At 39.2% G+C, this 72,089-nt stretch overlaps 1 long non-coding RNA gene across 1 annotated transcript; it reads left to right on the top strand.

Annotated features, from left to right (window-relative positions):
* Window positions 1-42,547: 42,547 nt before the first annotated feature.
* On the top strand, window positions 42,548-55,610 carry LOC136295330 (uncharacterized). The gene is made up of 3 exons (XR_010722642.1): window positions 42,548-42,694; window positions 43,764-43,825; window positions 55,507-55,610. It is a non-coding gene; the product is annotated as an uncharacterized lncRNA (long non-coding RNA).
* The last annotated feature ends 16,479 nt before the right edge of the window (window positions 55,611-72,089 follow it).

The following is a 72,089-nucleotide window of genomic DNA, read 5'->3' as shown; positions in this document are numbered from 1 at the left end:
GAAGAAAGTCATAAATCCAAAACTGACCTAAATGCAGTCCAGAACACCCAAAAGATGCTTCTGAAAAGCATCTCCTTGCCCTGATCATCTGGTTAAGTTTTGCCTCTCAGAACTCATTTCTAGAAAGGCCTACACAAGGACACTGGCAGGCCAGTCTGCTTCCCAGAGGTTTCAAGTTCTGTGAGAAGGATCTGTTTTTCTTGATGAACATAATGTTAGCAATCACTTTAGGTAGGAAGAGTGACTGAGTGCTCCTCTGCATTCAGGATGTGCATCTTTTACCCCCTTCTTTAGAAGTTCTATATGCTTTAATATTTTTCCATAATAAAGCTATTGTTGTTCTCTCTGATTGACTGTCTAGTCAAAATGCAATAAATGGGTATGTTTGTATTGCTGCAACTTCATATCTGTGTATTTCTTTGCTGGCATACATCCTAGATCAGTTTTGACCTGATCAAAACTTTTACCATTTCCTTTAAAAAGAAAACTCATGTTAAAAAGGGGAGGTTTCAATAATGTCAGACCATTTATTCACTTCAAACCTTTGAAAAGAAATGGCATTTTTCCCACGGCATTGATGCAAAATAAAGATTTTAAATTTCCTTGTGGAAAAAAAAAAAACAAAACAAAACAAAAAACAACAACAACAACAACAACAAAACAAAATCAAAAACAAGAAAACCTGCAGAAAACAAATTCATAGAGGGTAGGTATATAATCAGGAAAATCTCCGGGTAAGTGACGTTCACAGTATGTGTTCACTATCCCCTATTCAGGCAGCAGCACAACATGGCATGTGAACATGTACATGGACTGACAGAAACACCAAAATACCATGCCGAGGATCACCAGGAAATTCTGCACTGCTGAGGAGTGATGCTGTTGACAGGCATCACCCTGTCTGCTCCTACACCAGGTTTAGCCTCTTTCAACATCAAACCTAATCACAGCAGAGGGGTTTCTCTGCAGATGGGGGAGGCCACAATCCCTCCCTCCGTCCTTCCACCACTGTGGTTGCTGTTTTCTCCCCTTCATGTGCCTGGGCTGTATCAAGCCTCAGAAAAATGTCCTTGTACCTGTGAGTGACATCTAGGGGAAAAGCTCCCATATAGACTTACTTACAGTGTTTGCTGTCCTCTCTTCACCATAAATTGCATGTGATAAAGTAGCATTGCCTTTATGCCTCCATTTTGTTGCAGGAGGTGGGATGCTCTACGAGTGGATGCTTTTGTTCAGTGGTGGTTTCCTGTGCTGTTAAGTGGCAGCAGATGGTCGCCCCGCAGTGAGATGAGCCCTGGCCATGGTCCTACTGGCAGGGGCAAGAGCACTCAGCTGTCCCTTGCATCCGAACTGGTTTTATCAGGAAAAGCTGGAGAACAAGATAAAGAATCAGATTTCACTAAAGCTCTCCCCCATCCCCCCGCAGCATCTGTCAGGGCCTGCTGGCTAAAGCTCCACCACCCTGGGAGGCTTCAGACACTGAGGGAGAGGGTGTGCTGGGCCGTGCCATGCTCACTCCTGCTCCCAACAATATGGTTCTTGCCTTATGTTGCATTACTATGGATGCACAGCTTCCATGAAAGGGTTTTATTTTTTTCATGGCCACCTGTCCTTGCAGGTCTCCCTTTGCTTTCCCTGAAGTGATATCTCAGAGCTGTCTGTTACAATTTCAATTCTGACTTTCTGCAATTCGCACTTTTCTTTCTCTGACTCTCAGGTTAGATTTCTTCTATACCAAAGATTCTCTTACATTTTAACAGTGGTTGAGTTCAAGTTTGCTCTGTGCTGCTCCTCTGAGTACATACTTTTATTCCCTGGCTTATGTCCATTATTTTATAGCATTCGGTGTTAAAAGTTTTCTTATCCTTGCTCCACATTTGGTTTCTGACAGCCATATTCTGGGGACTGTCTTGACACAACTAATTCTTTCCTGTGGCAGTCATATTCCTGATAACATTAGATCTAGAGCTTGCCATCTGACTTGGTGAGCTCAGCTCTTCCTGATACACAATGCACTCCAGCAGGACATTGTGCAACACAAAACACAATTTCCATGGCATTCTCTCAAGATGTGCTGCTGGTTTTCTCTTTGGCTTATACTATAAAGCCCAAGCAAGTTCCCCTACCAGAAATAACACTAAATTTATCACCACTATATCATAACGGCAAAGTGATCAGTCAGAGTGACAGATGGCTAATTGGTAAGTACAAGTGGTGCCCCCAGAAGAGTCTTGTTAGTAACCCCCTCCAACATCAAAAAAGCTTGGATCACCGAGGCAGGAGTGAGTGCAAGTTTAGAGGGGGCACACAAGGTATTAAATCACAGCATGTCATGGTTTTCTTTGTGGTGTCACAAATGTTGCAGGCTAAGCACCGTTCAGAGCTGAGTGGTCACTGAAGCTGCCTGGCATTGTCCTCTCCTCGTGCCAGGTAAACCCTTGTACCACCCATGTATGCACAAACCACTTCCCCCAGCCCCAGCATGTGCACTGCAAACACAAGTAAGTAAATACATCCCTGTTGCAAACTGAGACCTGACATTTTTGATGACAGCTTTTAACACAGCTCTTTGAATTTCATTTCCTGAGAAGGTTTCAGCCAGTGAAGCTGAGCTATTCATGCAAAACATATGCAAAAATGAGGCAAGTCCAGCAGATGAAATCACTTCTCAGAACATGAACAAACTTTGGTGGAAAATGTTTGCTATTTTTCCCATGAAAATTGAGAATTTGTGCCTGAGAAACCAGTTCCTGCTTCTGAGCATGGACAGCCAAAGTTCAGGTCAAAATAAAGACTGGAAGAGGCTTTGCCCACCTCTCAAATGGAACTTTATTTTTGCATGTTCAAAAAAGCAAGGCAGAGCTGTTATGCTTGTTTATCTGGATGATATGTTCATTTTATTGGGAAATTATTTGTACACCACTGTTTTCTGCAGCAGAAACATTGAGCTAACCCCCTCCCCCCCCAAAAAAAGTTGGTTTCAATATTTCTGTCCAAGTTCAGTCTATTAAACTTGAAAGTAAGAGCATGTTCCTATGATAGTTCAAGCACCATTTTTACTAGATCTTATTATTCAGCTTTTCTTTGTTGGAAGAGATGGCTGGTCTTGGTACTGGGATGTTAAAGGTTTTCTCACAGTTGCGTGTTCACTCACTTATTTGTACAGTCTAAAGAAGGATACATTGCTTTAATAGTTAGTGTGGGGGATGCAGCAAGGTTTTTGTCTTTCAAAGTATTCATTCCTGGGCAAATGCTGTTCTAGAACTATTGCACCCTCCCCAGAAGTAATTCTGATTTAAAGAGGAAGGAGTGACATAAATCTAGAGGAACTTCTTGGTCTGCACTGCAATTGCATTTGCATTAGGTTACTGACAGCAAAAGTTGTACCATTCTCTTCACACACACCTTCTATCCTGTCACTTCAGTGTTGCCATTTTATTGGTTTCTAAATATGTACAGAAAACAGCTAAAATCTTCCAGTAGAGTTTCAGCTTTGCAAACATGTCATTCATCACCTCTATGAGAGTGTTTCTCTAATCACAGTGATCAACATCTGCTACCTTTGCACTGCAGATGCTTCCATTTCACAGCAAAATTAACTTTCATTTATAGAGAGTGAATTAAATATATATAACAATAAATATATTTAACACATCTATACATGTGACTTGGTCTTGAAGACAGAGAAAGTTTACTTTTCATTACTTTAGTTTTGGAAACAAACCCAAAGAACAAGGAGTCATGTAGGAGTTGGTTGAGATCAAGGCTGTGTAGTTCTAACTCCATTTTTAGTTAATCATCAGCCTCTGACTCACTGGTCAACCACTGTCTGGTTTTATTTTTTTTTTAAATTTGGGGAAAAACATCACTTTCAATTTATTTCCTTTTAACTCAGCAGAAATTGTTTTGAAGGCCAGTCTTCTGCATCACAGAGAGACAAAGGCAGTGGTAGGATCTCATCCATGAGTTTTATTGAAAGACCAATTCAAAGGGTCACTGAGAAGGAGAGAAACATGAGTTGTTATGATCAGGTAACAGTCAAAACCCTGTGAACATAAAACCAATCCTCTTCCCATTCTTGTCCTTCACCTACTTATTTCAGTTTCCAGTCAATTCTGCTTTATTTTTTTTTCTAAAGAAGTGATTAGACTGAGTCACAAGATTTTGATATAAGCCTGCATTTTAGATGAATCCAGCAACTGTGGTATCAACCACCTGGAAAGGTCAGCTCTAAACACCAGAGTCAAGGTGACACCAACCACAATGACTAAGGTGCCTTGAATTTGGCAGAACTCAGGAACAATCTGACTTTTAATTTAAGCTCAGGGTCATCCATATCTGACACCTATCACCAGCTCTGAAGATTAAATATGTAGATTCAAAATGCTTAAGGCTGGATAGGAGCAGAGGAATGTGAGTCTTGGAATCAGAAAGATGGAAATAGTATCCTCCAGCATGCAAATATTTTTAGGCATCAAATTTTAGCAGTTCACAGCATTTTCTCAAAGAAAATTTTCTTGAGGACAAAGTAAAGGAAGAGAGAACTTTTTTTCCCTCCAAGCCTAAATTACTTCTAGAGAGATATGATTCAAAGGAGAACTCAGTAAAAATTGTCTTATCCTGCACCCCTAAGAAAGAGAAGCAGAGTCTACCATAAAGCAGGGAAGCAGGAAAATAACTGTCAGACATTCTTTCAAAAGGCTTCTTAGACAGATGGATGAATAGACCTCTCTCTATATCTCTAGCCAGGTTCAGATCAGTGCTTGTGACAGTGTGTAGATGCACCTTCACTCAGAAGAACTATTTCAGGTTACTATTTACTTTGAACCAAAAAACCCCACCAGTGAACCCTAGACAGAAAATTAGTCATTTCAGCTGTATTTACTGGTTCATTGGCAGTGTACAAACCATAAAATGTGACTTGGGAAAACTGATACTTCTTCACCCCAAGGTGAATACACTGTGGTAATTACAGCTCCAGTTTTCCACCAACCATAAGCTTTTTTAGATTAATTGTTTCAGTGCAGTAAAGATTGCTGACTGTGGCCTTTAACAAGGGTGTGGGGACACTTGAATGCCTTGAGCACTATGCAACTTTCTCATCACTCAGATGCTATTGCAATAGCAGAAATCTTCCTGCTGCCGCTCTTTGCAGACAGTTCTTCCACATCCATGTGGGAGAACGTTCTCATCAGTAGAGGAGAAATCTGTCCTTCCCATCTGTTTATGTCAGTGAGTCGATCAGCAGTAACTCGTCTTCCCAGCACACTCCTCTCTCCCCTTCAGTGTGCTTCTGGGAGGGTTGTCCCACACCGTGACATGAAGGAGGCTGTGAATAATACTAACATTCAACAAGACTGTGGCTTACATGACTGTGGTCTAGATGAGGCTCTGATAAACTCTCGATGAAATGCCCTGCTGTAGTGTCAAATTGTTGTGGTGTGTGCACAGTATTTCTGTTCTAGGACATCTGTATTAAAACCTGCAGTGAGTGCCTGACAATCTTCAGTCTTGCCTTCAGAGTGCTGCTGAATTAATTTCAAGTACAGTGATTGTTGTATGGTAGGAAAGCACATCTCTTTAATCAATATAAAGATTGAACTGTTTTACTCAGCAGTCTGTCTTCTGCATTTGGGCAGAAAAATGTGGACATGCTCCTCCTAAACAATACCTACGCATGCCATGCTGGGGTGCTGACAGATGGACATTCTGTATTTACCAACTCCCCCCTGTGGTTTCTTTGCTGTTGGATGTGACATTCTTCAGATGTCTGTTTTATGAATGTCAAAGACCACATGGCTATTTCACAAAGAGTGGAATTGTTTAAGCAAAAACTTGGCCTGAGTCCCTATTTTAGTTTTTATTTCCAAAATTCTGCTACTGAGACCAGAGCAGGTCTTTCCAAAAATGAACATTCCCCATCAGTGTGATACCTTTTAATTCCAATAATTAATAAACCTGGTCGTTTGCTCTGTACCATACTTAATGTTTTCACCTGATCTAGTTTCTTAGCAGCACTGCCACAACAGGAGCAGTATAGGATCTTACTTGATTTATCAAACTAATGAGTTAGTTTTATTGTAAGTGATTAAATGTGTTTTACTTTTTAAAGCACAGGAACTGAAAAGAAATGCATTGTTACAATCTGAAAATAACTAGAAAGATAAGTTCATTAACTTGCCTACACTTGTGCATCATAAAAACCTTGTTAAAAATTACTCCCTAGCCTGCTGTATTAGCTTCTTTATGAGGTAATTTCTCCATACAGTAATAAGATTTTTCTTTTACTCTCCAGTGCATATTAAACCCACTAATCTTCTTTTATAAACTATAGTTTCAGCCACTTTCTCAATTTACTCACTTTAAAGATATTCTCCTATTAATATTAAAGGTAGCAACCACAGATACGAACTTTGCAAAACAGTCTTTCAGATTTATGGCACAATCATACCACTGCATTGCAATGGCACAAAAGGGACAAAGCAGTAACTGTCAAGTATGTCTCATGACAAACCAAACAATGTTTGTCCCCACAGAATTATTTTCCCATCCCATTTATTATGCGAATGAACTATGGGCATGTTTTCCCCTCTCGGAGCATAAATACAAAGTCTGAATATTCAGTTCTCTGAGGTCTGCACAATTTGCATGGATGTGGCAGATTAAAGACCTGCTCCACAAGGTTGTTGCTGCAGTTTTACACCAGTATCCACGCTTCTGATTTAGAAGGATGCAGACATAGTCTTGCCAGAGAGGAACAGGTTCTAGGTCACCAATTCTGTTTCTAATAAAGCAATGGCCAAACTTCACCTGAGCCACAGTGAAGTTGTTCAATTGGTTGAGTATGGCCTGGAAAAGGAAAAATACAAATGGGCTATAAATTAACCTTAGCTTTTTCTCAGCTATAAAATAAAAGAGGCTTTGAAATTTCAATAAATAATCTCTGTGTTGAGTACCAGTAATTTATTATTGCCCTGATTATTGTTAGCATTTTTATTATCATTTGAAGTGTGGCCATCTCTTGTTATGGCTCAGGAAGCCCTGGGGTCAGAAGCTGTGCAATTTTTGAGCAACCAGTCAATCCATACAGCACTTAAGAATCATATTAAATTCAATATTATGTTCTGCAAAGTGCAAGAGTCAGTTTAGCCATACTTCTTTTTCTTCTTTTTAACATTATCCCATCTATTTTGGTGTTCTAACAGAGGCTCCTGAGACACCCATGTAATTTCAGTTATCCTCTCAAATATCATCAGAATTGTCTCAAGATAGAGGGTTAGGTAGAGTACAGGCTATGCTGCACATCTGACACTGTAGAGTAACCTGCAAGCACAGGTTGTTAATACTGGCATATTTCCAGTCATTAAGAGACACCTAACAACTAACCATATGCAATTATACTTAGAAAAAGATGTGACTAAGGTGATGCTCTCTCAGACAAGACCCGGAAACATTTCCTTCATTACCACTCACAAAGCCTCTCAGCACCAGGAAACTCCAACAAGGAGGCATCCCATTAGTTGTAGGGCATAGCCATTATTGAATGAGTCAGTGTAAGTGATAACAAAGTGGGATGGAAATCTGTAACCCTGTCTTTTTCTGAGCAGACTGGTGCTGTAGCAGTGCATGCATTTACAAATAGATATGAAGGCTCTTGCTGAGTTCTATGGAGAAGCTGGTGGAAAACCAAGGGATATACAGGAGTTTTGTGCTCCCATTACTAGGAAGAAGATACAGGTATTGTTGGTCTTACACATACACACAAATTTTGATTGCTGTAATTTCTGAGGTTAGAAAATTACATTTGGCTAACCAGATTTATATTTCTACATATTTTCATGCTGTACCTGCAAATTTGAAGTCAAGAGATCACAGAAATGCAGAACTCTAACATGCACCAAATACGCTTTTAATTCATTAACGTCAACATCCCACCAAGTTCAGTGTAACCACTGTTTTGAGTCAGAGCTGACCAAAGAGTTACGGTATAGCAGGACAAGAGTAAGAATAAAGCCTCTTGTCAGTGTAATGTTTATATAACATCTCTAGTATTTTGGAAGGGAGAATGTCTCTGTGCAGTCCTGCCCTTTCCCAGAAAAAATTCCATGGATAATCTTACACATTGGAAAAGTCACTGGACTAATCCACAATATATTTGTTCAAAGTTCTCTGGCAAAATTCACATGAATTGCATCATCATAACAGCACTGCTATCTCTGAAAACACAAGTGTATTTACAATTTTAGAGGACAATAAGTCTACTGAACACTACTAGAGAATATTTTAGTGTAAAGTTTTATTTTTATTCTTTAGATTTCAAAATGCACCCCAGTAATTTGTTCATGCATTCAGTGTTGACTTGTTATAGAAAAACACACATGCAATCAGACTAGTGCAATTTGATACCTTACAGCTAAAAAACTGAAAAAAGTGACTTGTTGAAAACCATTGTTTAAAGATGTTCCCATGACAGGAGGGCAGGGAGAGAATGAACACAAGCTTATGAAATGAGCATTGAAAAGTGTTTGCAAAAAAGCAGAGTACATTATTTGATATTTTCTGAAAAAATATTGCCTACATTTAATTTCCAGTAATGTGTCATTTTTGATTACACACAACCACATATGGTCACGTCCCTTGTTCCCATTGATTACTCTTTAAGGAAGGGATGTAAGTTTGAAAAAATTTACAAACATTTTTCACAACATTTGTTACGTCACACTTCAGTAAAAATTTACAAACTCAAATGCATATTTAGTTCCAGAAGTTATTTGATTTTTTTTTATTATTCATATGTTTGTGTAGGAATAAAACCATGTCATGTGTCTAGACCTGAGAAATGCTTCATTTGATTTTTTTGTATCACTTCTCAGAATGTCATTTTGCAAAATTTCTTGAGTGATAAAAGAAGTATTATGCCTTATCAATGGCTGTACCACCTTACAAATGCCTAGAAGAGAAAAACAGTCACAATTAAAACTTTATTTTTCAGGAGACTAAATAGATCCATTTTTTTAAATCAGCAAAGTCACAGTAGAAAGGAAGTTGATGAAATTGAGTCTCCAAAGCTAAAGATATCTGCAAAGAGCTCTCCTAACTAATCTGTCTTTTAGTCATGAAAGTAGCTGTTTTATGATAGTGCCAGGGAGAGAAGCCCACAGTGATATGAACAAGAAATGTGTCATTTTCACACGTGTATGGTGAAGACTGGTGATAATATTCCTTAAGGAAAATTTTGCCAAAGTACCAATCTTGCAGTGTTAAGGTGAATTACAAACCTTAGCTCTTTCTTATTTGGGGGGAAAAATAGCCTTGAATTATTACCAAATCTAAAACTTGGTGCAGTTTTCACAGAAGCACTATTAAAAAAAGGAAAAGGCTCATGCTGCTTCAGAGAGCTTTCACTTGCACCTTTTCCATTCCACACAAAGAGCTGGAGCAGTTCTGATGTAAGTAACATAAGGCTAATTTGCTGTATTTATGTCACATTGATATGATACTGACACGATTCACACAATGGAGCCATTATCTGTTAAGACATATGTCTTCCTGGTGTCTGGGTATGTGCAAGGGTCAGAGGAGAACCTGGGCTTTTACAGACAGTTTGAGAAATCCAGGATCATAGGAAAGTGGAGAGATATAATGGTCAGAATTATCTCTGCCCACTCAGAGGTCATGAGCATGATTTTCAGACATTTAGTCTCATTTAGACACAAAGATAAAGTAAGGTGCAAGTGCTCAGTTTTATTTCCATGCATGGGTGAATCTTTGGTGTTTGCTGATGTAGGCAAGATTGAAGGATCTTTGCTTTGGCCCCTTCCACTGAAAAGAGTATAAATCATGGTTAAATCTGTATTCCTACCAGTGTAATTGAATCCAAACCCACAGTCAGGTACAAGACAAAGACCAGGAGTCTAGGCTCAGGGATGCATAAACTACATAGGGGTCAGCCAAACAGCGCACCTGAATGGAACCCTTGTCAAGAAGAGATATATTGCATAACAGAGTTTACATTGCTGTCCTTACCTCCTTCATTTCCATATTCAAAGCTGCTCTTCTCAGCTCAGACACAACACACTCACAAAATAGCCCACCAGACTAACACTGTGTCTAAGTGACTTGTAAGAAGTTAGCTGAGTTACATTAACGGGTGATGAGCCTTCCTGACCTAAAGCACAGATGTTACTCTCTTTCATACATTTTATATCCTATGTGGACATCTTTTGAAAGGACCGAACAGTTCCCAACAGAATATTTGTACCAAACCTTTTAAGGTTCATTCACATTTATTTTCTTTTATATTTTTTCACCCTTAAAGGTCATTTCACAAAAGAGATCAAAAGGAACCTTTTCCATTCCTCCTCTGCAGGTGGCCAGCAGCAGATTAACTACTAACAGAGACTTCAATATATAAATCTGAATGACTTGTTTTACACAGCAATGCAATGCTACTGTCATATGTTGTGTTTGCATACATTAAAGTGTCTCCCCTAATTTCCTTCCCAAAATGATCCCTCACTATTCTTTCCTCAGAATAATTGCTTGCAAAAAATCGTCTGTTTTGATATTTATAAAAAGGTATGTTGAAGCTGAATAACTCATTTTACCAAAGAAACAGAATGCCTGCTAATAAGGTCCTGTAAGAACAAAATGTGCATCTAAAGTCAGCTGCCTTTGTCCCAGATAGGAATTAGTCCCTGTAATCTTGTTTCGCCAGAACCCTTCCCAAACCAAAACCGAGCCTGAAATTGTAGTAAGACAGATTCAAATGTGCTTTCCATAAGTTCTTAAAGCAGAAGCGTTCAAAACAAACAAAACCTTATTCATCTGTCAAACAAAAATATGACTTTCAAATGAGAAGTTATTGAGTTAGTGGAAAATTCAGAACGTTTCTTTAAAATATCTTTTTATTGTGTCTACTCAAAAAAAAATGTTTTGTAAGAACCTTTTTTCTAATTGGGCCACAGTTTAAATAACATTAGCAGGTCCTTGCAGGGCTGAATACCATTGACTACTGTGCCCTTCAGCAGGTAAAATTGTGAATCTCCTTTAGTTGTGTTGCCCTAATTTTTTTTAAGGTAAAGACTGGTGATATAGTGAGGACTCCTCTTGTAAAAAAAAAAAAAAAAAAAAAAAAAAAAAAAAAAAAAAAGTCTGAGAAGGATTCTGTGAAGAAATCAGCTGCTTATATATCCATTTTGCTTCAAAGCTATAAAAATAGGATGTTCGCTTCCTGACCCAAGTATGTAGGGCAGAGAATAGAAATGGGAGACTTTTTCACACTAAAAAGAACAGTTAAGAAATAGATTGTCAGTCTCAGAAGGCAAAGTGATTATCAAAACTTAGAGATAACTTTCCAAGTTATTATACACCTAAAGAGGGTCTATCAAACGATCTGCTCCTGCCCTAGACATCTGAAATTGAACTTTCCCATTGCACTACCCTGGTACTGTGAGTGTGCCTTCACTCACAATACATCAATCAGAGCACATATTATCTCCAGACTTCTGAGTATTTAGGTAGTCTGCATTGAAGACAATTTCTCACTTCCCACCACTGATATTTCAATTAATAGTGCATCCCCCCACAGCAGGGTCTACCAGTGAGCCCCCTGACTTATTGTACACATTTGATGCTATCTTTTAATTTTAAAACAAAAAAAAGGATTCTTTTTTCTATCTTGTAGTAAATGTTTCCTGGTAATGTAAACTATGCAAGACCCTTGAAGAGCCAGCATGTAACATCCCAATTTGAGCCAGGGACACAATCACTTCTATTCATCCGGGATGGGCTTCAGTGTCACAGCGTGGCCAAGCATGACTTCACCTTGCACAAAAGAAAAAGAAAAGGTTCTCTGAAAAACTGTTGTATGAAATGTGACTTTTAGCGAACTATTCCAGGCCAGATTCACTTTTAAGGGAAGGGCAAGGGGGCAAGAAAAGGTGAAGAATAATTGGCTGCTCCTTCACTTCCCACCACAAAACCGTATTTTTGTAAGATACCTGTGCCAGGGCTCAGGTATCTGCAGTCTCCACCATCCTCCACTGGGAAGAGCAAGGTTACACCAAGGCCATGTGCAGGTGGTGCAATCACTACAGGAGGGACAAGCTCTTGGGCTGCAAAGAAGAAGCTGGGAAGTCCAGGACTGGCAGGAAAGAAGAGTTCCCAGTTATTCTTACCACCACAGTCCAAACCAGCCAATGTCTCCTGGAGTTAGGAAACATTAGGTGCTGCTTTGTAGCTGGACAGGAAAGTCCAACTTCTCCCGGAGCTCTAGAGACAGTTTGGGCAAACAGCGTAATGAATAAGGAGTGACACAGCTGGAGAAAAATGGAAGACCTGCTTTTCCTTATAAGCGGTATTTTGGCTTTGCCACTGTGAGTGATGCTCCAAACCACGCTCTGTGTCACACGAGGCTAAACTGCAACATGCATTTATGGGCTGGAGTTTTTCAACATGCTGACTCCCACCTTCAGCACCCTTTACTCACTACCAAGGTGACAAAAAGCCCATTGTTTTATGTTGCTTGTTGAATCTGCCTCACATCTCTTGTAGTGCAGTTGAGCTTGACCAGTTGAAATCAATTGGAATAACTCCACTCTGTTATATTTTCTCAGGCATTTTAGTGCAAAGCATGATCTCCCAGCACAATTACAGGTGTCTGTGTAACCCACTGTGATGTAACAGTCTGAGAAAATGTCTGACTGGTTTTGACTTTCAGTGAAAGCAGGTCACTAGGAAACCTGGCAGCATTTGCCATAAGACACAGAGTGTATTACTTGTGTTTTAAGGTTCTTAGGCAAATTCAGAAGTTAGTGGCAAACTGATACTTGGTGATGATATAACGTAGCTTACAGCAATCTACAAAGTCCATTAAGACAACAATTTCAGTAGCATGAAAGCTTCCTCATGGGAGTATTGCTCTCAGGCAGCAATGCCCAGAGAAACACCAAGTGTTGGCTATGATAGACAAAGATCGTGGTCAAACCAGGTCCTAAAACAATCTGTGTCAGTGAAGGTGCTGAGAAGCTTTGACTGTGTGTTAATTTTCTCTTATTTTTGTCACATATGCTTTGTGAAGGATCACACCAATTAAATACCTGCACTGCACCTGAGGCACTCATCACCTGATTCTGAATTCCAGACCCACAGAATTTTGTTAGAAAATACTTGACCTTATCAAAGTGCCAATAGGACTGAATTTTCAGCATTTTCTAGACTTATATGTATTAAATGACATTACTAAAGTATCTGGTGCTTCTACTGTAAATAATATTTGGATTAAGCTAAAATTAATAGCTGCTAAAAATACCTCACTAAGGCAGTGGGAAAGTGAGACAAATCCCTCTGTTGCAGAATGGACAATATTCTTATCCAATTCAGCAGCAGAGGAAGAGATACTCTCTCATAGCGGAAAGGGACTATTTTTAGGAAGCATAGGGCCACTTGTGAAGAGATAAAGCACAGGTATAAGTGTAAGAGGTTTAAGCTTATTAAGAGAGCGCATTTAAGATGACAAACATGAAATTAATGCTTTTTTATTTTATTACTTGAAGACCAATGCAAATACACGAAATATCATATATAAGTTAGATGTGTTCCTGCAAATAGGCGCACACACATTCTTGTAAACCTGCCCACGTTAGCAGAAACAGAAGATTGCTCTAGCAGAAATGGTACAGCCTTATCTGGAAGTAGCATGGGATAAAATTCCATTGCAGCCATACATCTCCCAGATAAGATCCTGAGATGTGGTCCTCCAGCAGCCAGCTACCAGCCTTGCTTTCAGAGGGAGATGTTCAGCCAATAACTAGATAATCAGTGTCTACCCAATGACACATCTCCTTATTTAAAAATCAATATAAGAAAACATTGATTGTTTCTGACAAGGTACCATAAAGAAATGTCCTGCAAAACTGATTTCTACATGTTTTAAATGTTTGTCTCAGCAAAGATGAGAACCAATCTTGAGGGAACATATCTCAACTAAAAATTGCAGTAAAGGTAGATACAGGAGCTGGATCTTGTAAACTTTGCATTTAGTCACACTAAAAAGAAACCTAATCTATTAATCTCTTATTAATCTAGCAGCTATTTATCTGTGCTAACTTTGGAAAGTCAAAAATTGCTGTCATTCCCAATAGACATTTGAGAAAGACTATTTTTAAAGTTAAATTTTAAAAAAATCTTCTTTTTCATTTGCCTTTGCAAGTTGGGCCTTTGGGATACATACTTTCAAAACTTCTCCTCAATCAAGAAGAACTGAAATTAAATTTTTAGTTTTCTTAATGAAAACTAAGGCTGAAACAATCACATACCTTCAGCAGTTGGGGCTTTCAGGAAAATATCAAGTAGGTTTAGATGTGCAATAGTATCAACATGCATAATGATTCTCAAAGTCTGTCTCCTATCCAGAAAATCTAATGATAAATTTGTTCAAGACAGAAGTCACTGTATAAAGGGTGTTCCATACAGAAAAAGACCCCATACTTGCCAATTGTTATTTGTTCCATAGCCTTTTCTAATTAGTAGAGTTCCTTCAATTAGTAGCTGGAACTGGTTTGCATACATCCTCCAAATTGCTGTAATCAAGCCTCAAAGTAGGAGCCTGAAAAATAGAGGGTGGCAGAGTGGTATTAGAGGGATTGCTGGTGACTGACTGTACATCCAGCAATAGCCAGATGTGAACCTCACAAATCCAGACATACCTTTGGCATCCCAGCCACCTGTATGTGTTTTGTTGTATTTCTCCATTCTTTATATGTTGCTAAAAGACAGTATTAGGTCTACAGCATGCCAGATAATATGGATTAGAATAAGCCGCCTTTTTCCAGGCAGAAATTCCCAAAAGAAGCACTCAATTCCTTTAAGAAACAGTAGTAGACATAAGTATTACTAATGACTCACGTTCCTTTGCCCATTTCCAGGGTTCCTAATGAAGGGCTACACTCGGTGCTCAAGCATGTAGTTAGAGCAGGGCTGGGAACTTGGTTCCTTTTCATTCAAAACTCCTTTTGATAATAATTGAACTGTTAACTAATTAGTATAAACTCTGTCTGCATGGAAAAGAATGATCAAAATGATCAAAATGTCAAACAAAAAATCACAGAATCAAATACAAACAAAGGCAAAAAATCTTTCTTTTTTTTTTTTCTTTTAATAGGAAACAGCAAATTCTCAACCTATGGAACAACCCACTTGACAGGTCTTTTCCATCACGTCAATTCAAATTGGACACACTGCAGCTTTTTGTGAACAGTCCAGCAATATAATATGTTATACTTGTTAGACCATTACATCAAATGGTGTTAATATTCTCTCATAGCCATGTCTCTCCTATTCAACCAGTTCATGAATGACAGCCAGATAGCAATTTTGTAGTAGTTTACATCAAACAGTTCAGAATAACTTTTCCCACTGTTTGGTGAGCCTGCTTTTCAGTCCAGACTACCATCAGCACCACTAGGCGGTCAGGAAGAGCTCAGCTGCCTTAAAGGGCTGCGTGAGCTTTGCAAAAAAGCTCAGGAGTTATCAAGTCCCCCCTAAAATTGCACTGAGCTTCATCCAGATTGTGTCAGCCATTACACAAAGAGAAATGTACACAAAAGTACAAATAAGACTGAGGTTTTGTGTAAAAAATAAAGTATTCAGAGGCACTCCTGCTTGGATGACTAAGATTTTATAAATGACAGGAGTATCACATGAAAAATAAAATAAGGTCAACTTCTGCTGTCAAAAAAAACCCAGTAATGAACTCTGAAAATAATATTTGTGAATTTTCATGAGTGTTTGTCCAGTCCGCATCAGACCTGGGAACAGTCAGGAACCATGACAAACCAAATTCAGGATGGAAATTGCACTGAAACAAGATTTTATTATTTGACTTTGTTCCTCTCCCTTTGTTCATACACCTTTGTCAGGAGAAACTGAATAAGCAGGAAGAACCAAAACAGCAAAGAAAAAATTCAAAATATTTCAAAAATAAATGGACTGTAGATCTTCAGCTAGTTTAAATTGACTTAGCTGCACCGATTTGATTGTTAAGTATTAAGCATAATAATGTTTCTACAGATTTCATAGCAGGTGAGACTCTGCCTGTGCTCTTCAAAAGGGACACGTTCCAAATTTAATTTTTGATTTAGAGTAGTTAGACTGCTCCTGTTCTCCATCCAGGGAGCTTGCTGGGCTGACGAACGAAAACTGCCTGCGTGAGGCTGGCTGCCCCCAGTCCCACAAAGCCATCTATGTTCTTCAGTTGCTCTAACTCCACTGAAGTGGATGGAGTTGGAGCAATTTAGCAGCAGCTAATGAAACATGTTCACATATCATAGCCCACAAAAATGTTCGTGCCGTATCTCTGCTGATAAACTGTGGACTACTTGATAATTCGGATTGCCTGCAAACAATAATCACTTAGGCACCATAAGCAGGTTCGTCCTTGGAGATTTGCAACAGATTTTGCTCTCCAGTATTGAAATGCCATGAGCCTAAAAGGAGAAAAAGAACAGTAGGACTAAAGTGTGTTGGACATGCCAATAAATTAATGATAAATTATTAAAGCATGATTGGAAATATTGCCATTTTTCACAGCTGTCAGTTTAAGTATAAAAGCATCAGCACATTAAACTAGTTACTGCTTTTCCATAATTGAGACTTTAGCTTCTAGCTGTGCCCTGCAGCTTTTCATTAATCACTGGGACTGAAGTTCAAGCACAATGACAGCTTAGAAGGCATTAAATGGGCAAAGTATTTTCCAGGTACAGCTAGCAAAGGCCTTTTAGTCCTATAATCCTCAGCTAATTGTTTTTCAAAGTCTCTAAATAAAATCTGCTCATGGCGTCTCCTAGTGACAGAATTAGCAGCAGACTGGTTCTTTTTTATCTTCACACTCTTTCTCTCCCCAAAATCTATTGAGTGTCTATATGTTAGCTGTCCATAACAGGTGCAAATGGATTGCGATATGTAAAACTGTAACTGATACGCGGCGAGGGACACATCGATTGGATTGCCTGGGAAACAAAACTTCCTGAATGCTTGCTCTAATCATACCATTTAATTTGTCATGAACGAAGCAAGATGGCGTGGAAGCCTTCTGCACAGTCTCCCCTTAAGCATGGGAGAAGGAAATGCAGATTTTTCAAGTTCTGTAAAATTTGCATACTCAGTGCCCTGGAATAAACAGCCATTTCTTCTGCCGTCGCAGGGGCTCTAGGTTCCCCTCTTGGCTTCCTAGTACTCCCCCCTTTGCAAAGATTTGTACATCAGGGCTTAATAGATGTGCCAAAACATTCTTTCTTTTGTATAACAAATTATCAACTGTACCGAGATTCATTAATTATGTCATCTAATTGGATTGAGGCAGGTGCAAAATACCTCAGATGAAGTGGTCACTGGCAAGAAGGCCTAAGCACAAGTTTTTCTATTAGAAATCAGCATGTCTCCAGACTCCTGGAATTACTTTGTACTTATTGATTAATGGCCATAATTTATTACAGTGCAGAAGATCTTGCATTGAGTTAAATGTGTGATTAATCAATTTTCCATCAAATTATGAACAGCAGAACAGTTGCAAGAAAGAAAATACCAAGTGAATTTTTCCCATGGTATATGAATAGAGGGTATGAGGACTTCTGCTTGAGGAGAGCTAATAACTGTCTAGCACTTGTTTAATATTTCCTGCCATACTGATGAATGCCATCCACATAAATAGGCCACAGGTAGCAGTGATTGAAAGACCACCAAATAGGTTTTATAGCTGCCTCTCTTATATAATGAAATATTCTTTAAGCCCATCTCAAAACAATTTATTAATGCAAAATGCATTTCTGCCTTCAGCCTGAAATATATCATTGTTAAGTCAACAATATTATATTAAACCGATAACTGATATTGCAGAAGGAAAAATCCCTAGGCAATGTAGAGACGAATTTGAGATTTTGTGTACAGAAGCTCATTTTTATTTCCATCAGAAACACAGACATGTGACTAATTGATGTCACTTCTAATCAGCTAGTAATGCACATTACAAGTATAGCATGAGAACATTTGGGGCCCAATTGGAGGGGGGGGAAATCCCATGGTATTTCTATGTCTTTTATTGAGTAGAGTGACAAGCTTCCTTTCCCTGGTGAAGCAGCATATGCTGTAAAGTTTTATATTACCCTACATCTTCCATAGGCTGTTTTGCTTTGCTATACACTGAAAAGATGCACCTCCCTCACTGCAGGAGAAGGATATAAAATACAAGTTGACAACACTTCCGGGGGGGCAAAAGAAATTTAAATAATTTTTTAAAAATATGAAAAACAATATGAAGCATTTCTTAAAAAGAAAGTGCAAAGGATTTTTTCTTAAATGTTTCTGTGATCGATCAATTTTTTATTTTCGAATCCCAGTGCCAGATTACTCACAGTGATTTAAGTTGCAGAAGCCGCCTGGCCGCCATGAAGTTAATTTTCTAAGGTGTATATAGGAGTAATTTCTGCTATCTTTGATGTCTTTCCTTAGTAACTGCCCAATTTTCAGGGTGTAGAGTGGAGTCTTAGTCATTCCTGTGGCTACAGACTACAGGAGATGGGCACTTGTGACTTGTTACTGTTTCATAGACACAAATTTCCTTTTTGCTGCACTCAACTTCCCAACTAGGACAAGGACTTTTCTTCTCTGCTTGCTGCCTCTGTTGGCACTACTTCTGAGGTAAGGGCTTCTGTTTTTAAAATCATGACCTTCAAAATGTCATACCAAATCCTGTAGATGGTGCAAGGAGGCCATTCAAAATTATGCTCATTTTTTTGGTTGGCCAAATGTCACAGGGCCAACTGTCCGGAAATCAAGTGGAGAACAACATGAAACTGTTCTTTTAAAATATCTCCAGTAGTCTACGCTGTCTGTAACATCCAAATGTGACTATTTTGGGGGGCTTTTCTGGGCTTTATTGGAAATTAACTGAAAGTAATCATGCTTGGCAAACAGATGGCTATATCTCAACATCCCACTGAAATCAATATTCCTTGCCTCTATTTGTATCATCACAGAAAGATAACTTCAGTGGATCTAAACTAGATTTGTTGCCAGAAGGGGAGGTTAGAAATTTAAATCTGAGAAAAAAATTGTAAAATATGTTTTCGATTGTATAAATAAATTCTAATGTGGTATTTAATCAACAAATCATTAACTGCGGCATTAGGAATGTCAGATCTCAATCTGCATGTTGGAGCATTGCTTGTGGATGTGGGAGATCTTGTTTAGAGCTTCACCCACACCTCAGAAAACTGAACCTGTGGAGGAAGTTCCTTTCCCATTAATGTTGTCTTTAACAATGGGAAGTGTGGGATGATTTCACCTACACTGTGTTTTTCTGTGACACCCATAAAAAGGGTGTTTGCATTCCCTCAGTGGCTGATGTACTGAACTCACCTCCCCCCTCCAAGGAGAGCTATCATGCAGAAGGGGATGGATGCTAAATTCATACATATATATTCTGACACATACTCTATGATTTTTCATGTGTGTGATCATCAAGAAACACATGGAACATATTACAAAAAGTGAAGACTGGAGGTTACTGCTACCCTGGGAAAGTTCAAAATTGCATTGCTGTCTAGATGAGTGAAAAATTCCTGAGGCATACAGAAGGGCAGTATATGAGGAGCACAAGTGTTTCACTGTGAAAAGATGTTTACAGCCACAAAGTGCACAAACACATCTCTTCTAGGTGAGATGCGTGCATGTGTGGCCACACACACCGTCCAAGAAGCAAAAGCTGATTGCAGGAACAGAATATTTCTTTTAAGTATTCTGAACACTCCCCCAGTCTCACAGTCCACGTCGATTCAGTTTGAGCCCTGGGGCCAGGTTTCTCATAAGCATTCAACAAGGTGAGAAGAAATTATCCTCATGTGCAGTGTAAGGCTTTCTGGGAGGACTTGTCACCCTCCATGGCTCATCTGGGAGCCCAAACCAAGCACTGCACTGGAGACCCAGCAGCTCCCTGCTGGCCCTTCATTTTCTTTTCTCCTGAGCACAAGGGTAGAGTTTAGGACTTTCTCTCCTCTGTGGGAAACAGGGTGCAGCCTGGCCATGCTCCCAAGCCTGCAGCACCTGGAGTAACCCAAGTGGCACTCCAGTAATGTTTTGATCAGTGCTGTCTTCTGCTGCTTGTATTTCAATACTCTTGTACACTCCAGTGTGTATATTTTTTCTGATTCTTTTTGAAATATTAATTTTGTTACTAATTAGAAGTCTGCTCCAATTAAGTGAAGTCCTAAAAGTGAGCTCCCTGTGAGAAAAGTCTTTTTGAGTAAACAGTCATCTACTGAAGCTTCTAAAATTTCAAGATACAGGCAGTCTAAATGCTACAATATGTATCTGAAAAAAAAGTGCAATATCTTATTTAATAAAACCAAAAGCACTCTATTAGCACTACCAAAAAAATTGTTTTGAATCCATTTTTAATGACACTGAACAGAAAGTTCATTTTGTCAGCTGTAGGCATTAGTCTGGAGCGTGTTCTGAACACATGTATTTGCCTTTGGTTGCTCAAAGGAACAAAGAGATGTTTCTCTTTGAGATATTAACTCTAAATGTATTTATTTTGTTGCTCTCCTCTCACAGTCGTTTGTAGTTTTTCCTGAAATCTTTGTTCAAAGGTCATTTAGGTACAAAGGCTACAAATGTAAGAAGGTGTTGAAGGCAGGACTGATGCTCAGATGTTCTTCATGGCTTTCCCTGGACTTAAGAAGAGGTGTGGGACATGCTTCCAGATGGGGCAGACAAGAGAATCATGGGGTCATGGAAAAGAACTGGTAAAAGCAGAACCAGGGTGAACAGTGTGGGAAAGAGAGTAACAGGTCTAAACTGGGAATGGCTCTGGGAAGGACAGGCAGAAAAATCTGGTTTTGGGGATTGAATATGAAAAAGTCTGAGGTAGGTTTGTATTTGGGTGACTAAAGCTATGTCAATAGATGGCTGGGAGTCAGATTACTTCAACTATATGAGCCTATGTGCTTTTTTTGGAGCAGCGGAGTTGCAGAAATTTACACAATAGATCCATGACCAGATGGGGGAAGCAAACCCTTTTACAACACCAAAAAAAAAAAAAAATAATCCACAACTATATTCCTCAGGCGGAATGACTCCACCTAAATCTCTTGCAATGAAGACTTCAAATAACTATTCAAAGTCAGAAAAAAAAGCGATCTGCATGTGGTATCTCAGCAGAGTTATATCAGCACTTCTATGGGACTGTCTTGCCTCACATAAACTGAGAGGCTCCTAAATAAAGTCAGTGCATCACCTGGAGTACATGAAACTAATGTACGGATATCATCATCCATGTTAAAACCAGAATTAATTAAGTCCCTTAAAAGCCTTCTGCTTCAAAGAGTAAAATGCATTTTGCATGCAGCTTCTTACAGCTACACAGATTTCCAGACCTTAAATAAAGGCTAAAGTTCCTTGAGGAAACTAATTCTTAAATTAGAGTCATGAATGCTTCTTTCAGTTGTGCCATGAACTGGGAGGCAGTATTTTACAGCTAGGATTTCTGAAGAATGACTCCCCTGGCAATTTCATCTGGAACTTGCCTTTATATATTTGTCTAGTTGTGTCTTTCTGAATGTCCACTGCCATTTCAGATCAAATAATTCAGACTTGGCAATTATATATCAATAAAAATTAGGTATGGAGGCAAGCTAAGTGTTTGACCCTTAGCTATATTTGTTACTGTTAAAGCTGATTCTTTCAATATTTACACTCCATCTGTATTATTTGTCATAGAGTGTAAAATCCTCGTCCTTTCTTAAGGACCAAGAAGAAAGCAGAAGCTAAACAAGGAGAAGCAGTAGTTGTGAACTTTGTAGAAACAGCTCCTGTGTTAGGTCACAGCTTGGTCCTCAAAATACTGAGGAGGAGGAGAATGTGGTACCCTTTGGTTTACTGATGATCACCTCTAGGCATACTGCAAGTCAGCCCCTCCAGCTCCATCTCTAGCACCTCCCAGCCAGTTGTACCATGCCACAGCAGCTTCAGACAGCTGTTAGCTCCGTCCTCTGCTGCTTTTTGGAGAATGAGATTATCTAACTTTTGCTTTAATCCTTAAGAACTTAATCCTGTGCTTATGACATGTTAGATATCTCGCTGCAGCCAGACCTCTGGAAACAGCAAGTTCACCCATGAAAGCAGCTGCAGTCCTCATGTCCTCAGCCTCTCGCAGGGACTCCAGTGAAGGGGAAAGGCAGCTCTGCAGAACTCATCCTGGCTCCCCAGGACTGCTGCCATGGAAGCTGGCCAGGGGCAGGGCTGCAGCAGCCTCTGCCCGGGCCTCTCCTCTCCCGCTCCCCTCCCGGCTCCTGCGCTTTTGGCACAGGCTCACCTGGCTCCCAGCCCCTGGCACAAGGTGATGGGCAGGTGGTTTGTGCTGCTGTGACCTTGCTCCAAGCAGACTTCTTATCGCCAGGGGTCGGCAACCCAAGGAGTGGAGCCGGTCCTTGAAATGTAACCTCTGACTTTTGGGGGTATGGTGCCGCTCAGCGAGGCCTGAAACAGGCTGTCTTCAGGCGTCATGTTCACCCTCATACACACAAGGTGCATGTGCCAGTGTTAGAGGCCCCAGCTCCAAAAAACCCTCTGACTGCTCAGCCAGTTAAACCAGCATTTCTAAGACAACTGGCACACAGCTAGTGAAGCATCCTGCTAAAACGGGGAGAACAAAATTATCCGCAACTCTCTCAAAGGAGCGTGTTTCCCAGAGAGCATGAATGAAGGGGATGGGCCAAAATTTGGTGCATGTAATGGCAGCAAACCACAAGCATGTAAATATGCAAGACTATCATTTGAAAGAAAAATTTAAGTCTCATTAGCAAATGTTTTTTGCCTTACTCACTATATTTACAGAAGACAACACAGGGCAGCTAACAAGGCGGAGTATATCCTGGGGTGCCAGTACAGTGTGCTGTGAGGGGCTGTCAGACCAGTATCAGACCAGTTCCATGTGCTGCCCCCGGTTTCCACAGGGCCCAGCGGGCAGAATGGCCTGGACTGACTGCTTGGGCAGCATTCAACACTCAGTGAAGTCATGAAGGATCTTCTTCTTTGACTCTGGTCAGTCCTTGCCCCCTGTCACCCAGGGAGAAAGCAGCTACTTCCGCTTCCTCAGCCTTAACACCCCGCTGGATCCCTTGGGGCTTGCTCTGGGGGAAACCTCCAGGGAAGAAAACAGGAGGTGGAGGTGAGGAGACTTCCCTGAAACTCTCCATTCTCCATCCAGAGATGGGGGAAAAAAGTGTAGTTCTACTACAGGGGATATCTTGTTACAAACTTTTTTCACTCTCCCTTTGGCCAACAGTAGCATTAAGGAAAGTTGACTTTTTTTTTTCCCCTGCCATCCATGAGGTGTTCATTATTGCAACCAGTAGGAACTCAGTCTCCAAAAATATATTTAGATCTTAAGAAGAATAACATACAGACTTTTAAAGTTTGGACATCCATTTTAAAAGAAAAATATGAGTAGGCTTAACTGTAGTTCTTATGTGAATTTTATATGTCCCATACATTTTTTCATATGGTTAATATCAGTCAAGCATGGCTGATATTCTAGTAAAGCAGTTTCTTGTTATTTTTATTCAAAATATCCTCCTGAAGGTAAGTTAAATGCTCCGTAGTCCCAAATCTAAAATTAAATTTTAGGAAAAGGTCCTTTAAAATGGCATATTGTGTTAAGATATAGATGCAAAATGCTATTCCTGGCACGACTCATCACCACAAGTAACAGAATTAATTTTTCTTTTACAGAAATTACTAATTAAATAAACATAATATAAAACCTTACAACCAAATTTTCCCCGCAGTAACAAAATCTGGACGGGGCTAAAAAGACTGAGAAAAAATGTTATCATAAAAGAATTTTGTTTTCAATTGCACTCAAGCTTGCTTTGGGCCAGATCACCCTGCTTTTGGAGAAAAGCAAGGAACTGAAACTTTAGGAGAGTTTCAAGGAAAACGTTTTGGTGTGGTGCTTGGCAGGGAAGGGGAGAAGAATTCCTTACGGCAAGGGAAAGCAGGCTGGCCCAAAGAGCCCTAGGAAGGCCCCACAGAGCCTGTGCTGATCCCAGCCTTGGTGCTAGGAGCCCAACCTGGAGGCTTTGGGAGATGAGGCTGAGCCCCTCTCCTGTGGACAAAGGGTGATATCTGTTCATAAACAAATGTTTCCACACGTGCACCAAGGGAGACTCCTCCACCATGAGCCAAGAGAAATCAGAAGAGAAGTTGGAGTAACCCTGGGATGAAAGGGCACTAGAGCACTGCTAACATGACCTAATGGCTCTCTACCTCGCATTTTTAAAATTGCCATTCAGCCATTATGTCCCTTAAACTCTCTACTGCCTGCAAGCCATATTTTATCCATTCCTTATCAAACACTTTGTGGTTACACTTCGGGCCAGATCTAAGCAAAGTTATTAATCATCTGTCAAATAAAATTGTCAGTCTGCTCCATCCTTATTCTTTTTCAATAAAGATCAATTGAAACTGTGCAAAAGATATCAACAAAGTAAAATCTTTTTAAAAGAAAGCAAAATGAAAGAACTGTAAGCTGTGGTCCACCACACTTTAAAGTAACTTTAAGCTGTGGTTTTGGATTTGGACATATCTAAGCCAATAGGGGTGGTGTTTGTTATTATTTATTGCTTAAATGTGAATCTTTGTTTTCCTCCTAATATGCCTTATGGAAGAAAAAGAGACATCTGTGCTAAAATAACCAATTCTTATGGGTGGGGAAGAAACCATCTGGGTTAAAGTAACCAGTGTTTCACTAATTCTAAATCAAGAAGCAACAGCTACATGAAAAAAAAATGGTGTCTTCTTTAAATTAAAGCACTGAACTTGAAAAGCAGCATTCTAATCTTTTGGTACAACGGCTTTATTCACAAATATGTCTCTAACAAAAATCATGTTGTAATGCAAAGCTGATGTGTGGACATGCTAAATCCCTATTTCTATTTTAAGCTTTGTCACACAAACATTGAATAAGTTTTGGACACATAAAAATCAGAAAGAATGGCTATTGTAGTTACAGTGCTGAAACCACTCAAACTGACTTCCAATTAAAAGTCAACAGGATTTTTATGCTGAAATTTATCAAGTATTTTTGAAAAAAATTTATTGCAACATTTGCCTTTCAGTTGTTGCCTTGTTGCAAGAATCTCCTTCCCGTCTTCTGTGATCTGTGTAAGTGTGTAATTGTCTTTGTCTCATAGGGTTACCCACTTGGCCTCAAGTCAGGCAATAATTCCCTAATCCCATTGTCAATCCTCCATTTCCTTCTACCATAAGCAACGTGGCATTGACTGTCCTCTTGCATGTACCAGCAAGACTGCAACCCTCTCTGCAGCTCATCAGGATCCTTCCAGCAAGGTGCCCACAGTGCGTTTTATCCAGGCTGCGGAATGTTCAGGAGCAGAAAAGCTCTCGAGACACTTAACCACATTTCCCAGCCCATAGTGTGTCCCCCTGTACTGCCAACAGCCACAGGGGTCACTTCTGTTTTCCTCCAAGTAGCATTTTCTTCTGTCTCCAAGAGCTTTGAGTCATCTGAGCCTGTCTTTCAGGGGAATTAAGCCTCTGTCAAATGATGTTGAAGTACCAGTTGCTAGCCACCACTTCTTACTTCTGTGACATCATTTCTCTCTTCTGTTTCATTACCTCAAAAGATAGGTTGCAGAGCAAGGAATGAACCATTAATCCATGAAAATAAGTGCCTGCTATCTATGGAGAAGCTACATTTGGGGAGAAAATGCTAGTTTTGGAGCAGCAGAGTAACAGCAAAGATGAGCCCTGAAGTGGTCTAAGCCAGGATGATGTGTTGTTTTCTTTGTGCTGTGAGGAGGGAAGGGTTTGAGATCTGAGTAAATGAGCAACTTAGGTGTTTATCCTGGCTCTTTGAAAATCTGTGAGAACCTGACTATCATTCCTCAGCTCCAAAGATACTCTTGATGATAGTGACAGGGGAACAAATTAGCTGCCAGATGATATCAAGCTAGTGATACATTTCTGCCTTTTGACGGCCTAAGCCAGACCTTGGTTTCTTCCTTCTCCTGTAATTTTAACCTACTTATTCTTGTACAGGAACATGCTTCAGTGAAACTCTGCTTGACTTCTAAAACATCAGGCCTTCTCTGAAAAGCCAAAGCCCAAATTGCACAGAATTCTTCAAGAGGCAAATAGCCTTTCCATCAAACTTCTTGAGGCACAAAAATACGTGGAAAATTATTTATTGATACGACTTGGGTCCAAAATTATGCACAAAATAAATATTCATATCATCATTATTGCTCGGTTTTCACTGCTGTTCTCAGGAGGCCACAACAACCTATGACTAACCTGGCACAGGCCTTTCATTGACAGAACAGTATGTTTGTTCTGTTTTATACTGTCAGTGATGTATAATCAATTGCTACTGCTTGATTTGTACTGCCTATGGCACTAGGGAAAATTAAAATTAGCATAAATTATAACATTTAACCTTTCAGTACTAGCATGAGATGATATATAGGCAAATGGCAGGGTAAAAGAATCATTTCCTCAACGTACCTTTGAAAAATGCATGTAAGTGAAATGAAAGAAGAACTTATGACAATGTTAATTAACATTATGGCATCTTAATGGATTCATTTCATTGTAAGGTTTTAAAAATGAAAAATAAGATTATTAGTCAGGTGAAACCCAGCTGGGAAAAGTGCTGTCTGGATATCTTCTGCCAACTGGAGATTTTGCTATGAATCCACTGTCCGTGTGGTGTTGCCCTCCCTGGAGCTATATATCAGGAGGCAGCAGCTTCAAAGGACTGCAGAAATAATGTCCTTTTCTGATGCTCTTTGGTCCTCATATTTAAAGCAAATGTTGGGACAGAATTGGCCTTAATTAAAAATAAATGTGTTTCACTGATGCTTCCTGAGATATGCTGAAAAGTTGGGCTGAAGCAATTGCCCTCTGTTGTCAGGAAAACACCTTGCTGTGGATGAACACCGCTGCAGTTCACGTCATTCATGCCATAGTTCTCTTTTCTTTCTAAACATAACTTTTTCCATTTAAATAATGTTTTCTTACAGTAATGATTATTGCTATATCTAAAAGGGGAAGAACAATACAATCTAATCGCCTTAGTAGTTAACAAGTGAAAATGTGATTGAAAGGTGACTACAGACAAATATAAAATGTATTCAGTTTTCCACATAGTTTTATTCCTTTCATGAATGTCTACAGCAGTTAAAGTATGAAGCAAGTGATCTAATCCCACTTACTTCTGGAACATATAAAGGATAGCCGTAGCCTACAGAGAGACAGACAGATATATGGATGCACAGACAGGATAACATTTTCAAGGTTTCTGGTGAGAGAATCCTTGCAACAGATGTATTTTTTAATTTAGGATTTTCAGTAGAGGCTTAGATCATTCATAATTATACCCTCAGACAAGGAGGACGGTATAAATAAACCTTAATGGAAAGGAAACAGTCTGTAGAATAAGCATTTTCTTTGAATCATAACAACTCTTTGAATTTAAAAAAGAGACTTTCCTTGAGGGATTGGGTGAAAAGCACTTAAAACATGGCAATCCTTCCCACTTTCTTCTTTGTCTGAGCAGATGGCTGCTGGTCAAAAAAGGCTGAATTTGAAAAATATGGATTTGTCAGGTTGATTCTGGCCTTCAAACATATAACAAATGACCAGCACAGAAATAACAACAGCAGAGGGAGGTAGGAAATCAGACTGGCCTCTGAGATCTGGTGCTCCTACTGAAGAGCTGAAAAATTATATAGAAACTAAAAAGAAAAAAAGGTGCATTAGAAAAATAACTCAAAGAAAGTAATCATAGGACCTTGCTGCTCCAGACTCTGGCCATATACAGGCACTGGAACTTCCTTTGAGCTGGAAGGATAATAGCTTTAAGTCTAAACAGAGGGAAAGAGGGTGCCTGGAATCAGACCTTTTTGCTGGGGGCTCTGATAATCCAGAGACAAAAGTCGATAGTGAATTCCAGAGCAGCAGCTGTGATGTTTCCATCTGGGGACCAGAAAACATCTGAATGAATGAGAGAAATGATCTAACAATCAATAACTTTTTTCAAGGCATCACAAGAAGCCTTTGAACAATATCACAAGAAGGAAAAAAAAAAAAAGAGAAATGCTGTTCTAATGGAGGGGAAAATGAACCCACAAACAAGAGCAAATTGACATACAGTATAGCACTATGTTCACAGGAGTAAAAAGGAGAAGAGTCTGGGAACTCAGAGTTTCAGTCCAGAAAAATAATATTTAAAATGTTCTTAGCTAGCTTGACCATGGAAAAAAAAAAAAAATCCACTGATTGTGGTGAAGAAGTGTTGCTTTATTTAATAGAAATTGGTAGTTCTTCCAAAACTGAGCTTCACATTTTACTAGACCAAGAATTTGTTCTATTTTGCAGATGACTACATCTTGATCAAAGGAAAAAGCTAAGATGAAAGATCACCTGTCTGTTAGGACAGCAGGGGGAAAGGGTTAAAAAAGAAAACGTAAGCAGCAAACCTGAGATCCTGGTTCTTTCTGCCTGTAGTCATTACTGGGACAGCAGTGTCCAGGCTACACCAGTGAAGTTTTATAAATTACCCTTCCAAATGCAGTGTGAAGGAAGTAGAGGATGGTGAGGTCAGAAACCTTTTCTTGTCATCTCATACCATTCACATAGGGAAGGTGTAAGCTAAAAAAGCAGACAAAGGAAGAAGAAAAAAAGAAAAAAACAAAGCCTATTTCAGACCAAAGCAGGCTCAACAGTGGAGCAACCTGCAACAGAACAGAAATCAGCTCAGGTATTTGAGGCTGAACAGAGATCTCTTATAACTTACAGATGGCTGAAATCATTCATAGGATTTAAGAATTTGCTGGTCTTGGTTAGTGTCCAGAAAGTCAGGAAACAATAAGAAAAAACAGCTTTTATATGTATTCCTGGTTTAAATAGTTTCCAGGGAGCGTTTATATGTTGTCCAGAGATAAACTTCAACCCAAAGTCATGCAGTTGCAAAGTATTCATCTCCCTGCTAAGGCGGGATATTAAATGGAGGTGTTGTCATGGAGTAAATGAGATCTACTGCTTTGTGAAAACATCACAAAATAGCTGCCTGGCCTTCTCATAGATAAACCTTCTGGCAAGATAACTGGTAGAGAAGCCACAGAAAAAAAAAACCAACCAACAAAACCAAATTAAAAAAAAAACCAACAAAACTATGAGCAGATGTCAAAAAATTCCCAATGCAAAATCGTTTGGTCAATCTCAAAATTCCTCAAAAAATCTATTGTAAATTCTCTTGGGCCTTTCTGTGTGGTTTGGTTTTTTAAAAATAACGGTTGTAATTCTGTAGTAAGAAATGTATTTCATGCTTCGTACTTAGTAATATCACTGCAAGATACTCTATTAATAAAAGGAACATATGTAATATCTAGTCCATATAATTACACCAAAACAATTCTGAAAATCAAACAGAATTTTGACAGGGTTTTCAGATAGTCTTAGGGGAATGGATTCCTCATTTGGTTCATTTGGAGTCCGGCAAACTCTGCTCTTTCTTGACTGGAAAATTGCAGGTCTTCAGGACACAGTGGATTTGTTGAAGCCTTGAGTCTCCAGCATTCCTCCCAGGACTTGTCTCATTCAAGTGAGAGATAATTACATTACAATAGATGAGGGCATCCTCACTATTTTGCAGAATTATGCAAAATAGGAGATGAACTATTGTTTGGAAAAATAAAAATGTTCAGTTCCCAGCAGCCAGGTGCTGTCAGAAGGTAGCAGTCTGTGGGGCAAGGGCGAGCAGGGAGGTCGATTTCTGGGAAGGATCACAGGAGCTCCTGCTTAAAGACCAGAACTGCTCTGCCTAGTTAGCATCCTGAGAAACAGCGCCTTGAAACACAGTTGAAAATAATAGTCCTCATATTTTATGTCAGTGGGTAATTTCAAAGATAAGCCACAGCTCTCTGTGTATTTTTATGAGGGCAGGAATCAGGGCATGAAATATTTCAGAGCACTAGAAGATTAATATTGCTGCGGAATTCAAAAGTTCTGGTGTAGAGTTTAAACACTGTTGCAATGAAACTTGGTGTCTCTTTGCTGTGAAAAAAACACACCCTAATTATTTCATGACATTTCTCACACAAACACAAACACGGAATATTTTATCATCTTAAATAATTTAAAAAGTCATGGACAGATGAAACGCCATCAAGTATATGAACTTTAAACAACATCTTTGTGAACCACCTGAACTCTACAAGCTTCCAACCTCCCCCTGATACAAAAGCACAACTTAACGTTATGATTTTCAATTTCTAAATGTAAGGCAATTAAGAAATGCTGAATTGCATCACATGAGATTCTGTGATCTTTCTAGAATGGATCAAGTCTTAGATTTACAAATTATGCTTTACAACTAAAGATATAATTCTCATGTTTAAGGCTCCTGAGATGCTTAATCAATAATACTCTGAGAAAATGTGTTTTTAGAGTCTATGAGCCATTACCCATCAAAAGCTGTAGGTTTGTAGCAGGAATGTGGCTGTCATCATGTGGAAACTCATCAATGCCTATTGACATCTCTTTGTTTAATTGCAATTTAAATCATGATGTATTTCATTAGATCTCAAAATGGATTACAATGCTCCATTAATTTCGTAGTTCTGTATGGGAAACTTCCACCAGTGACTCTATGGGTCATATACAGGCCTTGGTTTGTGAAGGGAGCTCCTATTGACATCAGTGTGAGTTCTGCACATGGACTGAAGGCATGACACGGCCCATTATTCTCAATTTTCCATAGTACAGTTCTCTGAGAGAACACATCACAATAGAAATTGCTTATCTGGGATGCATCAATAAATGTATTCCAGGTTTATTATCAAGATTGAAAAAATTCAAACATTTTCTGTACCCACATAGTCACACTTTTTCTAAATGATATTGTCTTTTCTTTTTATTCCTTTCAGATATAACACATGAAAAAAAAAAAAAGAATCTGCTGATGAAAAAACATATCACTTATATTACCAGAAAAGGAAATAAACAACAGATCTTAACTAACTACAACTGGGAGCTCTGACATTGATTTCAGATAGAAAGAAATCATTTCATGGAAGTTGAAAGTTCCATTTCATGAAAGTTCTGCTATTCTATTTCACAATAATGAGAAAACTTATTTTTAAAAATCTTAGGTACATGTTGGCCAAAGATGCACGGGCAAGTAACGGAATCCATTTGAAGGGTGTATTCATTAAGGGGAGGCAGAGTACAAGGTGGTGCAAAGCAGGATATAATTAGCAATGATGGTGTAAAACTTAGTAAACAAAAATATACACAGAGTATCAATAGGAAAAATTGTAATGCTGAGATTTTTTTTTTTTAACTGTGAGGGTAAAAATAGTGGTGATTCTGTCCTCTGTGCTATACACATGGGGCACTGTAACGCAGTGTTAGAAGCAGCTGATGTTTGTTTAAAGACCTTTGACCCTGCAGCTTCATTCTACGCATCGGGAATGAACTCCAGTCACTTGGGGCTCATCCAGACCTTGAAGACGCAACCTCCACTGGAGGCATGGCACTGCTTCTCCTCAAACTGTGTTCTTGCAAGTTAAAATGTGGGAATGGGGCCCAGTGCTGTACACTTCTTTGACCCCACTGCTACCTGTGGAATGGCAAACCAGATTTGTATTCCAAGCAAATTATATGTCATCCTAGCAATAAGATTTGAGGGTTACTGAAGATTTTTAGTCCACATTCAATAAGGAGTTGAGTTCAAGGCAGTTTAGCAGCAGAAACAGGGCTTGATCCAAGGGAGAGCAATGAGCAAAAGCAGAGAGCAGTGAGGAAAGGCAAGGACTTCTTGTACCTGCTGATGCCAGGGCAGCTAAGACAGAGGAAGAAAATACCCTATCCTTCTCCCAGAGCTGGCTCTCCACACCATCGGCACTGCATGCCCCAGCATCACAGCCCTTCCTTTCTTTCCCACAGCTGCAAATCATTATAGTGATACTCATCCCCCTGACAGCCAATGAAACCTGCCAGTAAAGCTGAAGTGGTTCTGACTCCCCAAAACTTCAAAAAGTTACTCCCACAGTTCCTTTTTTTCCTAAGTGGAAGATGGAATCATCAGGGATTGGGAAAGACTTTGCTTGTGTAAAATGCATATAATTTAAGAATCGCATAGGGAAAAAGCAATGGACTATGACACTGCTGAGTTATTTCCTAGCTATCCAACTGGTGTTTTCCCAGGAAGGACAACCCATTGCTTACTTATATTGAACTTGTTAGTCACTGTGGTATAGATCAAAGAAATTGCCATGGCTCAACAAGTTTCTGCAAAGGTTTTTGTGGATACTTTTGATGGACTAGATGTTCCTGTGCTGAAATATCATGCCCACATCTTTGATATTACATGGAGGAAGAAAACAAACCATACGAGAAATAAAGAATTGACATGGAAAACGCAGATAGCTTTGAATAGTGCTCCGACTCATGTAAGAATCTTCCCAGTAACAAATTCCATTGCCACCATTAACCCCAGGTGGAAAATGGAGGTTTTGAACACAGTCAAGAAGAATCCATCAACAGTTGAAAAAGTCACTGCGCCTATTTAAATCCACGTCGTCTTGTGTGATCCATTTTTACAAAGCACATGCTAGGGCTGTGTATGAACCAACAAAGTGGTAAGTAAGACAGGAAGTGCAGAGAAATCTGATATAGAATAAAGGGAGAGCTGAATCTACCAGTGAGGATAATGCTGAACCTAAATGCTTACTGTACTTCCTTATTAAGGACTGGGCTTAGCCACATTAGAGCCACCCACTCACCACGGAAACCCTCCCTCTCACTATTCTCCTCAGTCCTTTTTGTCTTGTGCTGCTGAGGAGGCATGGGGAAGTTTTGAAAGGTGCTTCCTCTTAGTGTCAAGAAGCTTTCTCATCATCACCCATTGTCCCTGCTTCTTCATTGTGCCTGTGCCTGGGAAGCTCAGCACTTCTCAGCACTCTCATGGCTGGCAGAGCTGGATGGGAGGAGCACAGTGCTGAGCTGTAGGATGAGCAGATGAGTGAAGCCTCTGAAAAAGACCTCACTTCTCTTTCTGCTCTGGTTAGTGACACATTTCTGTAGAACTGATGGTTGTCAGAAAGACTGTCCTGTCTTTTGGCAGTGCTAAGGTAGCACACTGGCTATCTTTCAGCTGCTGCATTCATTCAGGAGTCTTAAAAGTGTAGATTCTGCCCCTACTTTAGATCAGAGTCTTTTCTCAGGGCAGGACACACCTGGGACCACCAAAATCTGTCTCCCACCTAATTAAGGAGCAGAGGAGTTATGTAGGAAGCCCATGCACAGTAACTAGTAGGTAGAAACGGGCCACTGGAGAGCATGCCAGATCTGGGATGGATCCACTACTTCACACCACCTCAAGCTTTCTCATCCCTTGGCAAAGGGACCAGTCCAGAACACTCAGGGAAAGCGTTCTCATTTCAGGGACATTTCACACATTTGAAACAGGAACTGGTGAAGTACAGAAGCATTAGTACAGAGGTGTCAGTGTCAAAAGGGGGAAGGGAAAAACTAAAAAATATTCACATTTAAGGAAGTGTTAGCATGTAAATGGCTGTAGCTGTGGTACCTGATATCCTGCATTCTGTCAGGCAGCAGTCACAGAGAAATTGAATCTGCTCTCTTGCAGTCCATGTAATCATACCTGAGTACAAGTTACGTAGTGGATCCAGTCAGAAGAGCAGAACACTTTGGGTGGTGCATAGGTGTAGACTAAGCCAGAGTAATAAATTTTTTTGCCACATATTTCTTAAATTTCATGGAAATATTAAGTGTTTCTTCTGATTTTTTCTTTAATGACTGCTTTCAAAAGACAGTAAATAAATTAGCCTCTATTGATCATGAAGCAATCGAGTAGTTAGTACTTTTGATCCATGCAATTAACATAAAAAGATAATGTGTGAAATGCACGAAGCATGTGCATCATGAGTGAGTATTGTCATCAGTAGTCTTGCTTTTCAATAAAGAAAAAATTGTTTGGGGAAATTGGTCAAACAGCTATTGCTATTGCATCCACACACTGCTGATTTCTGATATTTTTTGTAAAGACCAGTAATGATATTCTATTAGGGTGATGAGACCAGAATTAATTTAAATAACTTTGTGCCTGATTCATGAAAAACAAAAAAATGCCTCCACAGCCAGGGGCCATTAATACTGTAATTTTTCCACAGAAAAGTCATGGTCTGTATTCAACTTCCAGTTCAAAAAGAAAAGTTTTTAATTTATACAGATACAATTTTATCTTCACAATCAGCTCCAGAGGAATTACCTAACTACTTAAAGGAAAATCCCCTCCGCTGCCTAGCTCAGAAATACACTGATTACACAACAAAAGTCAAAAATATTTTCTTCAAAAATTTATTTATCCACACCCACTGCAGCTGCAATCAAAGAATAAAATAGATACACAGAAGAAAACTGATACACTGCTATATTAATTGGTCGTTTGCTTTTTAGATGTCAGTATAATTCCCGTTATTGAATAAATAGAAATTCAAAAAAGTTTTTAAAAGCATGAGTCTAAATAAAGTTAGGAATTAAAATAAAACACTGAGAGGTGTCGCACTCCTCTAATGTTCGAGCAGTACGTTCTGTTCAACAGCTCACGTTCACTTGTTTGCTCACAGCACATCTCTCAGCAAACTGCAGCAGCACTGTAAATATTGTCTTCATTTTGCTCCTTCCCTTGCAATCTTTTTTTCCATCATGAGCAAGAGCTGTGTACCTTGGAGAGATATCCCAGCCAGCTGAGAGACAAATGATGTGGGTAGCATAACTTTATGAAAGTGCAGTGGTTAAAGAAGCTGTATGAGAGATTTGCTCGAACAAAATCAGATGAGTATTGCCTGCTGGTTAGAATATTCCTGTGAAGGCCAAGTCATATCATATTTCAAATCTGGCAAAATATTTACAATATTATTTTCACATTTTCTGGTATGACTTTTATTAAAGCGTATACTTGTTCAGTAAAGAACAAGCTCAAACCACCTACCACACAGAAACTATCCACACTTGTGCTGGAAAGTAGTTTGCTTTCTAAAGTTACAATGAATATTTAAAATTAATGGAAGAAAAGCAACAGGGAAAAAAATATCTCCTCAGTTTGTTCATAGTGTGCTTTTGACAGTGCTTTCTGTGTGGCCAGTGTTAGCGTTTCCTTTCGTTTCCCTTCGTTTGTGTGTGGAATTTTCAGAGCCACAGAGAGATTATTTGTAAAGATATATATACATGTAATTGAAAAACCACAAAACCTGGCCAAAAGATGCAGCAGAGACCAACTCACTGGATTTTAATCCTGGTTTTAAAGGAGTAGATTGCAAGTTTTTAGGGGTGGATTAAACTTTTAATTAAACAAAAATCTGCAAACTATGATTTTCTTTTTTTTTTTTTCAGAAAAGTTTCCTTTCCACTTCAAATATTAAACCTCTATGGGGAAAATTTTCTTCAGGTGTAAAATGTTCTCTGCAAACAGAACTTACTCCTTGTGTTAATATCCCTACTTCAAGAAAGTAACTTACTGACCCCAGATGACAGAGAGGATACAAACAGCAAAATCTCTTTCACATCATTTGTTTAATGAATTTTAATAACACTTTACTGTTGGGGTTTTTTTGGTTTGTTTTTTTTTTCCCCCAGAAAATATATTTCTTTCTAAACACTGCTGTTGGCAAGATAGAAAAGTGAAAAAGAAAAAAATTCTCATTTGAGTATGGATTTCAGGATCAGGCCCATTGATCTTGGCTTACTTTCTGCTTAGCTTGCAATACAGGAAAAAAAAATTAAAGACTCCTAAGGCCATTTTCACATACATATACTACAGTTTTCTGCAGCTATAAATCCTTTCGGTTTAAAGAATTTCATCCCAATTACCAAAAATGTACATCCAAGCCCAAGGCAAATTCTTTTTTACTTTTTCGTTTGTAATTTTAACATTAGCTTTGCTTTCTAAATTTCTTTGAGGTCTTCAGGCTGTTTTACACTTTGCAATTCCCTTTTTATGCATTTTCTGTCCTTAGATTTCTACTTAATACTCGTTTATGCATTTCTCAATAATTTTAAAACATAACCTCAAAAATAAAATCATACCTTTTCTGCTATGAAAACCCTTTGCTTCAATACAAATACAGTGATTTAAGCACTCTTCTGGGGTTTTTTAGCTGTTAGTGTTCCTGGTCTCAAATTTTAGCATCATTATTTAAAATGAAGGAAAAAAATCAACTTGCAATTTAGACAGTTACCAAATTACCAAAACTAGTGCAGCAACTCTTAATGAGTGAAACCATTAACAATTTTCTGACTGCAGCCCCTGTTCAAATACCTTGGACACCTTGTTAGCACAGAATGAGGTGTTCAATCAAGACACTGGGAATTGGAAGTACCAGGGCACAGTTTTGAGTGGTGATTACAAGGGCATGAGTGTGAGTGCCAAAGTAACAGTCTTCTACACTGCAGGAAGCTGAGAAACCTTCAAGTCTACATTTGTAAATCAGCCTGGATGATTACAGCAGTCACAAGCAAAGAACATATGAAACAATTATTTGCACCGTTCTTTCACTCTTTTAATTTGCTCTTAAAATGAACACAGTGATATTAAGAGCCATTAGTGCTTTGTCTTTGAAAATTTCGTCAGACTTCATATCTTTCCAAGCAGCATCTCAAATTGCTTAAAAGTAGAAATGTAACAAGGAACTATTGTTTTCTGATTGTTAAATCCCTTTCACATCAATAATCTAAGCTTACATTAGCATTCAGATATGTCTTTGAATTTTCTTAGAAAGTATTTGGTTCATATGCAGAAGCGATATGATTTTAGGCTTTCTCCTTTTCTGCTTCATAATTGCTGTGACAAAGACAGTTTGCCTTTCTTAAATGAGTAAATTTTAAAAACAAATTTTGTCACATTAATATTATGTTGCAGATGTAGATCTACTTCCATTCTATTAAAGCAAGAGAGTACCACTCTTTGGTGTTAACTTTACTACTTTAATTTTATAAAAAGAGTCCTATATAATAGTTTCCATACCATCCACTCATTTTTTTCCTTTAAATCCATAAACTATAATCCGTGTAGAAATAACCCTGAACATTTCTAAAACTCATATTTCAGACACAAAACTTGCAATTAGGAGCTACTTTCATATTAAAGATAAGGAATTATTGACTAAGGAAAGGATGAGAAAAAGCAAAGAATTAAATTATCCCCAGTGAAAAACTGGAAAAGATAATCTATTTTTTAAAAATTCAAAGTATCCTGATACATTTCTATACTTCATGGATATACTATATATATATATATATATATATATATATATATATATATATATATATGTGCAATTCTAATATTTCACCATGTCTGGTATGAAGAAATAAATTGTGGTGGAAAGTATCTAAAAACTGCTGCTTTAATTTAAGAGAAATATAATGTTTCTGCTGTGAGTTTTTTGGACAGCTCATCTAATGCCTTTTATAGAAATAAGAAAAGCATATTATGGGCTTAATTAGCATCTCAGCTGTACTAATTGCTTATATAAATAGCACATAGAAATTAATTTTTGTTCTTTTTGATCATCAAGAAACATTATGCAAAAACTTTTCACACGGGACCTTTTTCTTACATGTATTATTGTAGGAACATAAAATACTTATTTCAAATTAATACATTTTTGTAATAATTATTTTCTTGCATAAATCTATTTTGAGACTTGCAAAAATAGCTAGTTCTCCAATTTTAAATGCATCATTATGTCTAACAAATCCTGAAATACTGTCCTAGCAGTCTCTGGCTTTACCACTGGTTTCTGGAACCTCCCCAGAAAAAAATCTTTTAGCACTAAAAGAAACAGATAATTCTGATTTTGTATCTAATATTTGAAGATTCGAAAATTATTAAAACAATACAGCCAACCTGTATTAAAACAAAACTCCAGACTGTAACACACTTCACTGTTAATGACACACTGGGGAACTAAATTAATGCTGTAGGGAATGCAAAAGTGCAGCGCTAGGGATCTAAATTACGTTGTAGGGAATGCAAAAGTGCAACATCTCTGCTGCTATTTTGCGCTTGTTTCTTTATTACGTAACTTTAAATTATGGGTTGCTGTAAATTTTGTACCTAAGAGTGCTGAAGCTTTCAGCTAATATTATAAAGTTACACAGCACTTAAAAATATAGCTGAATATTCTCACCCCTCCCCCGCTGCCCAGCTATACCTACCAGCAGCTGAAAAAAGCAGTAATTGAAATTAAAGGCTCCTCCAGCACGTAGGAACGTCTGGCTTTAATAACCGGAGGGGTTTCAGGTGCAGAGGGCGCTGTTGTTCGTGTATTCTGCGAGCATTTCCTGAGCAGGGAGAAAAACAGGGATTCACCAGTTTAAGATTTTCAAGCTTTCTATAAAATGTCAGTGGAATTGCTGACATATAGATGCTACCTTCCACAGTATGTGATGAGTTTCCTGAAATAAATCCTTTTCTTGGCACTCTAGAAGGGAGATGCCAGCTATCGTCACCAAAGTGAAATGTTTTTCACTGTTTCCACTTTACAGTCCATTTACCAAGATTTTATAACCCAGCCACAAGGTTCCTTCCATCACACATTTTCATATAAGAATATTTCAGTTATTTTCATTTTAAAAGCACACCAGATGTGTTTAAGTGTAACTTGCAATGCAAAGTGTGAAAACAATTCGAAGTACATCACTTCAGTGGCATTCTTCAACATTTCTTTCTTTCTGAAATATTCTTTACAATTCATACCTAGTTGTTTCAGGTGCTTTGTCCATAACAAATTACTAACTGCTTATACCCACAAAACCCAGTAGAATATACCGTTTACATCTTTAAATAACCTTCTGCACGATAACTTTTGAGTTTTACATATGCATTTCTTAACAATATACCTCCACACACGTAACTAACAGCTTTAAAGACATCATTAGTTCTTCAAAGCAAATTGTTTTCTAAATTCCTCTACAATGTACTACATCCTCTCACATTTTCTCTTTTCCCCCACTGATAGAAAAAAAAAATTACCATGCCTAAAAAAAAGAGTTAAAAAAAAATAGGTGAAAATATTAATGACAATTTAGACCCACAGAAAGCCAGGAAACTTACAGTTACAGCTGAAATTTTGGTTTAAACTTGAATAATTATACCTAAGGCATTTGGCTGGACAGGAAAGCATGGTCATCCTGCAGTCCTTTTCTGGAGTCACTGGAAGTGCTACCTCAGTGGGAATTACAGATTCAGGCACCAAGCATCCTGGATCAGCTCCTGTACTGAGTTTCCTGTGCTACCTAAGCCCAACAGGGTGTATTAAAGCCAAAGCAACAGGCTTTGTCCAGTTCCAAGCTGTGACTTTAAATCAAACTAAACTGTTCAAGCAACTTTATTAAGTTCAACATTTATTTACCCATAAAAACTGACCTTACCTAAAAAGTTATTACTTGAAAGAAAGGAATTGAAGAAGAGCATGTGATATACTTTACTTTTCTTCTCTAATAAATTTTATTGATTTCTGTATTGCACTACAGTCTAATGCATCTGCATTTTAAAGTGCCTGCAAAGCATCCACCTGGGAAATCTGATTTTTAAAATGAAGCTACTGGGTTAAACAATAAATTTTGGGAGAAATAAATTTCTCATGTGTCACTCTTGTCATGGGGCACTCCAACATTTGCAAAACAAATTCCACATTTCAAAGAAACAAAAAACCATCAGAATATGCGGCAGACCGAAATTGCTCTTTGCATGAGGTTCATATTCCCCATTAACCAAAACTTTACCTGGTTAAAACAGTGCTCACATTCTAACAAAACCCAGCCATTGTTAGTTTTTCTCCTTGAATCAACGCTCATTCAGAAGTTTCCCACCTGATAAAGGCTTTAATATAACCAAGACAAAGTTGCATTTTATGATTGGCAAGTTCTTTGCGCCCCAGCTACCCCCCAGCCTGGTGGAGTGGGGCTCAGAGATGCATTTTGGCCCTGTCTTCATGTCAAATCACTGCCATCAAAACAATGGCGCATATTACATGAAAATCTTGTGCAAATGAGCCATAATGGAAGTGAATGACAATCTTGTAAGACCGTGCAGCAGGATTCTCCTTTGATCTGAAATATTGTTAATCTTTCTCAAACATAACACTAAGTATACTTGGCAAATCCTGGATGAGAAAGTCCCCGTAGTGCAGCTCTGTGGACAGCCAGCCAGAAGCCAAGCACACCCCGCCACAAAAAGAGGCACAGCCACGAGAGAGGGACATACTGACACCCAGCCATGAGCTCTGCAATTGCTACAAATTCGTTTACAATTCAAAGGCCTCTTCACCCACTTCCTTTTCCCGAAAAGAAGCTAAACAATATGTTTATTTATTCTTAATAATGGATATTTGCTGCTGGATCACAGCTTCATTTAATTAAGAAGCTGCAGTATTTAAGATATTAAAATCCATGTTTCGAGAAAGGTTTGCTTTTACAAAACACAGGCCTTATTTATTCACAGCTTTAGAAACAGCCTCACTCTAAATTATAGTTTTAATATGATGTTGCAAGGGGAAAAAATTCTAGCAACGTAAGGCAAAATTTTTCCTTGGTAACGAAAGCATGATATAGGAGTTTATACTTTCCTAATGATGCTTAAAGCAAAGATGCGGAACGGTATGTCTCAGATGAGGTCACGCACCAACTTCAGGAGAGTAAAAACCTCTCCTTAGACTATCTTACAGCCAACTCACACCTTTTTGTTGTGCAGCCAAATATGCACGGCGTATGTAGACGAATGCAAACAGAGTAAATCATGTTGATTCAGTGCTAGTAGGAAATATGCCTCTTCGGTTGTGTGCTGCTTTTGAAGTACTGCCTAAAAATCAGTCTTGGGCTTCAAAGAGAGGGGATTATAGCCTTTATCCAGCAATTAATATGGCTGAAACTCAGAATGTCAGCACCTGACGACTATACAGGCTGGACAGTAGCCTAGTAGGGGTCCAGTCCCCCTCAAGAATTGGAATTTACAATAAAAATGAGTGCGTAAATAATATAAATGATAATATATAAACTGAAATATTTTGGAAAGGGGCACAAAATTTTAACTTCTAATGACCTGTCTATATTTTGACATGTGGGGAAGAGGGGGAGTTGTGGTGTCCCTTGACCTTTAACCTGCCTTATCCACCTAGATCATTTTAATCTCCCACCAACTGTTAAGCAGAAAAGAGTGCTATTAAAGAGAAAGCTATTCCTTTTGCCTTCTTACATGGATCAGATGACAACCTCTCCAAGTCCCTCCTCTCAGTCAGAGTTCAAGGGTTCAAAAATGGTCAGAATATCAAGCAACAGAAAGCCAGCAGGACTGCTGCAAAAAGAGTTTAAGGACTTTATATTATGCAGAGGGGATTTTAAAAAGGGGGAGATTCCATTATTTTGAAGTTTTACTCCCTGAATTTTATTATTTTTTTTCAAATAGGTACTTTCATTTCAGAAGATCATAGAGCTTCTAATTTGAGGGGGAGGAAAATTCTTGCATTATAATGACATGCTCCCAAACTTGTACCTACCTAATAATCTTTTCCATATTAATTCTTTAGATGTAGTTCCTGAGGTTTTAGGTCACGTACACATGTATTCCTCAATAGCATTGTACTGTAAATACAGTGAAGACTTAATGCTCTAGCTCTAGCCAATGTGTCAGGGGAAATAAAGTAAAATAAGATAAAATGAAATTAAATAAATTGGAGCATGCAGTCTTTTACTTCATAACCATCCTCAGATGCCATTTCCACAATGCTACATATAGCACCCTGTTCCTCAGGGAACATCCAAGATTTCTACTATTTCTCAGTCTTAACCATAGACAGTTGTTATAACACGTTTCTTCCCAGAATTTCCACGTGCTTTGAAGAAAATATCCCCTGAGTACCCATGCTTAATGTACTTATGGAAAAGCAACTCTATATCATGACAAGCTAAACAATATGGCTCTTTAATAAAGAATGTGTGGTATTAAATGCAGAGTTCTTATTTCAAAATGGTAAAAAATCAGTTTGAGGGAAGGAATATAATTGCTCAACATAATATAAATGGAATGGGTGCAAGCTGAATGTAATTTTTAACAGAGCCCCACTTTCTAAATATACATATAATGTGTTTGTGTGCCTGTGTACAGAGACATGATAAACAATAGAACTTAGAAAACTGCATTAGATTTTGGCTTTTGCATTAGGTCCTTCATATCCTGTGTATCCTAAAATGCTTAACAATGTTTCCATTGTACTTAACTAAATACAGTAATGGTGGTGCAACAACACAATGGCCTGTGCTCTGCCTTGGACGGCTGAGCCTGGTGTGTGACAGCCAGTTTTGGCTGGGAAGGAGGCTTAGCCAGCCTCTTTTCACAAAAGTGCCACGGCAATGTTGCCTAGACAGGCAGCAGGGACAGGAGAAAAGGATTTTGGATTAACATCTCATCTCATGAAGGACGGCACCTCAAACAGTTCAACACCTCCTCGGTGCTGCACTGCCATGTCAGCATTAAGAATCAGCCCGAGTCCTGGTGGGAGACTTAAACTTGTGACCTTCTAGCCAAGAGGTAAGAGCACTGCTGGCTGAGCCACACTGTCATTATTGCTCTGTGCTTGCGTGGGCTGACATCAGTGTTGACTACAGTTTGACCTGAGAGTGGAAAATTGATGCCCCCACAGATTTTAGAAGTAACCCCATCCTGCAGAAAAGCTTAGGGGTTTTTTCCCTATTGGAATTTACCTCTTCTATCAGAGAGCTGCAGTTTCCAGCAGATGCCTAATCTCTAAATACTGATTTCCTAAACACTTTAAAGAAATTAGAATGCCTTTCAGATATATCTGGATTCACAGTATTTAAATGAAAATTTTTAGTTTAGCTTATAGTGTTTTCCAGGTAGAATGCATTTTTATAGCAAAGTTTCTGGTGGAGGAGGGAAGATTGCTGTAGTATTTCAAATAATTAAGATTAAATATACATTTACATTTTACAAGGTAGTGAAAGACCTTTAAGGCACCTAGCACCTATACAAGCCAAGGTATTTTTCAAGGATATTTTAATATCAGTAGATAAGATACAAGAAGGGGTAAGAAAAGTGTTCAACTGATATCATGTGCTACGCAGAGCAAAGGAAATCCCCTTGGGAAATGTTTTCATTACATTACAACATACATAAATTTGATAGGGAAGAAATTATCTGTCTTGATTCTGCTTCTGCTGAAGTTGCCATTACCAAATTAGACAGTTGATGATTGCAGACTTGGACCCAGTCACTGAAGACTCATTCCAATTTGACAGTGATGCTAACCCTATTTAGCAGATGTTAAAATTTAAGCATCCGAAGACTATCTAAATTTGCAAAGTGATGATGTAAAAAGGAATTTTCTAGGGCTGACGTACATTGTGGGTGTAGATAAACTTTGGAATAAATCTTTAGCTACTAGTCCAGACAGGTTTAGATTTATAGTCTGATTTTTTTTTAATCAAAACTTATAATTGGTGCTTATCCCAAGCTGCTAGCACCACACCAAATTTAATTTAGACGCACAAATCATAGCAGAAAGTGAAACTCTGCCAGATACTAGCAATAACAGTGCCAGCTAATTCTTACACATAAAAGAATTTCTCTCTCTCAGCAGATATCTCAGGGCAATCACACGTTCCTAAAGATACCCTGAAAAGATGAACCAGTGATTTGACGGTGGGTAATATCCAGCAACCTCGTTTAATCAGATTTTAGCCTTCAAATCCTGCAAAGTCAGCTGGTTTCACAAGTTTCTGATTGCTTCAAAATCAGAGACTGAAACAATGAATTAGAGCTGATCACCTACAGCTCTAATTCGGGACCAAACACTGGCAGTAAATATTCCAGAGTGGGAACATGAATACAAGCCTCAACCTCTTTTCTCCAGCCTAGATAGGAGGCGTTGAACTGTAACATCTTTTTTTCTATCTGTTCTCTTTTTTTTTGTTCAATGTCTTTGCTTGTTTATTAAAATGTTCACTGCTGTGATTCTGTTTTTTACCTGGGGAGTTGAGTGAACTTAAGATGACACATAGCTGTATAAATCTTATATTTACTATGCCTTCTGTAAAGATGTGCCTGGCTGACCAAAAATAACTTTTATAAGCCAAGAAAAAGTAGTGGAAAGGCAGAGTGAGGGAGACCAAGGGGGTTGTGTGTTCTGCACAGTGTGGTAGATTTACAGGGTGTGGTGTGGGAGCTGAGTCTCTTCCCCAGGAAGCCAGTTCAATCCCAGAGAGCAGTCCTGCAACCAAGTACTCTCACTGTTGGACTCTGTGCTCTTACCCAAATGTTATTTCAGTTGTTCAAATGAAGTTATCCCTAATCAGACAGATTTGAATCACAATCACACTGAAGGCCTTTTACTGAGATTTTTTCCAGTAAAAACTGAAAAAGTCTTTCTGACAAATGACCTGAATGGATTTTCAGAGGTTTGGTCCCAATCTTCGTAATGATTCCATAAATTCATTTTGGATAGATGTAAATTGTATATATGAAGCTTAAGAGTCCTGCCCTGCAGTTCTTAGTTCATTGATAAGGTTTGCTTCTTGCAAATGGATTCTTCTTCTCTGGAATTCATAGGCCAATTCTACTACTACTTCTTGTTCTTCTCCTACTAATACTACTGTTGCTGCTACTACTACTACTACTACTACTACTACTATTATTATTATTATTACTATTATTATTATTATTATTATTATGTAAAAGCTATTCACATCCATGATTCTATGGATTACTGTACAAGGGCCTTTGTTCTTAGAAGTGGCTCCCTTTAAGTTTGTCAGAAACAGTAAGAGGAAATGACTTTTATATATTTCCCAAAACAAAAGCTCCAAAATTGGGCATCAAGCAAAATATTAAAGGAAATATCTCAGGTATTTTATTTATACTAGTGCTCATAACTCAAGGCAATTGAACTCCCCCACCTCTTAGCATAGCTTTATTTTCTGGGCATTTTCCTTCCACATCTCCAAAGTGCAGGTCTACAACTCTGGCCCTGCTTTAGGATATGGAATATCTACATCTTTCTGAGTGCTGCACCTCAGCACCAGGAATCACACCACAGCCCATCATCATGAGCTAACAACCTGTGTGGAGTCCTTCCATGAGCTGACTGGGATCCCTAAAATCCATCTACCCTTGCTGAAAGGCAACAACCTGAGGGACAGCAGCCTCCAATAGCATAATCTTCCCCATATTCTGTGCCAGCCCTATTTTGATCTATCCTCTACACCAGACTAGCTCCAAAACCTCACCTTTCTCTTTAGCTCTCCCTGCCCTCCCCCAACACCTCACCAGCCCAAACCTTTCCATCAGACTCACACATCTGCCCAAATCCATCTAGGGCACCTCGTCTTCACTTATTTTGTAGTTCACTTCCACCTGGTACTGTCTCTATCTGTACACCTTTATCTTCCACACTGCTTCTGCCATTACCACTACCTCTATGCTGGAGATCTTTCATGTCGGAGCCAATTGCTATGGTTACAGGCAATCTGCTGTATGTTTCATCTCCAGGAGCTGTAAATGAGGGAGTTTTAACAGCATTTGAGTAAGCATTGCCTCTTCCTTACATGGAGAACACAGCCCCACTCTAATTCATCTATCCACTAGTTGCTGTTGCATCGTATATATTACACTAGTTCTACCTGGATGTACAGATTGACAATGAGCTCGCATCTTGTGAGAAACAACAGCTACAGGACTTTTATTTTATGATCTTTTTCATTTTAACGGCATACACTTACCATTTCAGTCACATGCCCCTCTGGTTTGTGTACGCCAGCCCTGATTCTGACTGCAGTATGAGGGAGAAAAAGATTTTATCTTATCCATATCTATATATAGTTCTGTAAAACCTTAGTGAAATAGAATATACACATTCCGCATCCTGAAAACAAACGCCACAGTAAAAATTACACAGTGTGTTCGCTCTTTGTGCCTTAAGAAAGTATTATTGGTAGTCCTGAAGTTTTAGTACCATGGAGATGAAGTTCATAGCAACTGAGAATCAACGAAAATATAATCTTAAACACCAGTCATTCCACTTTATTTGTGTGTGCATTTTTAATAAGGATGGAAGAGTAGAAGGCATTTCAACTCGGAATTTGGATCTATTTATACCAGTCTAAAAGATGGACAAAACTGAAAATACTAGTATTTTAATGTTTTAACAGGTGAAAACCACACTAGCTAGAAAAACTGTTTTCATAAATGCAAAACATGCCAAGAACTGATAGTTTGATACTGCTACAATTTTGCATCAGAATCTGATAAAAAGTTTGCCTGATTTTATTTTACAAGGAATCCTGCCACAAACTCTTCCCACGATTCTGTGTAAAAAAACAATCTGCTGATCCCTCATAAACCTCAATGGAATCAGGATGATCCCCTCACTGATCTTCACACTTTCAGCTCAGTCCAGATGTCAACAAAGAAAATTCTGGTCTGTCCACCCCTCAGATAAAATATTTAGTTGCTCCTGCCAGACTAGAGGGGCACAAAGGCCCTCCAGCCCTATCAGATTGTGAGTAGGAAGCCACCAAACCAAGTGGTCCTGATTAAGAAGCAGCCATGGCCAGGCCAGAGCACATGGCTTCAGGACACATCCGCACTTCTGGGAGCTGGTGGAGACCGCACGTCAGCACCAACACATTGGCTCTCATTAATTAGTGAGGCAAGGTTCTGTTTTACACAGCAGTTGCACTGGATATTCTCTTCTGGTTCCTCACTCTACAACACCACAATCCCTGCGCTGTCAGGAGCTGCAGCTCATGTCTCTGTGTGTCAGAACACAGCCCAGTGCAAAGCCTGTTCTCTGCATCCCAGCCCTGCCTGCAGGTGAGGGGGCTGCTCATGGAAAGCTCATTCCACGCTGGCTTTGGCTGCCTTCTGTTCCTCCCACGTGGGCTGTGTGAACCGCCCACCAGCGCTGCCCAGCAGGAGGGAGCTCCTCCCTGGACACAGGCCACAAAAATGCCCTCTGACACCACTCACTCCCTTGTCCTCTGCTGTCCCCCATCCTCTACTGCTCCTCACCCAGCTGGTGATGAAGTCTAGTCCAGTGTGAAACTGGAACAACTGATGGGAAAACAATTCTCGTTTGTAATAGCAGCACCATATTTAGATTAGCTATAATGCAAAAATAAAACAAAGTTGGGCCTGAATTTGGCTTTCTGTCTGTAACATCTTACCAAGGGATGGTGGCACATGAATGAAATCAATACATCCTTTAGGGAAATGACTTTCCCTTCCAAAAATAAATCTCTACAAAAATAAGATTACAGAAAATAAGATTTCAGACCCCAAAAAGAGCATGATCCACAAATACAATAATTATTTGATTATATATTTTAATAAACTATTTTCCAGTTGAAAATATGGCCCTTAAAATTGCTCCCTCCTCAGAGTTTAATTACTCATCATTCACCCCTGACTTTGCAGTGAGTAGCACATTGAGAAAACTATTACACACACACACTGAATCCCTGGAACTGGCAGTACAAAGCTGACCTTGGAAGGAGATGAAGATAGAACAGCAGAAACACATTTGTAATGCACCACAGTGCACAGCGCAGGACATCCATTGGGAGCACCTGCTGAGTGCTGCTACACCCCTCAGGTCAGCACCTCGTTCTGGCAGTGCCCCAGGAGAAGGGCTCTGAGCAGGACAGACACTCTGTTTAGGGAACAGCCTCTGCCCATGAGGCCAACGTGGTGGTTTGTTTTGTCATGGGCTGTGGGGGAAGAACAACTGCAGTGCAAGTCTTGGTGTATTTGACAACAATTAAATGCCTGCATCAGCTCCAAGTCTGTGTTTGTTCATCAAGTTAAATAAGGTGTGAGAAGGTTTTCAGCATGAATTTACCAATGTGGTTTGGAAATTTTCACCTAAAAATCTTAGGCCTGTTTTTTTTTTTGTTATTGTTGTTGTTGTCGTCGTTGTTTCTTTTTTTAGCATCAATTGATTCCCGCTTTTAAATTTATGGAGCATTTCACACTGTTTCCTGCTGTGGTCGTCATCAGGTTTTGGCCACTGGATCATGAGGAAGCAAGGCATGAGTGGCAGAAAACCCTGTGGCTGTCCTTATCTACAGAATGGCAAACACAAGCAGAGATCTATGCAAAGTCTGCTGGGCTGTCAAAGAAAAATTACAAAGGGTTCCCTTTTCAGTGAAGTAATATATTTCTGACTTTGCAAAAGTATTTTTCTTAGCCACAATTGCATCATATCTGAAATTATTTTATGACCTGAGGCGTGCATAGTAGGCCCATCTGTTCTCTCATAGTGGCTCTGAGAGGACTGCCACCATTTCATTCAGTGTCTAAAAATGCCAAAAATGAAACAACTTCCATATTTCTTAATGAGATTTACCAGAAAAAGAACACCACCAACAAAAAAGAACACAAATACTCTGGGTCTGTGTCTTTCCAAGCCAACATTTTAACTTTTCAAATATAGCCACACAAACCCATGACAATTGTCACTAGAAAAGCAACTGAAATCCAGCCAGCAATGAAAGGAAAAGTGGCTGAAGGTTAGGAGCTATTTGGTAAACTACAGCTAGCTTTTACACTTGTGATTTTTAAGAACAAACCTTTAATTTTGAAATTCACAGTCTCTCCACCATTACAAGTCCCTTCAGGGCAATGATCTATCAAGTTCTGACTGTTTCAAACTGTTTGTGCTAGATTCAGCATCTATCACTCCTCAGACTTGCTGCACATTTAGCCACAGAGCCAAGAAACAATAATTTTCAATTAAGAAACCTGGAGAAGACTTGGGGACTTGATTTATGGTGCATGACTAATTATCAAATAGCTAGCCTAATGAAAATTAAGCTGCTGGTTACTACAAAGATTTAACTTCATTTTCTTGAGAAGAAGCTGATATGACCCAGAATATAATTTACTGAAGTTTTATTATATATTTTAAAGCAGGCAAAACAGCAGAAATTATCTAATTAAATTTTTAAATATGATTTAAAATTTTCCTACTTTTTACATTGTTCACTGTAATGAAGATAGCTCATCTAAACTTGTATCTGAATTAAAAGCTTTTTATTGCCTGAAGTTAAAGTGTTTCCTTTTGGATGGTGATGAAAGAGATAGGAATATGAAGGGCAATATGACAGAAATTGCTTTTAAGGCTCAGTGCGTTTCCAAGCAAAAGATTCTGTTCAGCACAGAGCTGATGCACAAAAACTAGGTTCAATACCTAGAGTATTTCATATGTAAAATCCTGGTTAAATATTCTGTTTTAAAATTAGTTCTGGCAATCTTTAGAAAATAAGTAGGATCATACTCTATGATTCTTATTTATTTTTAACTCTTTGTGGGTGAGATTCACAGCTTAAAAAATCAGTATACTTTCTTCTCTCAAGTATTTTCTTTCTGCTCATAACGGTCTGTTTTGGGGCTTAAAAGGTCCAGCTCTGTGGTTGTGAGTGGATACACTCATCTGAGCAGTCCCACTAGAAACCTCCATGGGGGAAGAGAAAAGTTTACGATTAGGCACAGGAGTGAAGGTAGAGGCCTCTTAATTACTGTTTCTGCAGTGAACTGTGGGATAGAAATTCACAATGCTATACATTTAGGGTCTCCAATCATGCAAAGATTACATTACTAAGCAGGAGGAATTAGCAACCTTTTAAGTACCCAATGCAAACAACTCTGTATAAGTCAGTAGTCACTGCTATTTTTAACCCACGCATCCACATTAACTTTCTCCAGTGTGCATGGATCTATGTAGAAAAGGGAAAATAAAACAATAAATTCTTCAAATAACACTCTTTTGCAGAAGCTAAAAACTGAAGGTATTTTTTTCCAAGGAAAAAACAAATCTAAACCTATGGAAGAAGCCAGCCTTAGTTTGACGTGTGTCACTGCAGACAATTCTCCCTCTGCTCAGAGCCCTGCACGCAGCACTCATAGGCTTTGTTTTGTGCACTTAGGCAAAACAATGGGGAAAGAAATATCAAGGTGAAATGACATAACCCCCTAGATTAGAGCAGCTGGTAACAAGACTGCTCAGGATCGTCACTAAAGATACTATTCACTGAAAGGGAGAAAAAAGGGAAGGGGGAAAGGATAACTTGATTTATTCAGGAAATTGCTTGTTTCTTCAGAAGGCCTTTATGGGGACCATCACTTTATGTTAGAAGACAGCTGGTAACCAGAAAGGGAGTGGGAATTAAATTAATTTCCTATCTGACTCTTTAAAGATCTGGGTTCTGTTCAAGTAGATGTACAGATACATACAGAGAGCAACTGATGCTTTTCCTTCAGTTTCTCAGTTGCAAAACCAACCTAAACTAAGACTGCATATTTTTAGTATTTTCCATACTGAGGCAGCACGAAGTCCTGATTAGCTCCAGTTTGGCTGGGAAAACTCTACCTACACTAATTTCCTTGATGGTTTCAAAACCCTTGCTTACAAGTTGTTTACAGACTTTATAGCTCAAATGCGAGACTTTCTCGCAACAGGTTTGATATGAGAGACACAATCCCAGACACTAAAGTCAAGTAACAATGCCTTGCACTAGTCCACGAGGGAGAAATCCCTCTTTCTCTCCCAAGGTGTTCTCCACTGTCCCTCTGAATTACTTGGACTGGCGCTGGGAGAGCGTGTTGTCTTTGCTCTCCCAAACCCATTGTGTTGGACTGCTGTGTGCTGTTAAACAGCTGCCACAATTCATCCCTGGCCTGGCCATACTTCAATAGTGGGTGAAGTGATTCATGCATCTATGGACTGTAAAGTTTGTAAAGCACTTCAGGATCCTTTGACAAAAAGCTGCTACATCACTGTAATTTATTAGCTGAGCGTGTTAAGTCTTAATGACAATACCCTCCGAGGTAATGCCGCTCAGACTATTAGGCTGAAATGGTCTTGAAAAGTTTACACACAAAACTAAATGTACACTGTAAAAGCTTCCTCTGTTTGCAGTCTGGGGCCACTGTCTGTCCACAAAAAGACTTCCTTGTCATGGTTGTTTCTTTAGGTTGCATGGCATCTAGGAGCTGGAAATAAACATATACCCAGATCCTTCCTTACACAGTGTTGCAGTGCAATGGAAGGGGTTGCTGCACCCAGTACAAGAGTATTATCTGATTTAAAATGAGGGGAAAGTCTGTGCAATCATGCATAGTTCAAAGTATTGACAAAAGTGCTGAGCACCTTTGTTCAAAACGTCCTTTTGTCTCCTGATTTACCGCTGTCATCAAATTTTCAAATAGGGCCATATAAAAATATTCTGCTTCAAGTGAAACCACTTCCTGTGGGGAAATAAAAATACAGGAAACTGGGAATAAGAAAAAATGATTGTAGTCTATTTCAGGTCTAGGTTGCAACATTCATATCTCCATGTTACCATTGTGGAGCTTAATGTAATCTTAGCCACCTGATCAATGGTAGATAAAACACTGTACCCAGGGAAACAATCCTAACACATATGCAGTATGAGTTTTCTGTAAAATGTTGGAAATTTATTGGAAGGAGAGAAGGAAGTTGATCTGTACATTAAAAAATATATGGTCCCTCATTATAGAGACCTCTCAACTAAGATTTGGAAAATGTTCCTTTTTTCCTTTCCCACAAAAATTTCACAGTTGTGGCCCCTCTCTCTATTCATTGCTGCTAACATGCAATGTCCTCTGATTTCAATACCAGATTCATATTTCAAGTAGAAAGCTACCAGAACCTGAGACAAAGAGGAGAATTGCAGTCATTTAGTTTGACCTATATAGCTCAGACCATGGCTGAGGTACATGGCACTGAATGTCATGGGGACATGGTCATCTGGGCCTCAGGTCTCTCACTGTCACTGCCTTCCAAGGCACATTTCGCCATCCTGGAAATCTTTGGTCCTAGATATGAGAACTGGCATACAGTCACTTTAAAATTCATGCTGTTGAGTTGTCATTTTCTCCAGAACAAGTCAAGGACTGATATGTACATGCACTCCCTGAGTCACCACCTCTCTGTTCACACTGGAGGTTCAAATCAAGAGCAGGTTCATTGTTTCCCAGGTTTACACAGCAGTGTGGTTTTATCTGTAAAATCAGCAGGATAATCAGTTAGATGCATCATGGAGTATTATATCTTAGAAACTACCAGTAGATTTTTAAACTCCACAAGAAGACCATATGGAGTTTGACTCCTTTTTTATTCTTTTGTCTCACTGACCTTTCCCTATTGGTGTTGGCTTCTGTTATAGGAATCTAATCCAAACTCTGTACCTTTTGGAGGTACTACACCCTAAGAAGCAGAGATGCCAGGGCAGGAGAAAATGTCTGATGTTATCTAGGAAATGTCCTGTGTGTTTCTTCTTTAAAGCAGTGGGATTCAACCTCTGCTTCTCAGGGGGCACTGAAAGAGCAGCATCTTCCAGTTTTCTCAATTGCTAGTGCAATGCTTAGTAATAATCCATGCAGGAATGAGAGGAGATGGAAACAATGGAAGAAAAAATACAAGCAAAACATGGCTTACTTGAGATTTGAATAAATTAGCTGCTGATGGAGGGAGATGGAGCAGATGGTCAGTCAGAGCAACCTAAGCCCAGGCAGTCCTATGAAAAGCAGCACAAAGCCAAGCAGACAGCTCACAGAGGAGGGCCAGCTCAGGCATCCAGGGCTGGAGAGACTGGCACCATCCAGTGCTGGGACGGGCAGGTATCCCAAAGCCCACCAAAAAGAAAACACACAGCCTACAGTAAACCCTCAGGCAGACTGCTAAAAAAAACAACTAGAAAGCCAGCTAAGTATCCACAGCTGTTCAGGCAAAACAAACTCTTAACTAAGCACCCACCACAGGATTCACCTCAAAAAAAAACCAAGAAATGGAGCATCTTATTTGTCCTTTAATCCCTGCTGGACCGAGAGGCCAGACAAGTTAAGAATCTGTGCTTCGGTAGGTTGTACATGTTGGAACAGCCGAAAGAAAACAAGTTCAGTGGTCTCAGATCATTTCCCAAAGGGCCTCTCATGCCACTGCTGGCACGAGTTGCCTTTCTCCTTGGCAGCCATGGCCAAGGCAAGGACAGAGTGGGTCTGGAGGTTGCCCACATTTTTCTGGATAATATTTTATTAACTCAGAGGACACTGCAGGGGTTATGAAGAGGGATTTGTATTTACTGTTGCCCAGCCTCAGTTAAGGCAGGACTACAACATGCAGGCAATTGCTTTAGCAGCCCCTTTTAAAAGCTCAAACCTAACCAGATTTTGCATTTTATTTTATTTTTAAACAGGATATGGCTACATGAAGCACTAAATATGTTTTGACGGGAGTCTTTATGCTTTGCATTAAAAATTCAGTGAATTTCATCTTTACCCCTTGAAAGCACAGAGGTCATATTCAAAGAAACTTCATGAGGAGTGTGAAGGCAGATGCCTTTTTTTTGTGGTCATTTACTAAATTTAAGGTCAAAATGCAGCAGATAATAAATGTGTCCCACTAAATAAAACAGGTCACGGATTCAGGAAAACAATTTTAAGTATGGTTGTAAAAACATAGTGTTTCTAGAGAAACTGGTTTTACTTTCTATAATGGTTAAATTTTTAAAAGAAATGTGATTACTCTGAGTTTTCTCTAGATACTAGATTATGGACCTGAAGGTATTGCTAATTCTGGGTATATTCAAACTTAACAGCTGCTGCTGCTTCATATGAGCAGCATGTTTTCCCAGTCCTCAGACTACTGTACTATACAAAGTTTATACTTTAGACAGAAAGGCCAGCACAAGCTGACCTAGGATAAAGTCCAAATGCAACTCCTAACATGGATCACTGGAGAATCCTCAGCAGATTCTGATAGACAAGGTCTTATCAGGGTGTTCCTATAGTGGAGAATCCAACAAAGGAAATCAGTTAATTTCAGGAGTTTTTCTCTCTTCTTGTTGCTGTTTCCTGTTAGGAGATATATCAGATCTCAGATAAAAGTGTTAGGAAGCCTAAATAACCTTTACAGGAAATGTAAAGTCATCCTGGCCTCCAGCTCTGGACCACATAAGGCAGAAAGGGTTTATCTGCTTAACAGTCCTATATACCTACATCCATGTATATGTGGCTTTTATTCCATATTTGATGTAAAGCAAAAGTTAATTCTGGAGAGCCTGTATTTTCTCTGCAGATAAAGCAAAACTTGCTGAAAACAAAACAACACAAACAAAGTAGAAAAATATCATAATAGTATAACTGTGGAAAGCTGAATCATCAACAGTGTTCTCATATTTTATCGTGATTTTTCAAAGTGCTAAGTTTCTCTATTAGAAAGACATGGAGATCTAGTTTTACAGCATATTTGAAACACTGAGAAAAATATTACATGCTGGGCAATGAAATTGAATTTTTTTTTTATTCTTGAAAGAGACCTATCCATTTCATTCAGTTCTGCCATATTTTTAAGTAAAAAAACAATAGGAATCTACAAAAATATTTTGGTAAAATTCGTGAATATCTGCAGGGGTTCTGGAACTAAAAGTGATATTTCTTCCAACCTTCATATGAATAACTCATCTGCTAGCCCCATTTTATTTAGCACAAATGAAATAATAAGGCAGAGACTGAGAAAACTGTTTCTCTGCTCATACAGTACTTCTCACTTGTTATTGGTCCATTAATACAAACCAGGCACTTTTTGTGTTAAAGATTGAAGTGATGGAGAAGCAATGTGTGCTTGTGGCTAAACATTTTCAAAAGACAGTCTCTGAGGAGATTTTACTGTGCCATTAGAAGGAGCTGCATCCTGAAAAGTACGTTTGGGCAAGGCAGGTGAGCCTTAGGGAAGCAAAGGCAGGGCTGAGAAAACCAGAGCAGGACAAAAGCTTTGACCCTGGGATGGCTCCCAGAAATGCAGCCAGGTGCCAGGATTACAGCTGGCAAGGTAATTCTCCCAAACCCAGAAAGATCAACAAAAATCACGGCTCACATACTGCAGCTGGGTATTTTCTTAATGAAAAAATGAAGGGCAGCGCTGCTTTTTCACAAGCCAGGTATTAAACAGTCTGTATAGAAGCTCCACTAATGATTTCAAGAAGAATGTGGCAGTAAAGCTGAGAAGACCTTAGGCCACCTTTTGCAAATGGTGTGTTTCAGGTCTTGAGAAGACAGAAATTGTGGGTTTTACTCTTGCTATCTTACTCATTTTATCTTAATTATTCAAAATAAAAGCTGACTTTATCAACATTTCAGTTTAAAACATGTATCATCCTGCCAAAACCCACAGTTGTTCCAAATACATTTGTTGAAACAATCTTGAATATGTTACATAATTTTAATTTTGTGTATTAGTTTCCTCTTCTCTCCAAATTTCTCTAAATTAGTCTTCTGCCTTATTCTGTCTCCTTCACATAACTCAGGTGAAACATTTCTTGAAGAAACCACATGATTCACATAACCTACAATGGATGGGATGAAGTTTCACAGCTATTAAGATAAATTTGGGTAACAACACTAAGAAAATATCACTACACCTAAGGTAAACTGGGAAATAGAAACCCAAAGGTTAAATGTTCTTCAGTATGGTTACAATAACAATATTATGCTTTTTTCAGGATGTTTTATATTGGTTTAATGGATGAAAAAAATTAAGAGTGATTTACCCTCCCCAACTCAGCTTCGCCTACAATGTAGTGCAAATTAAACAGTGTGGTGTAAATTTTAATTTTTTTTCTCTGGTTTCTCAAGCTTCCAGTTTCTAGCAAAAACTAATATTAACATTCCATCATCCATAAAGACTGCACCATGCTGTGCTAGGTTTGTTTTTGTCACATACCACCTTAAATTGTAAGCCACCTTTGAGAACAGCCTTGCTAATTCATTTTCAACAGGTCATTTTAGGGCCAGACCGGGATTTGGCTTTTGCTTCTGAAAATTACATGTGAACATAATGCCATACAAATAATGAAAAATGTAAATATTCACCATTTGCTGGAATATCCTCAGGTCAACCAAACTCTTGCTGCTTTGTGATTAGTGGCCTATTAATGTGCACTGTGGCTATATCATCTTGCTTTCCCATGGTGACATTATAAGCCTATTAAATGACTAAGGATATACATAAATGTTGGGGGTGGAGGAGGAAGGCATTAAAGCATAAAGAGGAATAAACTTCTTTGCTTTTTTTGGGTTTTGCTGCTGTTTTTAGTAATGATGCCTTTTTAGTTCTCAGTTTAGCACATGTCCCTCACTCTTCAGCAACTTCTCAGGGCAGCCAGAACAAGCATCCATTGCAACCAGCCTTGCCTGTTGGTCTGGCTACACTCTTTGGCCAGAGGAACAAGTTCTGTCAGGAATTAGTCATAGAGGGAAACAGAGGTCTGCTCTGTGCCTCAGAGTGCCTGAGACCTCTTTCCTTTCCTAACACAGATCTCGTGGTTTAGTGGAAAATATTGGATTCTGATCTGCATGTCAGCCCTTTACCAGGCCTGGTCGGTCTGTAGTGCGTTACCACCATGATGTCACCATCACTGACCTCCCTTCTCCCCCTGACCCTCCAGCTCTCACCCAGTGCAATGCCCATCCCACAGAGGATATCCACTCATCTGACACATTGCTCCTCATCAAGTCGACCCCTGGCCTGCTGCTCCTCCTGGAGAGTTTGGAGGCATCCATCACACCACTGCACCTGCACAACCTCCCCCTCATGCTCAGCTACTCCAGCAATGGTGAGGTTCTGGGACTGCACACAAGGCTCTGGTGCCTCCCCCAACCAATACACTCTAGGCACTCAATTTATTCCTAAAAACACTCTTCAGTGGACCACTCATTTCTCACTGTAACTCACTCATTAGCTTGGGATTTGTTGTGGGACAGTGCAGCAGGGAGAGGTATCACTGACACTGTTCTTCCTAGTGCCTCTCCAGGAAAGCCACAAGCAAAGTGGTGGCTTTCCTGGAGCTCCCACTGCAAGAAAGAACCTTGGCAGGGTGCAATTTCAAAGTTACCATGCATCTCTTTGCCATTTTGGCCGGTATCTGAGCAGTGATTCTCTCTGTGTCCCTGGGAGTTGTAAAAAATTAAGCATGCAAATGGAAACCAGAATATGATCATGGCTAATTTATGAAATCTGAGTTATTATAAACAATGCACATTCTCCAGTAATCTCACAGAAAATATGTTTTGTATCAGAAAAGCAGAGTAATTCACAGTTTCCAGGGCAGCAAATTTATGAAATTGAAATATAATTTGAATTCCTGTAGGGTTAATAGATAAAATTTTCACAATTCATTTAGCTAAAGTCACATTTTCTTCTTTTAACTCTCTTATTGGATGACTAAATTATGATGCATATTAAGTTAACTTTTAATCACTAAAAGCTGTGTTCAGACACTGCTACTCTGCAAATGTTAGCCAGGAGCAAGAGCTTTGTTCTTGTTAGGTGTGACCTTCCTGTGGGAAGAAGCCTCTTCCATAACAGTAGCATGCCGTGCATTTTAGGCAAGCAAGGGTTTGCCCTTATATAGCCTTGGAAATACCTAAATACAGCACTATGCTATGAATCTGCTTGAAAGGGAAACTTCAAACTCCCAACTTGGAAATCCTGACTTCCATCTGTCATATCCTAGTAAAGGCGAGCATCTTTTCAGGCCCTCCCTTCCATAATGTGGAAGGTATTTATTAGATTTTTCCAAATTAATCCAGCCCAGAGCTGGTTTAATAGTGTCATATTCTGCTAATTACACAGTCTTAACATTCAATGTTGCTGGCTGTGAAATGTACCCAGCCTCAACATCTCCATTTGATGGACTTACTTGATGTTTTGGCTGCTGCTGTTCAGACCCATCTGCTTGAATGGCATTATGCCCACTCATCAATTGGTTGGACCTTTTCATTACAATATAGATGTCTATCATTTATGACTTTATGCTGGTTTTCCCGCATTAGACTTAACAGCTATGTAGTGAGTGCCTCATGAAAAGCAAAAGGCACATAGTGACACAAAACCCTGAAATGTGGTTTCATTAACAATGAAGATAATACAGCTGAGGTAGATGTATATTTACATCATTCATTTGGAGCAATTTATCAGCTGCATTTATCCCTTATTCTTTCTGTTTTGAAAGAAAATTTATGCACAGGCAATTTTTCCCCCAGTCTATTCTCCTCTGAGTGAGTGGTAAATCTGTAAACACGTGCAGAGCTTTCAAAGTTCCACCGCTGGGTATTTGTATCTGTTTCATCATGGGTTTTTTTAATTCACATTCAGCTGTTTGCATAGACAGACTGCAAGAGGGGAATCTGTAAAAATGAATAAATAATTAATGTCTAATAATGAGTAATCTGTTACAAGGAGTGATCTTCAGGCCAGTATGTGAGAATTTGGACCTTCAGCTAAAGAATATTTGTTCCTGAATGTTACCTTCAGGAAAATCCCTCCTGAATAAGCATTCACAGGCAAAAAGAGAGATGACTGTAGACAAACTACACAGCCACTTGGGACTTTAATTCAAGTTTATGAACTTCATTAAAGACAATTTACAACATCTGTGGACATTTTCAGTGTTTTTGCAGAATGCATTTTACTTTATTTAAAAATAGACACCGTTTTTCTAAATGAAGGATCAAAATTTTCTATCAACATCATATGTTATGTTAAGTGCTAACCAAATATAAATCTGAAGACAAAACGGTGACATGGAATAAACTAATAAAAGAAAAACAACCAGACAGATATTATTACTGACATTATTTTAGATGCTCCTGCACTACTTTCAGTGCTGACATCATTCGAGAGCCTTCAAATAGCTATTTTCTCCCCTTTCTGTTACCTGACAAAATAGCAGCACCAGAAAAGGAATTTCAGAGAAGCAGTGTCTGCTTTGTATCACAAATTTAACAAAATCATTTGTATCACTAATTTAACAAAAGCAGTTTTTAAGATAGACAGTCCCACACAAAAAATTTTTTGAGAAAATGTCACTATATTGATAAGGGAAGACCATATGAAAAATCAAAATATGGGGCAGGAAAAAGGACTTCTGAATAGTGATCCAGTTCCTTCCCGGTTTGTCAACAGCAGTATGCTAGCATTTTGTTTCCTTGGTTTTTAGAGCCTGGTGTTATCCCTGATATTCATGGAGAAATCCAGCTTTAACAGCTTTCATGTCACAAGATAGGTCTGCTCAGTAACCAAGCCTCTAGCCTTATCCTTTTCTCTCTCTCTTTTTTTTTTTTCTCCACACAAACACATGTAACATACTGTAAGCATTCAGCACTTCCCTGGCAGTATTTTTATGGAAGGCCCCATGCCCTGTGGTGGAACGATGGGGCACAGCCCCGGCACGGGTGCGCAGTGCCAGGGCAGCTCAGTGTGTGACACCAGGTGCTCCCAGCTCACACACTCGGGGCAGTGGTGCCCATCCTCCCGTGGCAATGTCACCCAGGACCCAGTCGAAGTGCTGGGGGGTCCTTGTGATTGCAGCTTGTCAGATGCTGTCAGCTGTTATCTCATGTGCACACGCTCACTTTGCTCTTTCTCCCCCTAGCGCAGGCAAGGGCAGGACATGGGGTATTGTTTGCTCTTGCTCCCCAGGAGTTGTGTCAGTGTCCACTGAAACCATTTCTACTGTTTATAGACTGATTTTCAGGCTGGGGAATTTTCACCAAGGCTGGGTACTGTGGGCTGCAGCCAGGGAATTATCCCTACCCCACTCTAAAGTCAGTCTTGAGCTGTCACAGAATTCCAGAAGTGGTGGTTTTGGGGAAGAGTCTGTCTAAAAGTGATGACACTGTCTCCTCTGGAAAGTCCTCTTGCGCTGAGATACTACTGAAGAAGGAACACTGATTTCTTGCTTACACTTAATCAGACTTGTTGACATTTAGATGGAGGAAAAAAGTGGCTCCCCTGAATACATTAATGGTGTAGAAAAGAAAGATATAGATTACACAGGCCCTCTATAGAAGCAAATCTTGCATTAAATTCTTGTCATTTGATTAATATCTCAAATCAAAAGTCTTACCACATTGCAATCTGGGAATCAAGCCAGCTAAGAAACTAAAACATATATTTTCAGTATAACTGTGTTCATAATGACAGGACCACATGGTCACAGTTTCAAATTAAATGAAATCTGTCTATTACTGTCCTTTCTCTAGGACACCAGGCAGTACCTTTAAAAAACAAGACAAACCACATCTGCTTGTAGAAAGAAAGATTCTCTTTAGAGAGCTGGTGATAGAGACCTGTACAGTACAGGAAGCTGGAATAAAGTGAGGTCCTTTTGGGATTTCCAACTGGTGGGGCAGGGAAAGAATGACTTCCAATAATTTTTCTCTTCTGAAAACTTTGAATCACCTTTTTTTAACCACTTTTTTTTTTTAAATGGATGTGTGCCAGATTATCTTACTGGCAAAACCAAGTCTCATCAACTTACCAATACCTGTGCAACTCTGCACTAAACCTTCCTAAGTAACACCCCGCCTCTAAGTATTCACCTCTCTGCTAGGCCTGCAGTTACTATAGCCTTCTCTTACTGTTTCCCAAAGCACTCCTATTTCAGTAAACATTTCTTTCTATATCAAGCCTCATGCAGTTTGGCACCATTAATGATGATGCTATTTAAGCACTGCCCTAGGAAAAGAGAAGGAGAGAAGCTGTAAATCTCTGCTCCCTCTGCCTCTGCACACTGACTGCAGCAGCAGCAGTTCTGGGCAGCCCAGGATCACATGTCGAGGTTTGTGCTGAAGCTGTTCAAACACAAAGGGATGCTCCTTTCTGCAAAGCAGTTATCCTGCTCATAATCACAGCCAACTTGGAATTTCTTTCATGTTCCCCTAGTGGTGTTTTATTCTAGCAGGAATTAGTTCAGTAACACAGAGAGCTGTACAGAGAACAAGGGGTGCATTTGAAATACCAAAACCATAGAATTTAAATTATTGTGTAAATATAGGCCTGCATAGAGAAAAAAACATTGCTCTAAGTAAACATTGCAAAAGCAGACAAACCTGGACACTATAGGATTTTTTTGCTTATTTAACTTTATAAAAAGTATGAAAATTAATGTGACATGGATAACTTGTTCCCTCCAGAAGATGCTTTACAAGTCATAGATTCTATATGATGTTGCTGTTGCTATAGTAACTCTTTTTTTTATGGTGTAGCAAATACTCATACAAAACCTTTTGACTTTTAGGAAGAAAATTTGCATTCTCAAAATGTTTTCAAGTAAACTTTATGATCTAAAAATAATAAATTCATTGTCTTTCCCTTCTCCCATCTCTCTCAGCTAGATATAAGCAATTAAAATTATGCTTCCTTGGTCAAAGACTTACTCTGCGATCTAAAAAGTGATTTCATCTCACAGCTATATTTTATGCAATTCGGTAACTTTGAGTAAATTCTAGTGAGGCTTCATATGTTAACTACCGTAGTAGATTTCCCTCTTTTTTGCCCCTTTCCTTTTTTTTTTTCTCTCTTTTTTGCTTTGTTTAAAGGTGATTAATTACTCAAATGCAGTGTGAACCATTCACTTAATACGTGGTGTGTAAGCTCGGTCCTTTTTATCTTCCCTGTTTTGAACACCCAACCGGCCAGTTTTACCCCATAGAACTAACGCAAGACAAAAAAAAAAAAAAAAAAAAAAAAAAAAAAGAAAAAACCACACCACTACCAACAACCTCAATGGCACACACTTTGGATAAATACCTCTACACTGTACATTTGCCAAGAGAGCTTCTAAGATCAGCTCTGTAAATGTCATGATCCTTAATGCTATTGTGGTATAACTGAAGAGCGTTCCTTGAGCCCATTTGGCTGGGCTGACTAGCGCACTTTGTTTTCCCAGGAGAAGAAAGCAGAGTAGTAAACCATTTTTGCAGAATGTCATTCTCCCACAACAGTTTATGAAAGAAACATCTGTGACAAGAATCTTTAATGCTTTTCTCAAAGCCAAGCTGACAGTAAAAGAGCATTGCTAAAAGTGGCAAATCAATCCCATTCCACTCCTTCTAGAGCAGGACACCTAATTTGCTATGTATCACATGTATTTTCTTCGCATGTGCTGAGAGGCTGTGACATTGATGTGGTGGCTGTCGTCCAAGCTTCTGTTGAATAAACACTTTGGCCATATAGCAGGCACACTGGCATGTTAGCAATGTCTGTTGTCCAGTGTTGAGTTTACTTCACCCCAGGGAAAAGTTTCTTTAATTTTTAGATTGTATTTTTAGGATAAAAACGGTATCTTTGAAGGCTGATTTAAAAACCTTGGGGGATTTTTTAAACTTGGTTTGCTCAGTGAGGGGTTTTGTGCTACCTGGAAGCACAGACATCTGAGACAGAAGAAAGTCACAACAAACACAGTTCAGCAGCTAAAAATTATTTCATTACTGGGCTTGTGTTGATTGTGATATAAAAATAAGATGATTCAGCCAAAACCAGCCTCAAAAAAAGGTATCTAGATCTGAGAGAATAATTTTTGTATTTAGTTAGTTAAAACATCTGAAAGCTTTTACCGACATTGGACAATGAATCAAAGCTCTGGTGAGTGTGCAATGAGGAAACTGAGAGCTCAGCTGTGAATCAGAAGGATCTTCCTTAAGTTACTGTTGTTTTTTTAGAAAATCTAACACTACTGAAATTTTTTATTATCCCCAAAGTAAAGTAAATCCTTAAATAAAATTCTGATGTCTGTTACATTTAAATTATTCTATTTTGAAGCTTTTTGCAAAAGAAAGTAAGGTAGAAAGGGGACCACAATTTTGGCATGGTTCATGTACATTGTAGCATTCTTCTTTCCTGTAAGGGTGTTAAATGTAAATGCCTCTCCTGTCACCCTTTCGGCATGAACATGTGGGCCAAGCCATGCAGTTATTCAGCACTATCTGATCTCCCCCTGAATCCCGTGGGAGTTCTGGCTCAGGCTGGAGTTCCCAGTGTAATGAGATCGATCTAGATAGTGGACTGATAGCTCCAAGAACCTTTCCTGACAAGGAGATGGGTATCCCCACATCTGAAAGCTGAGTGAGGTTAAAGGCTGGAGTGACAGGGCTGTAGTGAGAGCACCCACAGTGCATAACAATGGCAGATGGCTTGTACCTCACTCATTGCCAGGGGGACGGCGGTAAAACTGCTGGAACACAAACTTAGAAACCAAATTTTGCACTAAAAATAAGGGCATCCTACAGAGGGCAGCCATTAAAATGTCTTATGTATGGGGAGCTTTCTGAATTCAGGCTCTGGCATTGGGGCTGTTGCATGTTACAAAGTTGAGAAAGTTCCAAGCTCCAAAGAAAGTCTATTTATTCACTCAGTTACCATGGATAGCACTTGTTTGTATACATCTTTAAAGACAAAGGAGTGGAATTGCATAAATAGAGGGACTGGAATTCAGAATACATTCCAAAGAGATATAATTGGCATCTCCATAGTTGTTCAGTTAGTGGTACTTGATCAGATAACCAAGGCAGTCTAAGTTCTCCTGAATGTCCTTGTGAAAGTCAGCTCAGTGACCTGTGGGCAGAGTGAAAAGGTGTGGAAGAAACTCGAACACTAATGATATTTAGAATGATAATTCACAGCACCACGGAGAAACAGAAGACAGACTCACCCTGAGGCCATGTGAATGGAAAGCAAGGGTAGTTTCCAAAGCAAAAGGCAGACCTGAAAGATTTAATCCCAATGAGAGCAAGCCACCTGTTCTGCTAAATGCATTTCCTCCCCATTCTTTATACCACCTGCCTTATGCAGGGGAGAAGGATTTCATGTCTTCAGGAGGCACAGTTCTGCTCTCTTTTTTTCAAAAAAAAAGTGCCTCCACACAGTGAGAAATGTCCCTTGCAATTTTCAAGCTCATTTGAACTTGAAAATACTCTCATCTGACTTCAATGGGACAAATCTTCAGTAGGGCACGCTTGGCTGGACTGGATGCTTGTTGAGAAAACCAGTCTGCAACCACCTGTCGGCTGCTGGGCCTTTTGTGAACATTCAGCTCTTTGAGAATAGGACCCTATTTCTGCATCTGTACAGCTCTGAGCACATTCAGTCCTTGTAGAAGTGTGGAGCTTCAGACACTACCCTAAACACATGATTTTTTTAAAGATTGCAATAAATGCAGTAATACACAGGCAAGTAAACAAATCCCTGCCAGATTAACCGTAAACCCTGAATATGCCCAGGGTACAATATAAGCAGGTAGTTTGAACTCTACTGTGAATTTTAAGGCGAATGTAAATGGTGCAGTAGATAACAAACTGCTTTTTTTTAACTTGCTCCTCATTTCCTTCTGTGTGCTCTCCTCCCACATAGTTGATATCCAAAACATCAAAACACAATTTCGTTTTATTTTTCAGAGTTCATTTACTTACGCTCAAAGGCTTTTGTTACAAAGAACAAAGCACATGTGTCTAACAGTTTGACCCTTCCTCCATCCTTCCCTAGGGGCTGCAATTAAACTTTCATTTAAGTAGTTATTTGGTGTGTGGGATACTATGCTAAAATACTTTGAATCAGTGGTTTTTGTAAGGCCCCCAGCTGCTTTGTCTACAGCACCCAGTAACTCTTCTGATCACATTGGAAAGATGTTGCTAATGTTGGGTATGCTTGGGAGGAGTGATTATTTAGATAGAAGAAATGAAAATAGAGAAAAGATTCTTTTTAGGGAAAGGCACTGACTGCAAAGGACAACTGCAGTGTGTATTATGTGTCTGTCCATTTCTTGCCCATCATTTTGTTTCTGCCATGGGAATACTTCAAAATATTGGCTTCCTGTGAATAAGGCACTTATTCATGACTTAGGACCTTGTAAATTCCTTATGTGATTGTGTTAAAATGTCCTTACATTTCCCATGCTCATACTAGATTTTTATGTGTGCCGGCACATTCTCCCTGCCCCTCCTCCAGTGTCACTTTACATGCACAAAAATGGAAAATTTGTTTTCCTAAAAAAAAAAAAAAAATTGCATTCTGGAAAAAAAAAAAAAAAGTTGGTTGATTTGGGGCAAAATAAGGAAGAAGGAAGAAGTCTCTTGTTCCCACCTATACCACCTCTTGTTCCCTTGTCTTTGTCATTATTCTCGATGTTTTCTAAGAAACAATAGTCGTATTTATTTCTGAATTATTCTGGAGTTGTTCTCCTTCCCTCACTGCAGCCTGCCCTAGTTTGGTTGATTTTCTTTCTCATCTCATTCATTTCCTTGAAAGCATTCACACCAGAGCAGCTTCATCCACTAGTCTGTGGTTGCAAACCAGATTCCTTTGGAGAAAACTAAGCCTAAAGCCACATGCCAGCACCAAAGCAGTACTTGAGTCACAACCAGCAGGGCTGCACCATCAGCCAGTCTTCCAGTGCACAGCTAATACATTCCTTACAGAAAATTTTACATCACATGTGCAGTGGAGGCATTCAAGCCAGAGGTCCAAACTCTATTTAATTAAAAATAAGTCCTGTGAACCACATGAAATGGAACTGTAAGGAGCCTAAGCACGTATCAATCCAGTTTACAAGGTCTGTTTCTATTGCAGTGAATTTCAGGGTAATTTAATGTCTATAGTACATGTAATGTCTGCCAAGTCTGCAGCCTCCCTTTCAGTGGGATCACTAAGAATCTCTGTGCCCTTTAAGGTTACTTGAACAAAGTCTGAGACTTCATCTCTACAGGTTCACAGTTTCCTGGAAGGATGAAATACCAATATTTTCATACAAGCTGCATTTCTTCAGAAATCTAGTTCGAACTCATGCCACTCATGTTGAGATATAAATCCCTGTCTGCACAGCAATACCAATAACAGTTCTTTCCAATTATGCCAAAATGTTTTTGCATTGACATTGTAGTTGTCAGCTCATATGTTTCCACCAAATGTGCACTCTAGGACAAAACTGAAACTGAACTGAGAATATTCTAAACTTTTGGGGGCGGGGCAGCCATTTGTATCTTGTACATGCATTTCATGAAGGGCTTAATCAAAACTCAATCAATTCCCACCTCACCTAGTTTAGAAAGAGATTAAATCCAGTACCAGATTTGGATCTGAATTTTGTGCCTGGGGGCTCATTTCTGTTATCAATTAGCTGTTGCTCTTGTGATGTATCAAAAGGCAGTAGCATATAGGCTGTTGTTTAGAGATGTACATAATGTAGCTTTAAATTTCATTGGGAAACTAAACAAAACCTCTGGCCTTAGGGCTGCATGTTCAAATGCTACAGTCCCATAGTGCATTACACCAGTCAACACTTCTTTTCAAATACCACCCGCATAACAATTAACCTCACTTCAACCTTGAGGTCTCTGATTAGTGATGGCCTATTGTTTAAGTTCCATTAACATAGCCCCTGTGTTGCCCTATTCTCACTCAAATGGACTAATCAAATCAGTCACCAAGGACTTAAGCTCAGGGTCCAACTTCTTTAGTAAGCAGCAATTTTCAATTTAAGTAGAATGGTGGATGTCATCAACACAGTCAAAATTAGTATAGCTCTGACATGGAAAACATTCTTAATGATCCCAAATTTGTGAAATATCAAGGACCCAAGCAACTTGCAATATGAGAATTTCTATGTATAATAGAAAAATTATAATATCAATAGGGTAGTCAGTGCATTACCTTGTACCAGATAAGGCTCTGAAAGGACAAACCTCAATCAGATTCCATTTAATTTCAAGAAGCAAATGCTGTTTTTAACCAGTAGAAATAAAAACACATTAAAACATTCATAAAATGTTATTTTTTGCTACCCACACCATATTTATTATGCAAAAAAAAAGAAAGAATTGTTTATTTTTCCAAATCCAGTTACAAAGTTGTTATTCTTGACATTCTTCTTACTTGGATTACACAACCATGTTTTCATTCACATTAGCTGATACTTGCTCTTTCAATCATTTGGAATTAAAAGCAGTCTAGTATTTCTTTGGATTATTTTTAACACTGTCTTCTATTTCTGTCAAGGTATTGGATGATTGGAGCACCTCTAAGAGGATACAGTGGAAAAGTCATGGAAAATACTTCACCAGTAGAATTCAGGGCCAAATCTTCAAAGGGCCAATATGAATGTAATGAGAGTTACTGCCTCCTTATCAGCACAGGTACCCACGATGCACAGGCAAGGAATTTTTTAATTTTCATGCACATGCAGTTACTGCATGAGCAGCACATATATTTTCCAGCCATTCAGATCTTGCTTTTCTTTGAATAAGCAGCAAGAAGGCAAAGTGGGAAGCCTCTGGCCATTGAGCAGGAGACTGAGGACATCAAGGGCTTTCAAAATGGAGCCTTTGTGGCAGATATGATTTTGCTGTGATTATAACTGGTAATTCCTACCTAATCGAAAATAATCTATTTTTTTTCCTTCGTCTCTTGCCATCTTGTTTTCTTGCCAAATTGTTTCTGCTTTCTCAATCTAATACTTTTTCAGACCATGGTGGAATCATACTCTCTCATCTCCTCAGAATATGATGAAGTTGCTAGATAATGTTCACATGTAGCTTTTTTTTAGATCAGCTAAAACACTGTTCACAGAATAAACACTGCCAGACACATTAAGTGTTTTATTTTTCTGCTTCAGAGAACGAAATTTGGCAGAAATATTCCCTAATTTAAATCCAGCTTTTGTCTGCCTCATTGCTTTACACACCATGTAGTGAAAGAACTGGCTTCACACTGCTCCCACACCACCAGTCCATCTGACTGACAATAGATCCAATCTGCATTACATGGGAACCCACGTGAGTGGTCTGTTCTACTCGTCCATCTCCACCGACAGCTGGAACTGGACTTGGAGCAAATACCAGGAGAATTTGCAAGATACTCCATTTGGAGCACATATGCTATAAATTCACCATTGCTGCAAAATGGAAGCCATAGGTCTCATCTACACAGAAGTTACATGAATTGAAATTAAAACCAATTTAGTCTAAACCAGAATGAGCTGTATGAATGCTTATAATAGTTTAAAATCATCTCGCTTCAGTTTATCCAGCACCACTGGCTTTCCCCAACAGGCAATTAACCAAGTGCAAGAGAAGCACAGACACTGCCAAGCAGTCTCCATCCTTAGTTGAAGTTGCTTTAAACCCCACCTTTAGCCCCGTTGCTGGTAGGGGCTCTGTCTTATTGCCTGGGGCTGTTCCATCACACCTGTCATTCAGAACTGGGGGGATTCTCTTGCAGTTCTTCAATTCTGACCCACAGTCAGTCATTGCCTCCTCTTTGGAGGACTCCAGAAGTGGCACCACACTTGCCCAGCATTGGATAAGGTTTGATCCTTGCAGTCCCTCAGTGAAGGAAGGCACCGGGGCAGCAGCTTCTGGAGTGGCAAAAGCTACACACATTCTCCAGCCATTGTTTTGGTCACGTTACCCCTGGGCACTGACCCCCTGCCTGCACTGCCTCCTGTTGCTCTTTTGTCCAAGAGAAAACTTGTCATTTAGAGGCTGATTATTAGTTTTCTTTTCTCTTCCCCACCCGGAGTCCCCCTTTTACTGGATCATCACCAGTTTTAGAAGAGTTGCCCCTTTCTAAAGAAAACAAAACAGAATAAACAACCTCTTTCCAGTCCCTGCCAGAGCTCTCTTCTTTTCACCAACATCCATTTTCTCCCAAACAAAATGAAAGGACAGGGAGAAAAAAGACAGCTTCTTCCCTCCCTCCACAATGAAACAACAAAGAGCACAAACAAAATTAAAATTAGGCATTTAAGCTGATTTTTGCCACTTAACTTTTGACATGTTTTTGCAAATTTCGTTCAAGTCCCCTCTGAAGACTCAGCCAGTGAAACCCACTCTATCAAGTGGTGTTTCCAAGCCTTTTTTACATTACTTCCGTGAGACAGCCCACGTGTTATTTGGAGTGGCAAAGGCACCTTCCTGCTAACATGAAAATTGGAGGCTATGACACAACAAAGTATCTGTCCCTTTGGAGAGAAATCAAGGTTTAAATGAATAATTTTTCAGCTTTATATACCTCAGAAAACATTTGGGGCCTGATACATCCTAACTCACTCTGCAAAAGGATCTCCAGGTGGGTGATTTATTAGAAGCTAAAGCCATTGCCCAAAAGTTCTGTTCTATTTTATGCCCACGTAGCGTCGGTTCAGCTTCATTGTCTTGCTTTGAGAAGTGATTGTTTTTCTCTTCAGAAATATATTTTTCTTCCAGTACGTCTGCATCATATTCATCATCTGGAATGTATCGGGAGCGCTGCACTGGGCTCAGCTTGCAGCTGCTCCCAATCATATCCAGTGTGCTCAGAGCCGACCTGCAAGAGCCTCAGCAGGCGAGGGTGGGACTGTCAGCCCCACCACCGCTCCTCCTTCCCGTCCTGGCACTGCGCTCCAGGGACTGTGCTGCTCCCTGCTTCACTTCCAGGTGAAATTCAAAATGCCTTTTTTGATCCACGGAGCCATTCACGGCTTGAGAGCTTGTATTTCTTTGAGACGGTTTCTCTGTTTCAACATCGTGTTTCACCTGGCAGCCAAGATTGGCTGCAGTTGCATGACATGAATAGCAATGTTGACTCTGTAAAATACATGAGAGTTTGCAGAATGACAGGCCATTCTCAGTGGATGTACAGCACAGGAGCAATAGAAATATGGGGAGTGTCTTGTTTCACAGAGGAGAAAAGATAGGATTTATTTCCATTGGAAAAAATTAATATTCTTCATATTTTTCTAAGAATGTCACAAAGTGCAACCACTCCCCTGAAAATATTCTGCAGTAGAATAGTAGAATTGCTAAGAACTGTGCTCATATTTGCGTTGTGGTTACCCCAGCAGTAGTATCTTTTCCTTAGAAGCTGTTAGGGGGTTTTTTTGGTCTCAATTAGATTTGAAAAACCCTGAAAAAAAAAATCACATATATATGAAACTCATGAGATATTACCACCATAGGAAATTATGCAAATAGAATATTGACTACTGGAAACAGAAAATTAGAATTTAATTTACTAAAGGAATTAATTTAATACAACAACAACAACAACAAAAATAATACAGTATGTGCTAGTATGTGCTGCACATTTCTTCACTAAGACCTGTTCCCCAGGTCCAGAAGAAACTTTCTGCACTGGCCTATGCAGATGCCATAAGGGTATTTCTCCATGGCTTTGCAATCATCTGTTTTCTCTTGGGATTTATCTCTGGTTTCACAGCCTACCTGACTGAGCCAAGGCACAGATGTTACTGTAGTACACTCAAGAGATTCCCTTTCTGCATAACCCCAGTACCTTCTACCTCCAACCAATATCTCCTTTGCCTTTCAAAAGAGCACCCAGGTCTCTCCACATGCCCTTGTTCCCTTGTCCCCCATTCCCACCTTCCCACTGCTCACCTTGAGGTCTCTCACCTTCTTTGTTGATGTGGCAGTCAGCCAAGGATCCTATTTAACTAAGAGAAAAGTACTTTTCTCTGGCTTAACCAAACTAAATGTGTTGAGATTAAATTAACTGGTTGAGTTACAAAATACATATCATCGATGGTTGTGATTTTACAGCAGGTCAAGAAATAATCTTTTGTTTCCCTATAGATGGAAGGTCTTCATTACTCTGTCTTCTTCACCTAGAAGAAAAAGTCGTGGCTGTGAGGAAAAGATTGAGTAGAGGACTTAAGAGCACTTCAGAAACAGAAGACAAATGAAAAACTAATAGCTTTCACTAATTCTTTTTTTTTTTTAACAAACCCATTTTAAAATAAAATGGTATGCTTTTTATGGTGGTAACAAGCTGTCATATCACTGCACTTGGGGTTATGTTTGGAACTGGCCAAGCTGCTTGTAGCCATGTGTAGGATACAGTTCAAGCCCCTGAGTTGTATAATAAGCTGTGCCCATTGCAATAGTTTCAGCAGCATTAAGTCAGCTCAGTAAAGATAACTGAACATAAGAAAACACCATTTTTTCCTTTCTTAGACATGACTTGAGTGGAAAGGGATAGTGAACCCTCAGCACTACATACAGCAAGTGGATAGGAAACCATCTGCACCACTGCTGCTGGCTTTCCTGAGCCTGGGGACCTGAGAGATGCCCCAGGCTCCTCAGCAGCAGTTGCTAAGGAAACATTTTAGGGAACCTTTTTCATAAATTCATAGTAATCTCCATTTCTCAAATGTCAAGGCTAATGACTCACCCTTTGATTGCAAATGGGATTTACTACCATAGAATTGCTGGCAGCCTTCAAAGCTAAATTGTATTTGTCAGCATTTGAAGACTTTTAGTACATTGGTTACCACTGCTCCCCTTGAGTGAGTAGAAAATGTAGATACATGAATATCTGGCAGAATTCCCTCAGATATATTTCAACCCTTTCCTAAGTTTCTATATAGGAAAGAAGACAGGTATTGGTGTCTGAAGGGCTCCAACAGCAGGGAATCCCCACAGTAAAGCCTGTGCCTCTGGGGGTTTCTTGCCTGAGGTGCAACCAGTCTTCTCCTGAGAAGCACAGACCCCCAACAGAGGGGAGCTGGGACCAGCTTAAAGCTGTCTCTGGGGGTGACCAGTAGAGACATGCACTCTCCCTTTCTCCCCAGGGGTTACTTCTGCTTGAAGGCAGCTGGATACCTCCATGGATTGATTTTCTGCAAGTCACACATGAATCCGTGTCCTTGGTTTCCACTGATTAATCGCTCTGGCAGTCCACAGTTCTGCCCCTCCTGCATTTTGGACATCACCTGAAATGAGACCAAGAACCTGACACTACAATATTCTGTGCCTTCACAATTCTTTTTCTGCCAAGTTTACAAATGCACCCCGAGACTTCTTTCTTCAAAGTATTTGAGAAGTTATCAACAAACCAAACTTCAAGGATGATATCTATTGCTTTGAAGGCAATACATATTTAGAACAAGATTCTCTCTCAAGTGATACAGACTTCACTCCAGATGGATCTACTTCCAAGTTAAAAGCTTATAGCCCAGAATACAATTTCAAAAGTAGATATTTTAACTCCTAGTAGTTTAAAAATGCATATAAGAACCTCAAATAAATACAGACCTAACTTCAAACTTTCTATAAATTA

This window comes from Chamaea fasciata, unplaced genomic scaffold (genome assembly GCF_029207755.1).
Source record: "Chamaea fasciata isolate MVZ Bird 193981 ecotype frontalis unplaced genomic scaffold, bChaFas1.0.hap1 SCAF_11, whole genome shotgun sequence".
In the NCBI taxonomy this organism is placed as follows: domain Eukaryota; kingdom Metazoa; phylum Chordata; class Aves; order Passeriformes; family Sylviidae; genus Chamaea; species Chamaea fasciata.
This window is presented reverse-complemented; position numbering and strand designations above follow the sequence as displayed.